The 51,614-nt window shown below is 44.9% G+C and overlaps 1 protein-coding gene across 1 annotated transcript; it reads left to right on the forward strand.

Moving 5' to 3' along the window:
- Positions 1 to 13,589: 13,589 nt before the first annotated feature.
- On the forward strand, positions 13,590 to 42,045 carry LOC119454433 (uncharacterized). Its single transcript, XM_037716368.2, has 10 exons — positions 13,590 to 13,710; positions 16,114 to 16,160; positions 17,022 to 17,060; positions 17,620 to 17,655; positions 21,956 to 22,049; positions 22,588 to 22,727; positions 32,241 to 32,288; positions 34,500 to 34,535; positions 35,757 to 35,916; positions 41,854 to 42,045. The coding sequence occupies exons 1-10, from the start codon at positions 13,647 to 13,649 to the stop codon at positions 41,859 to 41,861; spliced, it is 672 nt and encodes a 223-aa protein (XP_037572296.1). The 5' UTR covers positions 13,590 to 13,646; the 3' UTR covers positions 41,862 to 42,045.
- Positions 42,046 to 51,614: the final 9,569 nt, after the last annotated feature.

Genomic DNA, 51,614 nt, shown 5'->3' on the forward strand with positions numbered 1-51,614 from the left:
TGCGACCTAGCGGGCGATTTCCAAAATCAAAGATGTCTTCATAGGACATCAGAATACGGCGAAGGGCGTCGGCGTAAGCAGGCCGTAGGTCAGTAGCTATCATGGGCGTAAACTTGTCGTTGCTTGAAGTAGGACGGTCGGAAGCTGCAGCAGTGTCGAATCGTGGTTCGGGCGTAAGAGCAGCTACTCCACACTCTTCCAAAGGGGACAGCAAAGCCAGAGATAGACCCTCAGGAAGCACTTGCAGACACGAACCAAAGTTCAAAAGGGGAAGCCACGTTCTATTGTTAACAAGAGTGACAATGGAGCTAGGTAGTGCAATTTGACGTGTCAGGAGAACGTCGCAAAGTGGGGACACCACGTAAGGACCATCTCGAAGTGGAGGAGAAGGCGACATGAGGACGTAGGTCGCAGCATCAGGTTGCAGGCGAACAAATTAAGCCGAACGAAGTCGGAACTTGTGGTCTTCAGTCGGGTCGGCAAAGTAATGGGGCAGTTCAAGGCGAAGGGTGTCGGTTGCACAGTCAATAAGTGCTGAATGAGCAGTCAGGAAGTCGATTCCAAGAATCACTTCGTGGGGACACTCGGCCAGTACAGTGAACATGACTAACACAGGACGACCGGCAATGGTAACACGGGCCGCGCACATTCCCATCACGGCTGTTGTACTGCCATTAATTAGCCACTCGGACGGCAGGCGACTCGGCAGGTGTCAGGACTTTACGGAGACGGCTACGAAGATCTAATCGCATAACCGACACCTGAGCGCCAGTATCGATGAGGGCTTGAACGGGTACATCATCAACAAAAATTTCGACAAGGTTCGGTCGAGCAGCAGGGGTCAGCAGAGGTTCTGCAGTCCGAGGCGTCAACGCAGCCTCACCACCGGGGGCTGGATTGCTTAGTTTCCCGAGAAGCGGCCCGCGTACGACGGGGACGAGGGACGTCGAGGTGTAGGCGAGCGGGACTGACGGCGTTGCGGCGAGGGCGAGCGGCTAGTGGTGTTTCCCCGAGAGGGAAGGCCGGCATGGTATGGTTCAGAAAGGGGCGACAGAGACCGAGGGTCTCGGTCGAAGCGGCGATCAGCGTATGGTCGAGGCGAGGAGTACCAGCGGCTACTACGGCAGTGGCGGGAGATGTGACCGACCCGGGAGCAAGCAAAGCAAATCGGCCTGTCATCCGGTGTTCGCCACTCAGATGGGTTCCGATATCGACTCGGGAACGACTGGCGAGGTGCAGCAGAGGCAATGACAGGAGTGGTAGGGGTGGGACGTGGGCGGACGGCAGACTGGATGTCCATGTTGGCAATTTCTTGTCGGACAATAGCTTGAATGAGCGAGATGGTCATATTGTCGTGCGTATGGGGACAGTGAGAACTTGGAGCCATAGCCTCAAGTTCGCGGCGGATGACCTGTGTCAAGCTTGGCGTGGCAGGCGGATGTGATACCGGAGGGTCGTTGCAGGAGGAAGTGGCAGCCGTATTGGGAAGTCGGTCGAAGCGTTGTACGATGCGTTTGCTCTTCGCCTGCTTAAAATTCCGGCATTCCTTCATGATGGATTCAACCGTTGAGCAGTTCCTGCAAAGCAGGAGGTTGAACACATCGTCCGCGATGCCCTTCAAGATGTGTCCAAACCTATCGGCCTCTAGCATGTCCGCGTACGCTTTACGCCAGAGAGCCAGAACGTCTTGAATATACGCGACGTACGATTCGGTTGGTGTCTGGATACGAGACGCTAGCTCTTGCTTGGCCTCCATTTGACGTCCCACAGGCCTTCCGAAAAGATCGTGTAGCTTTTCCTTGCAGGAGTCCCAGCTTGTAATTTCGGTTTCATGCGTCTCGAACCATACCTTCGCGGTTCCTCCCAAGTAAAGGATCAGGTTGGCCAGCAAATGTGTGGCATTCCACTTGTTGTGCTTACCGACGCGCTCATACGACGTCAGCCAGTCTTCGACGTCGACCTTGCCAGTGCCAGTGAAGATTCCCGGGTGACGTAGCTGGGTTAGTACCACTTCCGCCGGTGTCTGGGCGGCGGAGGCAGTGTCAGCGTCGGAGGCAGCGTCAGTAGCCATAACAGCGGAACCGATGTGACGCCCGCTGCGAAGATCCAGGGCCGGCTTGTGGCGAGATTACCCGGCACCTCCACCAAAATGTTACTGGGAGAAAATATATGTATTTACAATATATACAGAGGGTTGTAGCTCTGTGGCCAGGGTGACACCACCTACCGAGCTCCGAGACACTTCAGCCTCTTCTTCCCCAACCAACGTCATTTAGTCCACAGCGGTACAAACTCGTACGTGACAATATGAGGACTGATTAGACTTCTGGTAAGCTGTCAGGAAAAATACCATGTATAAAGTTCTATTGTGGTTTAAATTGCAACGTTATCAGCGCTTCCAAAAGAAAGTGACTGTACAAGTCCATCTTTCTCGGGCGTTCATGTCACCTAGGTACCACCGCCTGACACATGACCTTTATGTTTTAAAATCTGCCCAGAGGGCGTAAGTTACGTTGCGAGAAAAAATAAATACCCTTTATAAAGAATGAACCATAACAGCTTCCCGACAAAGTGCGGTACGTTGGCGCAAGTCGTCATTTGTGATAACGATAAGAGCGACAGCCCGTCATTAAAAATGACTTGTCGCTCCCCGGTTTTTCTTTTTTGCTCAAGGACGCGACTAATCCGTAGAAGGGTAATCCCTCCCTTCGCATGATGCTTGCGACCTGTCTGGTTGCAGACAAGCGCGTTGTTTGTGTATACTTCAAGCGCTTGGCATCGTAAGGCTTAAACCTTTAAACAGCGAAAGGCTGTTACAGTCACTTCGGTAGCTGCACGGAAAGCGCGGACAATCAGTCCACGTTCACCACACGCACTCTCAACCAGGACATATTTGCGAGAAAGGGGCTCCTATATTACCCATAGCGAGAAATGTATCCACAAATTACACCTCATTATCCCGATGTGTTTATGAGCCGCACTCTGCGGCCTGTATTCCGTATTATGAGAAAAAATATACTTTGTGCAGTGTCAGTAGCCTAAACATAAAACGGGAAATTGAAGTCATCACATCTACTGCCGCACGACCCCATCAGCCGGCCCATCTCACTCATTCTAGGGAACCATCCCATTCCCCAAGTCTGTAAGATTCGCATCCTGGGCCTCGTCCTTCACTCTCACGGCGCGCACGGCGACACCACCCAAACTCTACGGAGACAAACCCAACAGGCCACCCGTCTCATTCGGCGCGTGGCACATCTACACGCGGGTTTACGAGAGCGGAACACTCTCCGCCTGACCCAAGCCTGCATCACGAGCCGCACAGCGTAAATCTGTATAACCGACGAATACGTCCGCCCACTCCGTCAGAGCCCGTACCGAGTTTCGGTGCGCGAACGCGAGGCCATAAGGCAACAAGTCGACCAAATGCTACGCGACGACATCATCCAGCCGTCCAAGAGTCCATGGGCGTCCCGCGTGGTGTTAGTAAAGAAGGAGTATGGAACGCTACGTTTCTGCGTCGATTATCGTCGCCTCAATAAAATCACGAAGGACGTATACCCTCTCCCACGTATTGAAGACGCCTTGGATCGACTCTACAACGCAAAATATTTTTCGTCCATGGACCTCAAAACCGGCTACTGGTAAGTCGAAGTCGACAAGAGGGACCGGGGGAAGACTGCCTTTATAACGCCAGACGGACTGTTCGAGTTCAAGGTCATGCCGTTTGGTCTTTGCTCGGCACCTGCGACTTTCCAACGCGTCATGAATAATGTACTGGCAGGCTTGAAGTGGCAGACTGACCTCGTCTATTTGGACGACGTTGTTGTTTGCCTTAAGCTTCGAGGAACACCTCCGGCGCCTTCAAACAGTTCTTCAAGTAACCAAGACCTCCGGGCTCACGTTAAAGTCAGAAAAGTGCCGCTTCGCATACGAGGAGCTCTTGTTTTTGGGCCACGTCATGAACCAGTCTGGAGTGTGCCCTGACCTACCGAAAACTGCGGCCATTGCTGACTTTCCTCCGCCCGCCGACATGAAGGCACTCCGTCGATTTCTTGGGCTGCGCGCCTATTACAGGCGCTTCGTCAAGGACTATTCACGGATCGCTGAGCCACTGACGTACCTCACCAAGGCCGACGCCGAGGTCAAGTGGGAGACGCCGCAAGTCGAAGCATTTGAAGAACTGAAGCGACGCCTGCAATCGCCGCCAATACTTGCACATTTCGACGAAAACGCCGATACCGAAGTGCACACCGACGCAACCAGTGTAGGACTCAGCGCCGTGCTTGTGCAGAGGACTGACGGAATAGAAGGGGTTGTAAGTTACGCTAGCCGGTCGCTGTCGAAGGCGGAAACAAATTATTCTACAACCGAAAAGGAGTGCCTCGCCATCATCTGGGCTACATCAAAGTTTCGCCCCTACCTCTATGGCGGGCCCTTCAAAGTTGTGAGCGAGCACCACGCCTTGTGTTGGCTAGCTAACTTGAAGGATCCTTCAGGTCGCCTCGCACGATGGAGTCTGACACTTCAAGCATTCGACATCACCGTCGTTTACAAGTCCCGGCGAAAGCACTCTGACGCCGACTGCTTGTCTCGCGCCCCCGTCGAACCGCCGCCACAGGACGATCAGGATGACGACACTTTCTAGGGACCCAACAACAGCCAGCTGATCCGGAACTAAGAGCCGTGTAGACTACCTGGAAGGCAAGACCGTCATTTTCGCCAAGGTGTTCAGGCGAGAATAGGCGTCGTTTTTCGTGCAAGATGACATTCTCTTAAAGACGAACTTCTCCGCTCTTCGGGCAAACTACCTCCTCGTTGTACCCTCAGCATTGCGTCCAGAGGTTCTGCAAGCTCTCCATGACGACCCAACGGCTGAACACCTCGGTTTTTCCCCCACGCTCGCGAGGATACAAGAGAAATACTACTAGCCTCGCCTCGCTGCCGACGTTGCCCATTACGTAAGGACATGCTGAGACTGTCAGCGACGCAAAACACCGCCGACTAGGCCAGCCGGACTTCTACAGCAGATTGAGCCACTTCGCCGACAGTTCCAGCTGATCGGCAAGGACTTACTGGGGCCTTTTCCGACATCGACGTCGGCAATAAAAGGATCCTCGTAGCTACGGACTACCTCACCCGCTACGCCGAAACAAAAGCCTTGCCTAAAGGCAGTGCCGACGAGGTAGCCCGATTCTTCGTTGAGAACACCCTCCTGCGTCACGGTGCCGCAGAGGTCCTCATCACCGACAGAGGTACGGCCTTTGCGGCAGAAGTAACTCAAGCCATCCTGCGATACAGCCACACAAGCCCTCGCCGGACCACCGCCTACCACCTGCAGACGAATCGCCTCACCGAGCGCCTAAATAAGACCATCGCCGACACGCTGGCAATGTACGTCCACGTGGAACACAAGACGTGGGATGCCATCCTTCCGCACGTGACCTTCGCATACAAGACGGCCATGCAAGAAACGACGCACGTGGCGTCGTTCAACCTGGTCTACGGAAGGAACCCGGCAACGACGCTTGATGTCATGCTACCAGACGTCACCGACGACGAAAATCTCCACGTTGCCAGGTATTTGCAACGTGCCGAAGGCGGTCGACAGCTCGCCCGCCTGCGCATCAAGAACCTGCAGAGGACCGACAGCCGATACTATAATCTTTAACGACGCTACGTCGAGTACCAGCCCGGCGACCGTGTTTGGGTCTGGACTGCGATACATCGACGAGGGCTTAGCGAGAAACTGTTACGTCGCTATTTCGGACCATATAAGATCATCCGATGTATTGGCGGACTGGACTATGAGGTCGTGCCAGACGGCATTTCGCAATCACAGCGGCGCCGGGCACGACCTGAAGTCATCCACGTGGTGCGTCTTAAGCCTTTCTACGCCCGCTGACGAACTTCGGTACTTTGTTACTTTGTTATTGTTTTTCTCTCTCTCTCTCTCTCTACGCGCGGTTTTGTTTTTGCTTTCTTGTTTTTAAGGGGAGGGTATACACGTATACATCTTTATCTTTCACCGGTGACCGCTTTTCACCGGCTAACAAATGTTAAATGTTATCGCTAGGCACAGGACGCTCCTGCATGTATCGGAAGTTTCTCGAACGTTATCGATGCTTCTATCCCATGTCTCTTGTCACCGACGCTCGTGTAATCTGATTGTATGAACGACGCGAATTATCTACAATTTTCTGGAAACATGCGGGTACCAGGGATTATTCTGGGGCCTTCGATGACTCATGTATAAAAGCCGACGCGTTTCGCCACTGATCAGATTTCACCGACTGTGTCCGCCGCTTTCGTTGTGCTTCGAGGGTAGCGTGCTTTGGTGGGCACATGTTCGCCCAATGAAGAATCTGTTTCGTCATACACAGTTTTACGACTGTTTACTTCCCGATCACTACTACGTGACAGTATGGGAATCTGCTGATCAGACTACCGGAAGTAGAGCACTGCACGGGCCGGTTTTTCAGGTCCGGGCCTGGCCCGAGCCCGAAAGTGCCATACTTTGGCCGGCCCGGTTGTGTTCAACCAATTAGCCATTTAGCCTATACGAAGTTAGCTCGAGTTCTCGATTATTGTGAAGATACTGTCATGTGATCAACGGCTGCCGGGCGGTCTTCAAGCTGCATCAAAGCAGGTTTTTGCACTGCATCCCTTCTTGCTGGTTACCTTATAATTTAACGGAGAGAGAAATAAACATTTCATTACTAGCCGAACACGCACAGATTATAATGTGAATATTTCGTATGAAAACAAACCATACAATCGACAGTTAGGAAAATAGGGAGGGATCAGGCTGGCAACAACCAGCGGGAGTGGCAGAACCCCGGCTAACGTTTAGGGATGAAGTTGTAGAAAAGCACATCGGTTGATCACCATGCTCGTGCTTTAAAGTTTGCGCAAACGTACCATAGCGAAGGCATAGGTGAACACTACAGTACACGCCGCGGCCCGCCATTTAATCTCACTTTTGAATCTCATATAGTCATTCGGATGTACCTACTGTGATGAAACTCAAGCCAATAATGGTGGCGCAAATGTAAATTTAGATAAGCTGGTTACTGGCTTTCAGGTATACGATAATACACGGCCACTAGAAGCTTTTTTTCATTAAACAGAAATTGCTGACCCAAAAGGCTAACGCTCATCATATTTTCACACGGAACATGACATTTTTATTGCTTTATTCGGCTTCATTATAATGATGTCAATTTTTCAATCGACAATTTAAGCATCCTTGTTAAGAAATATATGCAAATTTAGACTCTGCCTAATTGTGTTTCACTACAGTGCATCTACGACGTAGGCTTTCCTTGTTTTTTTTTCTCCGCCAGATTAAAGTATGATCTGCATGCTATTCACATAAATTCGGAGACAACGCACCTAGTGATACAAAAACATATACAAGGCTGCAAACACGAGGGTCAACGAGTGGAAAAAGTATTCAAAATAAAAATTTACTAAGGCAATAAAGTGCTCTGTATTTCTGATTTGTTTTTTTCACATTCCCGTCCGCAAGTTTGAGAAACTTTGCAGCATCCGCGTAGACTTAAAGCATTTGTCTAAGAACAATATACACTTGAAAGTCTTAGTTTAATTAGTTCGGCTATTTGTCAAATAACCTACAGGAGAATATTCAACTCGCTTGAAAATATAACGAAGAAAATTAATGGAAACCAGTAGTTGCAAATGCAAAGACACAGAAAAGTTGCAAATGAACTTTTCAGAATTTATTTGCTACAATTTTATCGAGGTACTCAATGTGCTTATGGAAAACTTAATTAATTTTTGTATTTCCGTTAAAATGATCACGCCTAAAATCTAGATAATTTTGTGCAGCAACAAAATATTGCAGTCGAGTCTACCTCTAGGCGACGGTGTAAATATATACTCTTTAGGTGAGGACACTCGCCAGACTCGATCTACCAGATAAAGTAGCAAAGGCGCGCGCCGATCGGTCCGGTGACGGCAGCGGATACCTATCGGCAGTACGACGCAACTTCAACACAGAAAGCTTTTAATTGGTTTAATCTCCCGTTGTTATAGCAACCGGCGGTTCGCGGGGAAATACGAAATGATTGAGTGACGCACGAAAGTAGGTCACAGGGGAGAGGGCATGCGCGCGTTCCTTGTCGGCGCACGCTCTCGCCTGCGTTCTAACTGAAGTTGCGTCGTTCCACCGATAGGTATCCGGTAACCGCCCCAATAGACGCGCGCCCTTGCTACTTTATCTGGTCGATCGCGTCTAGCAAGCAAGCCGAGAAGTGTCCCCACCTAAAGAGTATATATCTTACACCGTGCTCTAGGCACGTCTTCCGCTCTTGGAAAATGTAACGAGCTCTATCGAAACTCATCTTATTGATTCCCGTTAAGAGACAGTCTAATGAATGTTTTTGATGCGAGTCTCGGACCAACCAAATAGTTTTCAATTTCTTTAGCGCGACTGCAATACATATATATTTATAACTCTTTGTCAGGTTGATTCGAATCTGTGATGTCTAGCAACTCTTAAAGTGTGCCTTTCGCCTCTATTCCCACCCATCCAAATGTGTTTCCCCTTGTCGATAGGCGGCGCCGCTGTCGAAATCATACCGCTACCTCCATCAAACTTCGGGTCGTCCGTCACGTGCCTGAGCACGATCACCTCTAGGAATTCGAGGTGTTAATAGGCTGGGAACAATGTGGACAAGAGTTCGTTAGTGTCGCGAAGACGAAAGAATTTCGGCATAACCAATGTTAAGATGACTATCCAAGTTAATGCGGATTAACATTTACTCAATCTAGCGAACAAGAAGCGACACACCGTGTTAGCTAAGTCACCTTTATTTAGAATCCATAGTGTTTCTCCTGATGTTTCAAGTGATTCGGCTATATGCGGCCATACACTGTCTCCCTGATTGACCCGCTTTATTATGACCATCGCTCGCCAATGTTACCTCATGATGGTAGAACAAGGACCGCAGGCCGATGGTGCATGCAGTGACGACGATGTAATTACGAGGTTGGAATGATGTCGATAGAACGACGAAGGCATATAAGGACGGCGGCATGACGACGATGAGATGATTCTGAAGTGATGGCGATTAATAATTGCGACAGAATACAATGCCATGACGCCGGTGTTCTAATCTCGATTGATTGCCAATAATAGCACACTACTAGCGGAATGAAATAGAAATTATGCTGATGGAACGTAAGGTGGTATGACGACCAAAGCATTTAGTAATTTTTAGCCAACCAGACACGCTTCTGAATAACATACCAGCCTTCTCCCTTTCTTTTCTCGTATTCCTTCCCAAGACGCTTTACAAACATATCCTCTGCCGTTGAGCTCAGTACGCCGGAGCTCTAGCGCATTAGCCCACGATAACACGTTTACAAACGTATCTTGCCAACAAATTGTTCAAGCTCGAACTTAGGGCGGAGATTGAGCTTGGGGGCTCCTATGAAAATACATGGGAAATCGGCAATAGTTTGTCAGAGCAACCAATGCACCAAACCTGATGAGTTATGTTGAATTTAGAAAAAAAAGTTAAAGTGTAGTGATTGCAGAAAGGGATGTTTTATTATAAGCTGTCTACTTTTTTTACGTTAAAATATAAAGAATTGCCAAATTTCTAAAAAGAAAACTTGACGTATAGAGCTATGTACCTCAGCAGCTAAACATGATATCGGAATTCTGTAAACTGCACCTAATAATACATCCAAAGCGCATAGCAATCATATATCGTACACCCTCCTGGAATATACCACTATGTTGTGAATGTTGCATTTGCAAAACCCTTCCAAACATTACAACAAATTCACGTAAGTTTTAAGGTATAGCAAAAAAATTGCTCGCTTTTGATGCTCCAACGGGTGCAGTTCACAGACAGACAGACAGACAGACAGACAGACAGACAGACAGACAGACAGACAGACAGACAGACAGACAGACAGACAGACAGACAGACAGACAGACAGACAGACAGACAGACAGACAGACAGACAGACAGACAGACAGACAGACAGACAGACAGACAGACAGACAGACAGACAGACAGACAGACAGACAGACAGACAGACAGACAGACAGACAGACAGACAGACAGACAGACAGACAGACAGACAGACAGACAGACAGACAGACAGACAGACAGACAGACAGACAGACAGACAGACAGACAGACAGACAGACAGACAGACAGACAGACAGACAGACAGACAGACAGACAGACAGACAGACAGACAGACAGACAGACAGACAGACAGACAGACAGACAGACAGACAGACAGACAGACAGACAGACAGACAGACAGACAGACAGACAGACAGACAGACAGACAGACAGACAGACAGACAGACAGACAGACAGACAGACAGACAGACAGACAGACAGACAGACAGACAGACAGACAGACAGACAGACAGACAGACAGACAGACAGACAGACAGACAGACAGACAGACAGACAGACAGACAGACAGACAGACAGACAGACAGACAGACAGACAGACAGACAGACAGACAGACAGACAGACAGACAGACAGACAGACAGACAGACAGACAGACAGACAGACAGACAGACAGACAGACAGACAGACAGACAGACAGACAGACAGACAGACAGACAGACAGACAGACAGACAGACAGACAGACAGACAGACAGACAGACAGACAGACAGACAGACAGACAGACAGACAGACAGACAGACAGACAGACAGACAGACAGACAGACAGACAGACAGACAGACAGACAGACAGACAGACAGACAGACAGACAGACAGACAGACAGACAGACAGACAGACAGACAGACAGACAGACAGACAGACAGACAGACAGACAGACAGACAGACAGACAGACAGACAGACAGACAGACAGACAGACAGACAGACAGACAGACAGACAGACAGACAGACAGACAGACAGACAGACAGACAGACAGACAGACAGACAAAAAAATTTATTAAATAGTTCCTGAGAAGACCTGCCATATAATGCCATATTTGTTTTTAATTGCTGAGTTGCGGATTTGCAAACTTCAGGGTTCTATTTTTTGCAAATTTACGAACATCCTGCAATTCTTTGAAAACATTACACTATCTAAACGAAAATTCCATTTGCTGCAGTCTCCGCAATTTAACTTTCTCTCTTAAATGCAACACATTTCATTCAAATCGGTTCAGCGGTTTTCTCATAAAAGCATTCCTGCATTTTACATTATTTGAGTATCCGGAATTGAAGAGAGGCCCGAGCTAAAGTTTCCTCTTAAACAATGGATCACGCCAGTTCTATAGGAAACACATGAAGCAGAACCCTGACGTATACGCAAGACCGTGGCCACAGTGGTGCACAAATAAAAAGTCTGCTCAAGGAAAAAAATATATGTTCAACGGAAGCTTCGCGGGAGCCGTTATCTCGGTCAGACATCTCTCCAGAATGCGGACGAGCTTTCTGGCCAGGTGTCTAGCAAAACCGTCGATTTATTGTCAGTAGCGCAAGTATCTGGCCGTCTTCGAGATAACGCTGATACACAAGCGCGCTCGTTTCTAAGCACCGATGTGAAGCGACAGCTTCAGGGTGTGTTTCTTTTTATTGCACTTTCTTTAGTTGTGCGTCATAGCATACGTTAAAGCAGGAATTTCGAATTCTTTAAGGTCGATACTCCACGTGGTGGCGAAAAAAGGAAACTGTACGAAATGTCCCTAATTCCTGGTAATGAGGGTCAAATAAAATTTATGTAGAATACCTTTTGTCCCAGAAGAGTTAAACTTAGTTAAAATTCAGTGGATTGAGTTCAATAAATGTAGTAGTGTTCTGTCTAAATCAGCTGATGTTAGAAATAAATTGAATGAGAGCAGCTGTTACTGTTACCGTGTACCTGTGAGCGCACGCGTCATAGAAGTTGTTGCAGTATTCAATGTGGCCAAAGTGCTAGTACTCCGAAAAAAATCATTCAGAAGGAAGACGTTCTGTATAGCTTAAGGTTTTCTCCCCACTTCCGCGCAATGTTTTTGAAGCTCGCTGTCTGATGACAACGCCCACACTTGCACTTGCTCTGATCACACAGTTATTCATTTTGCTTTCCTTTCAGTTTAGTTCAAAATATTCAAGTGCTTACGAGTGTTAGTAAAAGTCCTCATTTCGCTGATGATTGAATTTCTTCGCTTGTAAGAAAACAATTCTCTTCTCTTTAGGTGTCGCACACAATGATTATGTGTCTGCCGAATACTCACTATTTTATTCTACAAGCGTCCAGGATTAGGTAATAGGCGCCTATATTGGAGTATCTTGACATAGTTTATTTACCTTCGAAAGGCACCCCTTCGTTGCGCATATTGCAAACAGTTAGCAATATGCGGTGGTATAAGAGCAGCGACGTATACTTTGTTCGCTTTTGCTGTCAGGCTCAACTGTTTCTTCTCTTCTAACCCTCGTTCTCTCCAAATGAAGAGCTGTGCTGCGTCTTTCTTAACTTCCTTCTTTGAAAATGAAGTATTATTGTGCTCATTGTTTTGACCCATTTATTTCTATGTGAACATTTATTGAAGCGATTCAGATTGTTTTCAGCTAGCCCTACTTATATCTATAGTATGGAGTCCTTATCATACACAGCTGATTTTCTGGTAGCTAGTACACGTGGTCTGATCATTAAAATACACATTATTTTATTATAATGTAATGCCATGTTTTGAGATCTGCACTCAGTGGAAGCTGCATTACTGGTGTGTTTTTACTTTACATGAGGGTGACTTGATGTTGCCTGAAACCGGCATAGTAATAGCGACCGTTGGTAACATGCGCATCACACAGCAAAGCCGATTAATACTGTTCTGTGTTTTGAACGCTTTTTATTTGAAATCTATTGAAATTGCGTATCAAACGTATTGTTACCGCAATAAAAGGAACAAAATAAATGTGAGACAGGTGCAGTTTTTTCCACTCCAACTAACTTAGTGAGTGAATAAATGGTTATTTGAAAAGGCTCGTATGGTGGGTTTCACTAGAACTACAATGCTTCAACGAAAGCGGCACTGTTCCTTTCAGAGAAGCGCTACAGGTCGCTAGAAATAATGTATGCGTACGGATAATTGCGGAAACGGGCAAACATAGAAAGCGCGCACCGACACTTAATTTCGCCCTTTAGTGCGCTTGACGGTCTAAAAAAAAGCGAAAAGCAGTAAATCTCTCCCAAGTGGGCGTAAGTTAAACACAGTGATGCGGTTCATATCAGGCAACAATTGTAGTTCGGAGTAGTGAGGTATATATCATTTCCTACTTATAATACCACGCGCTTTGCTCAGAGAGATTTCTACGGTCGTTCAGCCTTTTATGACAAAACCAACAAATCGCAATTTCCGTCGCCTCTCGCGTGAAACTACTGCAGATACATATAATTTAAATTCGACAGTGTGGAACAAAACAGGATGAATGACATATGTTTTTCATTGCTGCCACAAGACACACACTGCAAAGTCACGCCCGTTTGCGTTTGAGCCTCACCACACGTGGCATAGGCCGAAAACAGGAAGGGACTACCATTCCTAATGTAGCATAAATAGGTGGTGTACCCTCTCTACAAGATACCAACAGTAGTCTGTAGTGGCACGAAGAGGCTTCAGCCCTTCCACACACACACACATCTACCATGGCTCACTTCTGTTTCGTTCTGGTGGTGCTCCTGATGTCCGTTGCAATGGCGACCAGCACATGTGAGATGCTCAACCGTCGTACAGCTTTCACGTTTTGATTCTCCCAGAGCTCGGCAGCAGCGCACAGTGGAGAACTATCTATCAGTGCTATAATTATTGAAGGATATTTTTGCTTGTATCTGTACCAGCGGCGTTTAACACACGTGGAGACTTGTGATATGATTTTCATGCGAGCCAAATATTATTCTGCGTTGTCTCAACAACAGCCGTAGAAAACAATGATATAGTCAGGTACCACATTACCAAAGCTTTGTTATAATATGTTGGAATTATTGTTAGCTTTTGATTGCGCGACACATATCTAGAAAGCCTGATACTCTAAAACGACGAAACAATAGAGCAAGGTTTACGCTACTTCCACTTTCTACTAAGTTCTGGGGAAATTGCAGCGAAGACCCTAAGTCACAATAAAAACCTTGCCTACAAAAATTTCCATCAAAATTGATGCACATTTTGCTTCCGAAAACGCATAACCACCCGGCATTGTTGATTAGTGGGTATGGTGCGAAAACACGCGTGTGCTCCGATTTAGGCGCACGCTGAAGAGCCCTAAAGAAAGGGGTTAGGCAAGGAGACAAAATCTTTTCAATGCAATTCACTTCATGCATGCTTATAAGAAGTATTTAACCTTTTAGACTGGTAAGGCTTCAGAGTGAGGATCAACGGCGAATATCTCAGCAACATCCGGTTTGCGGATGACATTGTCCTATTAAGCAACAGTGGAGACGAACTACAGCAAATGATTGAGGACCTTAACCACGAAAGTGTAAGAGTAGGGTTGAAGATTAATATGCAGAAGACAAAGATAATGTTAAACAGCCTGGGAAAGGAACAAGAATTCGGGATCGCCATTTAGCCTCCAAAGTCTGTCAAGGAGTACGTTTTCATCCGGGTCAATTACTCACAGGGTACGTTGATCATGAGAAGAAAATTTACACAAAAATAAAATTGAGTTGGAGTGCATATGGCAGGCATCGCCAAATCCTGACTGAAGCTTACCACTGTAGTTGAAAAGAAAAGTGTACAATCTTTGCATTCTACCGGCGCTAACATATGGGGCAGAAACTTGAAGGTTAACAAAGAAGCTCGAGAACAAGTTAAGAACCACACAAAGAGCGATGGAACGAAAAATGTTAGTCTTAACGTTAAGAGACACGAAGAGAGCGGTGTGGATCAGAGACCAAACGGGGATAGCAGATATTATAGTTAACACAAAGAGGGAAAAATGGATCTGGGCAAGACATGTAATGCATAGGATTGTTAGCCGGTGGTCTATTAGAGTTACACAATGGATACCAAGAGAAGGGAAGCGCAGTCGAGGACGGCAGAAAACTAGGTGAGGTGATGAAGTTGGGAAATTTGCAGGCGCAAGTTAGAATCAGCTACTGCAAGACAGGGGAATTGGAGATCGTAGGGAGAGGCCTTTGTCCTGCAGGGGACATGAAAATAGGCTGGTGATGATGAAGACAAACAGGTCGTCTAAATTATTGTGGAGTCCCCTACTAAGGCGTGCCTCAGAATCATATCGTGGGTTTGGCACGTAAAACCCCACAATATCACTTTTTTTAACGCATAACCAACACTGTTTGAGGCAGACCGTTTTCATTTTACAAAGCCGCGTGCTGCATGGTCTGAGCATCGCAGTGCCAGCCGTGTGGTATAGCCGATGGAATGCAACCACAAAACACTAGGTGACGGCGACGCAACAGTCACTCACTCCTAAGCTTTCCTAATCCTCACTCCTAAACCTTCGCAGTCTACGAGCTTGAATACTTGCTGTTTACTCTATATTTGCATACACTCGCTGCTGAAACGGGCCTCTTCAACTAAAATTCTATGCTATTTTAATTATTATTTGTATTCATGGTTGCATGCAGGCACCTTCGTTCTTCGTCATGAATACGAAGCTGCCCTGCGTAGTTCTTAGATCACACACTCAATGAAAACACGGTCACATGGCCCCAATGTTGTCCAGCTGCTTGTATGTTTGTGATCGAGTGATAGCGTGATCTCCGTGTATGCCCTGCCATATCTATGGCGCACAATTTGCCATCCGTGAGTATTTTAGTCTTTCAAGGGCCCCCGATTTAACGAATTTCACGATATACCAAAATGAATGTTGCGTCGCGAAGAGTTTCTTTATGCGCAGTTAAACTACATTTTTCTCGGTGACTGTATTCTGCAAGAAATTCGTGTCAGCTGCTTTCCCAGTGCGAAAAAAAAAACTCAACTGTATTTGGTATTGTGTCGGGGGTCCTGCGAATTGTTTTATACTAACTAGAAGAAACTTGCTTGCTAAATCCGTCAGCTAAAGCTACGGTGAATAGGGTAACTAATTGTGAACATTGGTCTATTGCAGCACTCCTGGAGTGACTCGTTTTATTTGTTTTTAATTTTTTCTAGCGAACTGCCTTATTGCAACGCTGCCTGGCATACTAAACCTAGGAAAGGTAAAAAAGACTCTCGGTATATAATTATCTAGAAAACCTCCTGTTGTAATAAGGTTTATAGTTGGGACGTGTTCTGACTGTATAAAACGAGCAAAGTCATTTTTCAGTAAAGTTGCGATTGTTAGACAATAAAAAAAATTGGATAGCTGGGTAACTTCATGTTTACGCAGCTTCTGCAATACTTTGTCTGTTTGCAATATTCTGCTGTTTAAATACCATCTGTGCGTTCTCCAAAAACACACAGGAAGAATTGATCACATTTTCCAAATGTCTAGCTTAGTTTTATATTAAGAACGCTTTTGGTGCAGCAACCAAGCAGGAGCATTTTTCTTCGAGGAATATCAATTCATATATCTAGTAATGTGTAGTGCTGCTGTGCCTTATAGTTATGCAATCTAACTGGTTTGTCTGAGCTTCACCGCATGCTTATCGTTCATCTGATGCTTGGTTTGTAATAATGACTGTGCTATGCCGTTATTTTTCTTGCTGTTGGGAATCTGGTGCTGATCTTTGTGTAGGACGAAGACATATCGCTTTATTTATGTTTTTATTTTCGATTTTACAAAGCAATTGAGGGTGAAATAAAATCTGGATTTCAAATTTTAAACAAAAACCAAAGACATGTACTTTTGTTAAGTATTTTCTGCCGATGATGTACTCAGAGAAAATACATTTCACAAAAAAATTATTCCAGACGACCATACGTTATGACTTTTTATAATGACGTGCCAAACATCCGACTTCCATCATAGCATTAATTGAATTTGTTCAAATCCAGAGAATATTTGTTCCAATCTTTCCAAATATTTAGTGAGTGTGCTTACCAATGAACCAATAAAAGGAAACATTGCTTTCACGCAGTGTCTTAAAACGTCTTTGGACCTGTGCACTGCAACTGTCGTAAGTACCACATTTTTGTTTATTGCACAAGAAACGTTTGATATCAGAAAGTGAGGGAGGGCTTCCACCATGTACTGCAGCCCAATCAATACTTGATTTCGCCAATATTTTTTCCCAAGATTTACTGTTCAGAAAAAGAAGTTGAGTTAAACCATGGGCACTTATTTGACATAAATGAACAATTTCATAAGATGCTATAGAAACTTGCTTCTTATATATACACTGCTTGATTCATAGGAAGGAGAGTCAAGACCAGCCACATGGCCGCATGGATACCTGGGCAACAATCAATTCGCACAAATAAGCATAGGATAAATACTCTAGAATATACTGAATCCTTGATCAGAGAGGATATTCGTTGTGAATGAAGGGAGTATTAAATTTCTGAGTATCACGACTGCGTAACCAGTTTTTCCGGGTGCGGAGTAATTCTTAATTATATCAAATATCGCAATTTATAAAGAATTATATAATAAATTCCCATGATAGAACTTTTTACAACGCTTTTTATCCTAACTCAAGAATCTTCACTTCTCGTTTTCTTCATGCATTGGTGCAGGATGACATCCTGGAAGCTGTTATAAAACTCGTTCAGGTAGGTGCACCACCCCCCCCCCCCCCGCCGCTATTCATTCAATGAATTTATTAAGTCGAAAACACTATATGTCTCATCGTTCAGCCGACCTTCAACGTCAGTGAGCGAAAACCGTGTCGTCGACTCAAAATCGTGCAGGGGAGTTAGAGGCACTTAGAGCGGACCAAAGTGTGACTAGGCTTGAGTGGGCGACTAAGCGAATTAAAAACGGCTACAAAGCAAATTAGTACCGATGACACAGCGAATTGACAGGAATGATAACGAATTATAAGAAATTAAGGTGGAGTAAGAGTAATCAAAGAGAATTAAAAGTAATCAACGCGAAATAAGATGGATGATTCATTGAATTAAGAAGGATGATAAAGCGAATAAAGAGGAATCAACGCGAGCTAAGAGGCATAACATTGAATAAAGATGAATCAAATCGAAATAAGAGTAATTATTGGGAATAAACGTAATCAAAGAGAATTAAGATGGTTGACTAAGTGACTTAAGAGGAAAGAAAGAAAATTAACAGTAATTAAACGGAATTATGAGGAATTAAAGCGAATTAAGGTCATGTCTAAGCGAATAAAGTGGGTCTTAGCAAAAAATAATGAGTCGCTGAATTGGCGCAATAAGCGAAGTGACTCAGCAAATTAAGGTGATGACTCAGCGATTGAAGTGTATGACGCATGAAAATATAAAAAGCTGAATAAGCGCATTAGGAGGGATGATTTAGCGAATTAAGGCGATGACTAAGCGATTAAAGTGGAAGACTCAGCAAAAGAGTACGTCATGTGTCTCTCTTTAATGGATCAGCACTAGGGTTTTGCCTTCAAGTCGTCTTAATGATAACATAAGAGACCCTGTTAATTGTTATCAGAGAGGTGAAGGGACACGTCTCAGCCAAACACCCACAAATCTTAACGCAACGAATGTACTTTTCTTTCTAAAAATTGCCCCTTTCTGCTTATTACGATTGTCAAAGGTTTGTATTGAATTACTGATGCTTGAGTGTCAGACTGAATTTGTGCCAACCACACAAATATATTGTTACATAGGCTCAGAAGGTATGCATTGCTCATCTTCACATGCCTTCACCCGCAAAGTCATTTTCTTTTTCATTTAATTAGATTTTATCACATCAAACACCCGCTCTTTGGGTGGTAATAATAAGAGGTGAGTGAGTTTAATACCGAGCTAATGGGTTTAGGCAAAACAAGTGCATCATTGGCCAATAGGTAAATGAGAGACAAATAAGTACATTTAAATGTGAACGCAGTTGTACAAGAAGAGGGACCTAAAGATGAAGATAAACACAGCTAACAAATTGTAACGTAATATCAAACTGAGAGCGTGTTAGTAAAAAATGGATAATGACCGCAGTGACGGATAACTCAGGGAAACTGACGTTCGTAGCAGCGTGAGGAAGGCGATTCCGGTCCATGGCTACCCTGAAAAAATATAAAGCGGTGAAAGGTATCGCATTCGCACACATGGGTGGCAATGAACGTCTCGTGGTTGCGTGTCCGCTACATTGTTGCCGAAGTTCTGTACACAGTGCGCATAGGTGGAGCGGGTCTCTGTAGGAGGAGAGCTCGTGAGCTCGCTGAATACTAATGTCGACAAAGTCTACACTTTGTTTACTTTATAAAAGGGAAAAATATTTGCACAAAAACCAGGCACGGCATTCACCAGCGCGATAGTCTCTTTCCTCAATATATCCTTATAGTTCATGGAGCTGAACTACTGAGCCTTGTATGCAAAAATAATATGGCATTGTTCGTAGCCAATTTATATTGAAATTGAGATATATGTGATCTACCAATTCATTTCATTTGCTTTTCTTTCTTTTATTCTTTTGAGCGGATTGGCTGATACCTGTGGTACCAGCAGCGCTGTTGTGTCAGAATATTTATGGATTGTATTTGAATCTTAGGGCCGATGTAATGAAACAGATCTTTACGTTTATTTATGTTCTCTTACCATTTAATTACGTACAAGGCGCTCCGAATACATTATCAACAGAGTGCGCCGGTCGGTAGAGGTAGGTAATCAAACAAAATTAGTTTCAAAGAAAAATAATCTTTACAGTGTCTCATTACATTTTTTTGTTTTACTTTATGCCAAGCCACTGGTTGTCAGAGCAAGTGCATAACCACAATTCCAAGACACACATATGATTAGGAAAAAACAGAAAAATCACGAAAAAATTTTGCAGGTTGCGTGCAAACAGCTAATTGTACATTATTAGAAAACACAGCAAAAATCATGTGACGCCCTAGTACTGAATAGTCGGTTTAGGCGAACCGTTATTCGATCCAAACTCACGTTACACTTGTCATTTAGACTTGTCATTTATCGCTTTAGTTTTCCAAATGACCATTGCATTTGCCTTAGTGAGTTAGCTGCCACAGGGAAAATGTGGCAATGGTGTGGAATAGTAATGATGCACATTCAGAGGCGTTCGGGGCACCATTCGAAGCGTGCATAAGTGTTTAACAGGCTGGAAGGCTACTTATCGCGAGTGAGTAGGAATTATAAGTCTTTCAAATTTTCGGCAACGTGGTTTGTCCTTTTGTTTACATATCTCGGCCTCGGTTCATATCTCGGCCTGTGAATCTTCGGCCTGGGTTCAGGAGGAGTGATGTAGTGTAGCATTTTAAAACGCGCTCGCACGTTTCTAAGCGTCCATGCGCATCTCTGTTCTGTAAAACTCCTTGCTGAAGCGAATGGAGAGGTTTAAAGCTGAAAATTAGGCGTTGGTTAAAAGCATGCCCATTCGGCCCATTCGTTAGAGCATAAGTCTGTTGTACCCAACAGACAGACCCTGGTTGAAATTCTACCATCGCACTCATCCATTTTTAACGCGATGGACATTATTTGGGTACCTCGACCAGATTGCAGTGTGTATGTTCGCTCTCAGCTAAGGTTTTACCACCAACTTAAGTGACTAGGTAGTTCATGTTCAAATGGGTAGAGCATAGGGCTGCTAGGCTGGCGCAATCAGGTTCGAAGCCAACCGCTGGAGCAACTTGGCTCACTTTAGGTATCTGAAACTAGCTGTGTGATGCAGGTGAATGAACGCTATTCATGCACACTTTGAGTCAATGGCTATGCGCCAATGTGTTTGTGCCTCTCTGCAATAAACCTCTTCCAGGAAAATATGGGTTACTGGGAATGTGCCTACTGGGTAGGCCCCGCAATTTAACGGACCATCTTTGATGCCTACTTATGTCAGCTAAAATGTGAGGTCGATATGGTAATTGCACTACGATCAGTATTCATGGCGAGATGGGTTCTGTCGGAATTTTCATTCAGCAAGATTCATTGTGTTGCCGCTTGACCTAAAAACTTTCTTTTAAATGTATATAAATACTAACTGAATTGAGCGCATTCAAGAGCATTAGCTGCCTCTAGCTTTCGAAGAGAGTATTAGAATAGAATACGTGGGAGTAAATGGGTTTTTATGCTCTATAGTTCTCCCAGAAATAGTCTCCAATGGGTGCGTCTCCGTATGAGTAGTTGTTCGTGTCAGAAGGGAAAAAGTGGGCCGTGTTGCAACGAAATGATCAAGCACAAGACTTTTTGCTATAATTACACGTGGTGTTTTTTTCTAGGTGGCTGTAATGACGACCTAATATTTGCTCTAATTAATTCAGATGAATATTCCACCCTATCGTTACTGTCAAAAAATACCAGACTGGCTTCTTATGCATTGTAAAACGACCAATGTTTGTTTGAAAATAAGGGTCTCATTCTTTCGGCGAGTACTGAAACTTCGCCCTATATGAGCATTTTATTGTGAACCATTCTTTGGTTCATGGCCGGCATTTGGAGGTAGGTGGGGAGGTTCCGGTCTCGCCAGTTTTCAAGAGAAAAGCTGAAAAGCGTCACTCAGATGTAAATATAATATGTTTCTTTAGACTAGGTTACCGCAGAAGAGTATATCTTTTTCGAGTATATTAGCTTATCTTGTATGTCATGCGGGCCAAATTATTAAATAGGTCGAGCCTCGATTTTACCTATGCTTGCTTCTCTGGTGCCAGCGCCAACTAGCTCTATGACAACACTGGCGGGTGCGTTAGGTCACATAGCATGAGCTAGAGAATGTGTTCACGGACTAATTTCCATTTGGACACAGACTTACCACTTTCTTATAAAGCAACTCGTGTACAAACGCAATTAAAATTAATGATTATGAAAATATTCGATGCACCCCTTGCAGGTTGCTTACATCATGTAAGCGTGCTTAAAAGTGTTATCACATCTAAACAACAATAATAAAACTGTTGCCATTTTTCTTGTTTCCTCGCAGTGCCTGGTCTCTGCATTGACGACCATTAACGTTGTGGGTGCCTTATCAGCCTTGATTGACATCATCTCCGTCGTCCTTAGTGTCCTTGGAATAAGTGAGTTGGTTATAGGCAGAAGTTATGATACTTGTGATGTGCTATATATATATATATATATATATATATATATATATATATATATATTGTTAATGTCAGCTTATTTTGAACTTTCGAGATCGCGCTATATTGACGTTAGTGATAGGAAATAAAATTATTTTTATTGAAAACTGTTGAACCCTTAGCATTTTATAATATGGTGCATCAAAAGTGGAAGTACTTGTCTGCGATGTTGTTTTGTCCTCAACGCTGGTGACTGGCGTCATGATTTGTTATGGCGATTGGCACCATAACACAGCAAAACATGTCGTTGAGGAATACAGTTAGAGCATTTTATACAGGCTAAAAAATTGATACGATAAATGTTTTTGTATGTTTTGGCGGTGGCATAAATGGCAAATGCGCAACGAGCTGTCCATCTGCTTCGAGACACAAAGTAATTAGTTTATTTCCTGCACAACGGTTTCACAGTCAGAATATTACAAACGAGAAAGTGCATGTACTCATTTTTTTTGCCTATGTGCACGCTGTCTTTCAGACTTGAGCAGTATTACCAGGTTGCTGACGCCCTTGTGCGCCGTGTCCAATGTACGCGGATGCAAAAAGCTCTTATCCGGTGATTACATCTGTAGCGCACCCATCAACATTTCTCTTCCTGGCAACCTCAATCTGGGACAGGTGATCGCTGTTTCTTTTCATACCATTAGTTTATATTCATATTTTGTCCCGAGTACCATATCTCTACTGTTTTATAAATGGTAATATTCCTTTGAAATAATATGTACTTTAAGAAATGGCTGCATATTGAATACTATGAAGGCCAATCTGTACCAGAATAAATTGATGATTTAAGAAATCACCGCGAAAAACCACCCTGCCAATATAATAAATATAAATGTTATAATGGATTAACCATAACTCATTAGGACGCCAGAGCATACGTAAAACCGGATCTAATCTATTACTTAAGTTCAAAGCGTCTTGTGCAGTTTCTGAAGTAAAGCCTTTCGGTGGCATCATTATTTGCGCATTGTTTATATTATGTTAGGCCACACTTCGCTACATGACCGGATGTGTAGTGCTCAAAACGGAAATGTGAAGAAAAATGGTTTTGCACTTGCACTTTCTTGATTGTGTTACTCATGCCCCAGTGCACTTATCTGCATCCCTAGAGTACAGTGGGCTACCTTGCTCTATTGATTAATTTGAAAACCATGAATGAAAGTACATACACCTTGTTAAAGGGGTATTGGCATAAAGGGTAGGTGCCTATGTTAGACTGATACACGACAAAGAGAAAGAGAGACAAGGAGAATATACACAAATGATTATATATATAAATATATATATATATATATATATATATATATATATATATATATATGGAGACGCATGGAGACAAATGACTGAGGACCTTAATCGCGAAAGTGTAAGTATTGGGTTGAAGATGAATATGCAGAAGACAAAGATAATCTTAATAGCCTGGCAAGGGAACAAGAATTCAGGATCGCCAGTCAGCCTCTAGAGTCTGTAAAGGAGTACGTTTATCTCGGTCAATTACTCACAGGGGACCCTTATCACGAGAGTTTTACAGAATGTAGCGAAGAGAAACGCTAGTGGGTCCAGCTCTAGTCTGCCCAGACGCTAGTGGATCTGGGCAGACTAGAGCTGGACCCACTAGCGTCTCTCTTCACTACAAGAAAAATAAAATTGGGTGGGAGTGTATATGGCAGCCATTGCAATATCCTGACTGGGAGCTTCCCACTGTAGCTGAAAAGAAAAGCGTACAATCATTACATTCTACCGCTGCTAACATATGGGGCAGAAACTTGGAGGTTAACAAAGAAGCTCGAGAACAAGTTAAGGACCGCACAAAGAGCGATGGAACGAAAAATCGTAGGACTAACATTAAGAGACAGGAAGAGAGCGGTGTGGATCAGAGAACAAACGGGAATAGCCGATATTCTAGTTGACATTAAGCGCAAGAAATGGAGCTGAGCAGGTCATGTAATGCGTAGGATGAATAACCGGTGGACGATTAGGGTTACAGAATGGATACCAAGAGAAGGGAAGCGCAGTCGAGATCGGCAGAAAACTAGGTGGAATGATGAAGTTAGGAAATTCGCAGGCGCAAGTTGGAATATGCTAGCGCAAGACAGGGGTAATTTGAGACCGCAGGGAGAGGACATCGTCCTGCAGTGGACAATAATACAGGCTGATGATGATGATATATGTATATATATATAGTGGTGGCGTGGAGCAGGGGCAGAAAACCCGACTTCAAATGTGAAGGTCGTAAGTTCGAATCCTACTCCAGTCCACTACATTTTCAGGCATGGAGTGTTGCCTGACACCGGCAAAAAATATTGCCGAGAGCTAGTGGGGCTATACTAGTTCAGGTGCAACCAAACTAGGCAGGCCCACTAAGCTTCATCACAAGTCACTCCCTCACCAGAACAGGAATTGGCCTCCCTGGTGCAGTATTCGGCCACTACCTCCCTCATGACTCCGACAATTAACCCATGGCCCTCAGTCCCCAGTGGCTGCGGAGCACCTGACCAAGGCGGCGGTCAGACCTGCGACGTGGCAGAGCGTGCTACGAATCTCTGGATCCGGACAGGCCGCCAATGGAAACTGAACCTGGCAACTTTCAACACGTGCACCCTCTCAAGTGAGGCTAGCTCAGCAGGACTATTTGAGGAATTATCAGACATTGCCTTTCATATTATTGGCCTAAGTGAGGTTAGAACTGGTGAGGCTTACACAGTGCTGACTAACGGCCACGTCCTCTGCTACAGAGGTCTTCCAGATAAGAGAGAATCCGGGGTAGGATTTCTAGTCCATAACAACATAGCGGGCAACATTGATGAATTCTACAGCATTAGTGAGAGGGAAGCAGTCGTCGTAATAAAGCTGAACAGGAGGTACAAATTGAAGGTAGTGCAAGCGTACACCCCCACTTCCGGTCACGATGATGAAGAAATAGAACAGTTTTATGAAGATGTCGAATTAGTAATGAGAAAGGTGCAAACTCCGTATACTGTAGTCGTGGGCGACTTCAATGTAATTGTGGGGAAAAAGCAGGGTGGCGAGCAAGCAATTGGCAACTACGGCATCGATTCTAGGAATGCAAGAGGAGAGATGTTGGTAGAATTCGCGCAAAGGAATAGGCTCCAAATAATGAATACATTCTTCAGCAAGCGGAGCAACAGGAAGTGGACCTAGAAAAGCCGTAATGGAGAAAAAAGGAATGAAATAGATCTCATACTCTCTGCCGACCCAAGCATGGTGCAGAATGTAGAAGTGTTACGTAAAGTGCAGTGACCATAGGTTAGTGAGGTCTAGCATTTCTCTCAATTTGAAGAGAGAAAGAGTGAAATTAGTCAAGAGGAAACAAGCCAACCTAGACGCAGCAAGGGTGAAAGCAGACCAATTCAGGCTGCTGCTCGCAAACAAATATGCAGCTTTAGAACAGGAAGATGAAGATAACATTGATGTAATGAATGAAACCATAACTAGGCTGATCTCAGAAGCAGCAATTGAAGTGGGAGGTAAGGCACCAGTAGGGAAGCTCTCCCAAGAGACAAAGGACCTAATAAAGAAACGACAAAACATGAAAGTGTCGAACTCAAGAGATAAGATAGAATTCGCTGAACTGTCAAAACTTATCAACAAGAAGAAAGTAAGGGATATTCCAAATTATAATGTGGGAAAGATTGAGGAAGCCGTAAAATATGGACGCAGCATGAAGTCAGTAAGAAGAAAGCTTGGCATAGGACAAGGCAAGATGTATGCACTGAAAGATAAGCATGCAATATCATCAGCAATTTCGATATCATAGTAAAAGCAGCGGAGAATTCTACGCTGACTTGTACAGTTCCCAAAACCGCCAAGCTACTTTCATTTGAAATAGTGATGAACCGGATGCACAAGCTCTTTCTATAACTAGCGATGAAGTTAGAAGGGCCTTGAAAGACTAGACAAGGGAAAAGAGGCTGGAGAAGATGGAATAGCAGTAAATTTATTCAAATATGGAGGAGAAATCATGCTTGAAAAGCTTGCGGAACTTTATACGCAATGCCTCGCAACTTCAAGTGTACCAGAGAGCGGGAACAACGCCAACATTATACTTATCCATAAGAAGGGAGTCGTTAAAGAATTGAAGAATTACAGACCCATTAGCTTGCTTTCACTTTTGTATAAAATATTCATCAAGATAATTTCCAATAGAATCAGGGCAACACTTCACTTCAGCCAACCACGAGAACAGGCTGGCTTCAGGAAGGGATATTCTACGATGGATCATGTCCATGTCATCAATCAGGTAATCGAGAAATCTGCGGAGTACAATCAACCGCTCTATATTGCTTTCATAGATTATGAAAAGGCATTTGATTCAGTAGAGATACCAGCAGTCATAGAGGCATTGCGCAATCAAGGAGTACAGAAGACATACGTGAATATCTTAGCAAATATCTACAAGGATTCCACAGCTACCTCGGTTCTCCAGAAGAAAAGTAGAAAGTTACCTATCAAGAAAGGGGTCAGGCAAGGAGACACAATCTCGCCAATGCTATTCACTGCATGCTTAGAACAAGTATTCAAGTTCTTAGACTGTGAAATCCTAGGAGTGAGGATCGACGGTGAATATCTCAGCAACCTTCGGTTTGCAGATGACATTGTCCTATTCAGCAACAATGGAGACGAATTACAACAAATGATTGAGGACCTTAATCGAGAAAGTGTAATAATTGGGTTGAAGATGAATGTGCAAAAGACAAAGATAATGTTCAATAGCCTGGCAAGGGAACAAGAATTCAGGATCGCCAGTCAGCCTCTAGAGTCTGTAATGGAGTACGTTTATCTAGGTCAATTACTCACAGGGGACCCAGCTCGTGAGAAAGAAATTTACAGAAGAATAAAATTGGGTTGGAGTGCATACGCAGGCATTGCTAGATCCTGACTGGGAGCTTACCACTGTCGTTGTAAAGAAAAGTGTACAATCATTGCATTCTACCGGTGCTAACATATTGGGCAGAAACTATTGGGCAGAGTTTAACAAAGAAGCTCGAGAACAAGTTAAGGAACGCACAAAGAGCGATGCAACGAAACATGTTAGGCCTAACGTTAAGAGACAGGAAGAGAGCGGTGTGGATCAGTGAACAAACGGGGATAGCCGATATTCTAGTTGACATTAAGCGGAAGAAATGGAGCTGGGCAGGCCATGTAATGCTTAGGATGGATAACCGGTGGACCATTAGGGTTACAGAATGGATACCAAGAGAAGGAAAGCGCAGTCGAAGTCGGCAGAAAACCAGGTGCAATGAAGAAGTTAGGAAATTCGCCGGCGCAAGTTGGAACTCGCTAGCGCAAGACAGGGGTAATTGGAGATCGCAGGGAGAGGCCTTCGTCCCGCAGTGGACATAAAATATAGGCTGATGATGATGATATCATAAAACACGCGTTGAAGAACACAGAGGAATATTTAAAGCATCAAAAGTTATTTTGGACACTTGATGGTAGGTATATAAGCGTGAAAGCTTTGGTTCTCCACCCAGCTTTTTCCAGTTATTTCTCTCCCTGCGTTCAAGTCAGTGGCTGAGCTGTAAACACAACAGAACTGAAAATGTATTAATGCCTAGCCTGGCGTATTGGAAGAGATGACCAATACGAAAAAACATGCGTGATGGGGCTGAGATGTTAGACACGTGGTGAAATTACCTTTATAAGAGGTCACCGAGTTCACGCAACTTATTTCTCTGAGTGTGGCGCTGTATTGGCAAACGACTGGTAGACGAAATGCGGCAGAAACAGCCCCGTTAGGTCAGTTTGGCATATTGCGACCTCTTCGAATACAAAAGAAAATGAAGAACCTAAACGGGTGCATCGTCATCGCATTTGCGATTTTCAAGGACGCCCTTTAAGTTTTGAGGCTGCTTTCTACCGCCAAGAATTCCCCATGTTGAATATATTTTCATATACAACAACAAAACTCTACACTTGAAGAGACTGTACATCCTTAAGGGTAAATGTATAAGCCACGGAACCAAGCAAATGCATCGTGTGCACAACAAGCGCTTGTAAAAAAATTTTTAGTGCTTTGGCATTATAACAGCTGCTGTTGCTGTCCCATGACAGAGGCTACTAGTGTTAAGTTTGTAAGAAACTTTACTGGGCCGGTCTTAACGTGCCATAAGTAAATATTACTCGTATTTCGCACTTTACCGAGTACATTGAAGTTTTCGTGAGTATAGGTGCGCAGCTTGGGTGGCCATATACATGCATAACACACTATGACATGCCTTATGAGCTCTTTGGAGTCAGTTGCCCATACTAATTACAACTCAATGAGATCACTGTACTTGACATCGCTTGGAATGAATGAATGCGTGCGTAGAGAGGAAAGGGTATATTTCGTAATTCTCGAACCTGTTGGCACGTTTAAATAAATTGTAAAATACGTTTTCGTATGTGGCATCAGTATGTATTTACTGGAAGGCTAACTAGAAGTGGTACAGAACACGAATTAATCAGAGATTTCGCAGCGGTAAACAGCCGGTAACTATTTGGTACATTGTTGATTAGCGCTTTGTGACATTCCCAATGGCTCATTTATCTACGGGCTTTCTCAATGACAAAGGCTACAGGTGCTTTCGGGACTAGTCCTGTAGAAGGCATGTACGTTGAATCCAACGAATGACATCTGCATCTAGAAAGGACATATTTAAAGTTGTCTTACGCCCTGAAAATCAAATCAGAAATTCATCATCTATTTCATTCTACTATTCGCGGCATGTCCACTGTCAGATACATTGTAACCACGGAGACTGAAGAAGCAACTTCGGGTACTCCCCAATATGGCTAACAGAGCACCCAGACAACAAGACAATCTTCTATTTGGCAGTGGAACTGTCGCTCACTACATAACAAACACGCTACACTCACACAGTACTGTTACGTAAGGCGGCGCTAGTCCCACCCGACCTCATTTGCCTGCAAGAGGTTGGGAAAACACCGAAACCCACCGGTGGTTACCGTCTTTACGTCGACCCAAAACACCCACCTGTAGCGACCCTGGCAAGGAAGGACGTAGCCATAACCGCGACCGTAATAGCGGGGGTCGAAACACACCATCAAATAGTCACCATTTGGCCGGCCAATAAAGCACGCCCTAAATGTGTATTGGTGCACCTGTACAGCCCCCCTAGCGAACGCAGGGCCGACTTCTTGACAATCCTGAACCACGCATCCACACTGCTTTCAAAGCGGGACCGACTGATTTTCCTTGGCGACATTAATGCTTGGCACACCGAGGGGGGGTGCGGGCGAGATACGAGCAAGGGAATCAATGTACTTTGCGCCACCCAGGCCTCCGAGTTACTGTAGCTCACACACCAGGGAGTTCCTACAAGGATAGGCAACAGCGTGACTCGGGACACTATGCCGGATCTTACCTTTAACAACAATGACAACAGTGTAACCTGGAGTAACCGCTAGGAAAACTTGCGCAGTGACCACTACATCCTATCCACGACGGTGAACACGGCAAAGGTCCGTCTACCCTTAGGGACGGCCAGACTGATGGACTGGAAGAAATATCGAGAACGCTAGCAGACAGCCCCCTCGACACCCACTACGGTAGAAGGATGGAGTAACTTCATGAGGGAACTCAATGCTGCCACCACTAAGGAGCGCCAGACCACACCAGACACGCCGGCTATAGACAACCACCTAGCCCATCTCTGGGAAACTCAGCAAGAGGTGGAAAAGATAGCGCCACAACCGTAACCTAAGGCGACGAATCGACCGATTGGCGGAAGAAGCAAACAACTACGCTCGAACACCCAATAACAAGTGGCACAGCTTCTCTGACCTCCTCAGAGGCACACTGAGCACCAAGAATACATGGGCCATACTGCGATGGATGCTGGATCCGACCAGTACGCGCACGGAGACGGCTAATGTCATGCAGTGAGTCATAGGAGAGTACCAAGGGACGGAGACTGATCTGTTACAGCAACTTAAGATCACCTACAACAACTCAAACACCTACAACAGCACCCAAAGAATAACACGGGGAAGCCAACGAAGATCTGGACTCCCCCGTCACCTTCGCGGAACTTTACGCAGCCGCGCAGATATTCAAAAAGAACACAGCACCAGGACCAGACCGCGTCACCAATGCGATGCTTCGCAATCTCAGTGACACGGCCATCGGAGAGCTTGTGCATTTGTTGAACGATCAGGTCTGGAGGAATTGGGGTGGGGTGCCAGCGTCATGGAAATCGGCCAACATCACCATGATCCCAAAACCTGGTAAGCCGCGAGAGATCGGAATGCTGGCCCATCTCATTAACATCGAGCGTGGGCAAGCTCTTTGAAAGTCGTGCACGCCCGGCTGGAGAATCACCTCGAGCCTAACAGCCTTCTTCCGGACTCGACGTTCGGCTTTCGCAAGAGAGTCTCTGCACAGGACGTCTTTCTCATGCTGAAAGACAAGATCCTCGGCCCTCCCCTAGGCAGCCTAGTCAGAATCCTTCTCGCCCTTGACGTTCAAAAGGCCTTCGACACCATATCTCACTCCACCAAACTAGAAGGTCTTGAGGACGTCGGATGCGGAGAAAAAAACATTCCATTACATTTAGGACTTTCTGTGTGACCGCTCCGCAACAATTTTGCTCGGAGCGTCACAGTCACTCCCATATGAACTTCCGGGGCGCGGCACGCCTGAGGGTGCAATATCGTCTCCGCTCCTATTCAATATTGGAATGCGCAAGCTCGCCCTACAGCTGCAGGAAGAGGAAGACTTCGGCGTGGCAATTTACGCCGATGACATTACGCACTAGGCGACCAAAGGCTCATACGGGCAAAGACAAAACACACTTCAGCAAGCCCTAGACACGGTTTATTGGTACACAAAACATGCTGGCATGAAATGCGCACCGAGCCAATCAAAATACATACATATTCGACCACCAAGAACCCAAGCAAACAGAGCTCCGCCCTTACAACTACTTCTCGACGGAGAACCCATCCGAAAAGCCCAGCACTCACGAGTGCTCGAAATGCATATACAGGAAAAGGGCTGTACCGGCATCGCTCCTGTCTAACCTCAAGTGCACGGTTCGCAGTGTTGCTAGCCTCATTGACAGAATCGCACGTAGCAGAGAGGGAATGACGGAGACAGACACTATGATATTAGTGCAGGCCTTCATCATAAGCAGAATCACCTACGCTTTTCCTTTGCAAGCCGTCCGACAAACGTAAATCGACCAAGCAAATTGACTGATGGGGATTGCCGCAAGGCGGCACAAGGCCTACCCGAAAACAGGAGCACTGACCTTCTCAGCGAGCTGGGCATGATGAACACATACGAAGAACTCGCCGCGGCCACACTCATGGCCAAGCGCGAAAGCCTCAACGCATCACCCCAGGATGATCCGTGTTAACACGACTACAGTGCCCCTAACGACACAGTTCTCCGGAGACGAGACCACACTTAGGCCACCCGATCTACGAGCATATCACAAGAAGCCAACACTGACACCAAGGACAACATAGAGGAAATCACTTGTACTTACTAATGGAATGAAAGAAAATGATAAATTAACAGAAATAAAGTGGATGAAAAAAAAACTGTCCGGTGGGACAGTTGTTTTTTCATCCACTTTAATTTCTGTTAATTTATCATTTTCTTTAATTCCATTAGTAAGTACAAGTGATTTCCCCTATGTTGTCCCTATGTTGTCCTATGTAATCCCGTGTTCTTAAGCTATCGCGTTAATAAAGGACACTGTGCCTCACTGGTGAAGCTCACCTGACATGGGGTGATAGCGCTGATAAAAATGAGCTGTAAAAGCCGTTAAACGACGAGTGCCAGCTACGAGCGCATCTAGTACGCTAAATGCATGCCCTTCTAACCGTATTACTCCCGCTATCTAGACATCTGTCATAGTGGCCTGACACATCGTCGTATCAATCGCATCATATAAGATTCAAGATGGTGCTAGCAATTCTCACGCAGAAGATAACAAAAATAATGTTAAGGTTTTGTTGCACGACGCAGATGGGAAAGGGGGTGTTCTCCCTGTGCTGCCTTTTATGATTTGACCTGTAAAATAGGTTGTGCTAGGTTTTGGCTTATGTGGCTAATTGTGTTTGATCATTTTGCCGTTTTAATTTTATAACCAGTGCCTGACCGACACCCTGATACTTTGTGAAGAGGGCAAGCCTGCTACGGTGAGTCATAGTCATCTCATAAGTCAAAGGAACCATCACACATTCAGTTTACCACCAAAGTGTGTTGACAATCTTTCCTTCGTAGGAGCATCATAACATTTGCATAAAATGGTTGTGTCCTTGTGAATGAATGCCGAAGCATTGAGCTGGCGTGCAATTTATTTGTCATATAATACGATGGCTGCAGCTAAAACTTAATTTTTACACGGAGATCGCTGCCGCCGATAAATCTAATAATACCAAGCACTAAGTGTCCTACATGTTAGTTGCTTGAAGCAGATTCCCATACTTGTACCTCAACACTCAAATGTTGATAACTACCCCAGGCACCTCTAAATACTAATCTGACTTCTATTCAGGAAAGCAGCAATAGGTCAAGACTTTTGACCAGGAAGTTGTGCAGCTTCGAACCTGACACGAGGCCAGATCGTAGAGATAATATATCTATAGTTGATCAAGAAGCTGATCATGAATGGTGATCTAATTATAGAAGAAAGCAACCTATGCGCCTGCCATCAGCAGCACATACATTACAAATTTTACTCCACGGCGGGGAACTACCTTACCGACAATGGAAGCTCATTGTGCAGGTTGTCTGATTATGTTCATGTATACAGGGGGGACACGTTACTTTCATTGGCTAATTTCAGCAACGACGAATCCCGACAGGGTGGGCTCATGAAAATGAGAAACTCAACAGCCGTGTATTGCAAACAACAGGGACGGGTATTTTCTTTTTTAATGTGTAACTATTCGTAGGTGACTCACCCGGGAAATCGGTTCGTCGGTCTGTCTGTCCACCCATTATGCCTAACACGATGCGCCCCAACAGAGAAAAAAAAAACAGAATAAATTCGAAAGGAAAATTTCGAGAGGAAAAAATGCTCGCTCTCTCGTAATCGAGAGTAGATGTAAGCATTAAATGGCTACCGGCAAAGCAGATTGGTGCCGCGACGCAGGCTTGAAAGCTTACAGAGCCGACATGAACCTGGTTTGAACTGAACCTCGCTGCACATCTCGTCTCGGCAGACAGAAGAGCCAGACGCTTCTCGTCACGCAGCGTGGCGCCATCTCTCGAAGTTGATCGAAGATCACCCACGCCGCGGACCTCACGGACCGCTGGCGTTGAAAAGAGCACAGGCAACCCTGTCTCAGCGCCAATAGATGACAATCAAGTGTATAATGCTGTGTATCTGCCTTTCGAACGTTGGCTAGCGTTGGAATCAGCTAGCGCAAGACAGGCATAATTGGAGATCAGAGGGAGAGGGCTTCGTCCTGCTGTAGAGATAGAGGCTGATGATGATGATGATATGGGTATCATCACGGTTGATAGCGGTTCGATAAGGATGAATTAGGTGTTAAAGAGTGATAAGGGCTTATAATGGTCGTAGCAATCCTGATAAGGACCGACAGGGCTGATAAGGGTAGGATAAAGTCCGATAAAGTTGGCAAGGACCGATCATGGTCAGACCAAGTCCGCTAAAGTTGATGACAAATAAGGGTTGATAAGAATATGATCGATTGCGATAATATTGATAACGACAGATAAGGGTCGCTTAAAGTAGGATCGATTGCGATAAGGATCATAACGACCCATAAGAATTCATAAAGATTGGATAGAGTTGAATAAGGTTGATAACAACCTATAAGGGTTTATAAGGGTCGGATCGAGTCTGTAAGGTTGATAACGTTTTACAAGGCTTGATAAGGTATTATACGGGTTGGATTAAGTTTGATAAGATTGATAATTACAACGGTCTGCGTGGAGATGCCACATAGGCAACTCTAGTGGACTTTCTAATAATTTTATGTATTAGCACCATTTGCGAATAAATACACGCATAAACATGCACAGGGGGTGGGGTCATATACTGCCGTTACTAAGATGCGCTGGAATACTGCCGCCTCGGACTCTCCCGACCACCAGTATCAGAAGGTGCCGTGACTTCCCTGTGACCACGGTTAAGAAAATTGATCAATTATTTTGCGAGTATAATGTTTTTCATGCTTTGCCGTGCTCCGACTACCGCTCCGTCTAATCTCTCACCGTGACAGGCTCATCGTGAGCAATGGACAATAATCACGGGGTAAATTGGAGAGAAAGGAATTTGCTCATCTAGTACAGAAACACGCTTGAGTGATCCTTAAAACGTTTGTAACGAATGCTACGTAGATAAAATGGCTTTAATGAGCTCACTATTCCTTCCGCAGGATGCTGTACTTGTGAAACTTGTGGAAGCTTTGGCTGTAAGTAAAATGTTTTTTTTTCTTCTATAGAAGAAAGCGTTAAGAATAAAGTAATCTCTCTGAGATATCGCCCCCCCCCCCTCTAATCTCAGACCTTTTGAATAAACCCAAAAATATACGCCTAAGCTGCCAAAAACGGCCTTGCCGTGACTACCAATAACGTTTATTTGAAGTATCCTTGCGCTGGAACTTATTATACAAAATCATAAAGAAATACACACATAGGTAACATATCTAAACAACTAGCATGCTTGTGATTTATTCTCATCTTAGCTTGTTCAGTATAATAAAAGATGTGTAAATAAACAAGGGCACATCGCTCGGTAGGAAAATTGCAAAAATTGCATTATCAAGGGTTAGAAACTTAGAAAACGCTCGACAAAGCATCAAAGCAAATGCGCGCACAGAAGTTTCTTTCGTGTGCCTTTCATTTGTGGTTTGTCGATTATTAGTTCTGAAATTTACTAGAAAACGAATACGTGCAAACTCGTCAGACTTTTCGTTTTACGTAAGGTCTGTTTGTCAATCAAATCCTAAAGGAATTTTGTCATCGGTTAGAAATTCAGAAATAAAATGCTGAACTCTTCCAATTCCGTGGTTAGCAAAAATTATTCTTGCTGCAATTCATGTTGCACTATTTTAATAATATTTAGTGATATTTTTATTTATATATTTTTATTATTATCTAATTCAAATAATGTTTTATACGCTTTTTTACCATTATAGCTAATATTTTATTCTGTTCACGGCGTCAACGGGATTCTACGGAACTGAATATCCTATGATATTCGTGACACTTGATTCGTCATATTCGTCATACTCATCTAGCATTCCTTGCCACATGAATAATGTCTAATATTAGGATGTAAAGAGGCTTAAATTATTGTACGTTTTAGTATACTAAGATGTGACCTAGCGCAAGAATTATGGTAAGGTTCTTTCAGGATCCTTAGCATTGACCAAGATCAGAGAACTTTCCAGCGTTTATTTTTGCCACCTATGGCTCGCACTTAAAATGACGTTGGCAGGGATATAAAATAAGCCAGGAGAAAACGTTTAAATGGTTAGTTGAAAGTGGTCGAGTTTGTCCCATCCCTTTCTTTAACATTCAAATTGGTGTGCTATTTCCGGTATGTCTGCTCACCAGACAACCCAGCGAAGACTTCCGCAAAACAATCATAAAGATTACGCTATAGTAATCAGTATGTCTCCACCGCACAGTGCCTTTTGAACGAGCTCCTGGGATCAGCTTCTAGCGGTGTTCTCGATGGTCTGGTTTGCACCGTGCTCGAACTTCTCACTGGTGCTGCCGCCAACGTCAGCTTATTGCTGAAGTTGGCTCTGGGTAGCCTTGCTGCGTCGATACAGCTCACGGTCAAGTGTGAGTAGCCTTCCTCATGAATTCTGTTTCTATCTTGGTCTATTTTCCATATTACCAAATTAGTGTTTGCAGTAAAGCACGCTTCTCGTGCTGTGAATTTAGGCATCACTGTAGGGCCCAGGATGACGCTCACAGTGTTAAACCACACGACGCTATCTTGGAACTTGATATTCCGGAAACTTCACGCTTTTTAAGCGCACATTGAACGTAAAGATAATGATTGAAAAAGGTTTAAAGATATCGCACATGCATTGAGAAGAGTCTGCTTATTTGCACTTCGTGACCTACAATCAGCAATCGCGCATTCATCGCGTTAGCGTGCGACGTTCTCTATTGACTCTTTTCGCGGAGCAGTTTGTTTTAGGGAAACGAGATGGCGCTCACGGCGGCGCGCCATATCTCTCTTCAGATACCGCGCACGAATACGAAACCATAACTGCTTCTACCTTACGTCTGTGCGATCAGCTATCGGAAATGCAACTGAGTTTTCGATAACACACTGTGCTCCAATCATGCTAGATTGAATCATGTGAATGGAAGACGTGTGCAGTAGTTGGCTAGAAAAGTAGTGACTGGCAGGTTAAGGAATAGAATGAATCTGTATGGCCAAGTTCCCGGACCACTGCTGCAACTGTCCGAACGTGTTACCGGCACTTCGTGATGTACGGCTTTCCTCGAGGATACAGAAATTTGCTCATCCGCCAGCCTTGTATCGCTAACCTTCAAAGAAAGCGCTTCATCCCCAGAAAGTCGGCAAGAGTGAGTACCACTCGTTAAACAATGACGAAGGGAGTAGCGCTGCTTCCTGTCATAGTAAGTTTCGCGCACGTTATTTTTTTATTTATTTTTTAAAGACACTGTCGGTCCACATCAGGATCAAGACAGGAGTAGTAACAATACATCAACATACAGCAAGCAGTCAACGGAAGAATAGAATACAGCGATACGGCGATATATGCCCTATTGTTGAAAATATTCGGACACAAGTGCAGAAAACTGCTCACGAGTCCCTGCGTTTACAATGTTTGCAGGCAGACAATTCCAGTCACGTGCTGTCGAAAGAAAGAATGAGTATTCGTAGCAATGCTTGTGAAATCGATCTTCCTTAACGTGTCTACTATGTTTATTTCGCACTATGCGGGTCTTTGATTCATTTATGTTCTCATCTATTTATCTCATCTATTATTTCACGTATTTTTTTAAATATTATTTCACGTATTGGCTGCGCACTGTAATTCTTCACTGTAATGTTGACTCCCCCTGTGTTTTAGGGAACTGCATTTCGTGACTTCATGAATGTACGCCAGCATTAACATGATATTAGGTGTTATTGCCAATTGCTGCAACCTATAAGAACGCACGTTCCTCGCAATATTCGCATTCGAGCTAGCTACGCTTTGCTTGGGACGGTTCGCTTGGCTATCCTTTTTCTTTGAGCAATAGTTAACGTGTCAGGAATGCGACCCAACTAGCACATACTAGTGTCCAGATTACCGGCATAAGAGTGTGCTACGAAAACGTGGGTCCCGCACTAGCATTTCCCCAAATGCGTGAGTCCAACATTTAAGGGTGATACTAAATGTAATGCCAAAGGATTGTTTTTTGTCAATTTTGGAGGCTAATATCTCACAAATGACGCTACTGTATGCAAATTGCGCTAGAAGAAACGAATTATACCTACTGTTGGTATTGAATTTCTCGATTGGAACATTTGCCTTCAAGTGAATACTTAAATGTATATAGTAAATATTGCTACGAGAGAGACATTCAGCCTGGGGCAGACGACGAAGAAGACGGTTCTCTCTGGTGCTGGTGGCTGTCCACCATCTTGGCTACTGTGTCTCTCCCATACTGTAAATACAGTGTAAATATTCCCGCCTTGTGCCGTTTTACGTAACATCTTTTTGGTGGAGGTGCTGGGTAGTTCCCTGTTTCGATCACGGAGCTCCGCAACGGCCGCCTCATCACGCTTGCGACCATGTCAGTCGGTGCAGGCACATCGTCTTCAACCCCTGCCCCTCCCGTGGCTCCGACCTACATCGTTCTGCCTCCTGCTCGTGATCCTTGCGTATTTTCCGGCCAGGATGGGGTTGACGTCGACAAATGGCTCAACCTTTACAAACGGATCAGCGCCGGCTACAGGTGGGACCCGACCCTTATGCTCGCCAACGTGCTTTTTTACCTCGATGGCCCAAAGCGGGTGTGGTTCGAGACACACGGGGCGGAAATTACCAGCTGGGACTCTTTCAAAGAGAAGATCCGCGACCTTTTCGGTGACAGCACTGGTCGGCAGCTTGCTGCGCGGAATGAACTTGCGACTCGTGCACAAACATCCTCCGAGTCATACGTCTCGTACATTCAGGACGTTATCGCTCTTTGCCGTCAGGTTGACGAGCACATGTCTGAGTCCGAGAGGGTTTCTCATATGCTCAAAGGTATCGCCGACGATGCTTTTAACCTGCTCGTCTATACCAACGTTGATACCGTCGACACAATCATCAAAGAGTGCCGGCGGTTTGAACACGTGAAGAGGCGCCGTATTACCCAGAAATTCACCCGGGTGCCCAATACGGCTGCAACTTCATCGTGTGATGCCGTTCGCCTGCCGCCCACCTGTGACCACGTTACTCGGATTGTTCGTCGCGAGATTGAAGCCGCCTGTCCTGCACCTATTCAACCCCCCGTGTTTACACCCACACCAGTGACCCATCGCAGCCATCGGTGTCTCTCCTTCAAGCTGTCGTCAGGCAGGAGTTTGCTAATCTTGGTCTTCCATCAGCGTGCCCACTGACTCGTACTGACACTCGGCCTTATTCCTCTGGACCCGCTCGACGCTCCTACACCTCTCCCGAGTCCTTCCGCAATCCTGCGGAATGGAGAACGCCCGACGATCAGCCCATCTGCTTCTCCTGCCATCAGGCCGGGCTCGTTATTGCCGTTGCCGTTGGACCTACGTATCTCACCAGACTTCCATGTACCCTACTCCTTTTAGACGTCCAGCCGCTGGTTCTCCTACTTACTACTCGTCGTCCTCCCACGACCCTCTTCCATCTGACGCCACTGCTCCTGTTCACTGCTTCTCCCGCTCCCCGTCGCCGCAACGCCGCCAATCCCGCTCTCCGCAGCCTCGCCGCTTTTCCTCGCCGTCCTTCTCTGGACGATCGCCGCAGGAAAACTAGATAGTGCAGCTTATGGAGGTGAAGCTGCAATGCCATCGTGCCTCTGCAAATCCTCTACTGATGCTCCCCACTCACCATAGCCTTCTAGAAGTCAAAGTCGACAATGTTGCTGCGACCGCCGTCATCGACACTGGCGCACACTTGTCTATTATGAGCGCCCCTTTACGCCACCGCCTGCAGAAGATTAGGACGCCGTCTACGACACCCCACCAGCACTGCTACTGACGTTGCCAATTTCTTGCTCCACGATGTTATTCTGCACTAGCCAATTGCTCACAGATCGAGGCCGCGCATTTTTATCACGAGTAATCGACGATCTCTTGCGCTCCTCCTCAACGCAGCACCAGTTGACCACTGCCTACCATCCCCAAACAAATGGCCTCACCGAGCGACTAAATCGCACCCTCACGGACATGCCCTCAATGTATGTTTCATCTGACCACCGTGACTGGGACCTGGCGTTACCTTACGTGACTTTCGCGTACAATTCCTCGCGTCACGATCCCGCCGGTTATTCACCCTTTTATATGCTCTTTGGCCGTGAACCGACGTTACCAATGGACACGCTACTACCGGCTGCTGCCGCGCCGCCTAGCGAATGTGCACGTGATGCCGTCGCTCGTGCTGATCACGCGCGTCAGATCGCCCGCTCTAGGCTGTTGGCCTCGCAAGTGACCCAGAAGCGCCTCTATGACAGCCGGTATCACGACGTTCGCTTCTCACCCGGTGCCTTAGTTCTCCTGTGGTGTCCATTCCGCCGTGTTGGCTTATCCGAAAAGTTGCTATCTCGATACACGGGTCCTTACCGAATCGTCCGCCAGGTCACGGACGTCACCTACGAGATTGTTCCCGTCTCTCCGACTTTACCGCCGGCGATCGCTCCCAGTGACATAGTTCACGTTAGCAGACTGAAAGCCTACCGCCCTCCTCCTAACGACAATGTGTGAAGTGCGCCGAGACGGCCCTTCCACCGCCGGGGTTAATGCTACGAGAGAGACATTCAGCCTGGGGCAGACGATGAAGACGGTTCTCTCTGGTGCTGGTGGCTGTCCACCATTTTGGCTACTGTGTTTCTCCCATACTGTAAATACAGTGTAAATAGTCCCGCCTTGTGCCGTTTTACGTAACAATATTTTTACCCACCTGCATCTAACCACAACCTTACTGAATATATAGTGGGCGTGCTCCTAGCAATGAAATAAACCCCAGTAGAATGTGTCAAATCAAACGCCGCCAAACCTTGAAGTAGTGGTAATATTTATTTCTGGGTGCACTTGACGCCAACATCGGTACTCATGGACAAGTTGGCATTCGCTTGGCACAAAGAGTACTACACTGAGTTTCACTTCTTCATTTTGGCGCACTGAACTAATGTTGCCGTTTTACAGCGGAGCAATTAAGCTTTTCGTAAGTCCGTTTCGTGTCGACAGAAAACTCGGCTCAGCTGTGCGTTGCCGAGCCACGCAACCTCCTCGCATTACACACGTGCGTACGAGGGAGTCTGGCCGCGGCATGCGTGCGCTTGGCCATCCCTCTCCCCACCCGAGGAGAAGCATGTTCGCTTAGCTGTGACGTCACTGAAATGCTAGAAAGCTCTGAGCAGCCGGCGCGCCCACAGACCCGTCGCCTCTGGTATATAGCCAGCACGCGTGCACAGCTACCATGGGGCGACCGAAGAAAGCGAAGACTCCCGAGGACGAAGACGCCTACAAGGAAGCTCGATGCGTGGCTCAGCGGGACTACGATCGACGGAGGAGAGCCGATCCTGCCCATCGCGCCGAGGCCGCCGTCAAAAAACGCCGTCGAAAAACGCCGTCGACAAACGTCGCAAAAAGTTAGCAAAACCTAGCAACACTTATTATGAACCTAGCCGAGCCATGTATAACCTCGCAAAACTTATCAAACACTTACCAAAAGCCGGCACTAGCTCCGCTTTGACCCAGCCTTGCACGACTATTGCAAGCTGCCCAGATTTTTGTTTATTGTGCCATTGTGTATACCCACAGTATCTGAAGTAATAATTGTGGCGCAGGTATAGTTTAGCTTTGTGAGCGAAATGAAGAGAACATTTTCGGGCAATGGGACAGAATTGAAGCGCAGGCGTTAAGCCAGAGCGAGCGCCTGCTGAAGCTTTCGCCGATGGGTAAAGTGCCCGGATGGCAAGAGTCATTGCAAACCATTCAATTGCGACGTCTCTAAACATTGCGTATTGCCGCAGGACATCAACAAAATAGATACCATCACATTACATTTTGCTATAAGTTTGGTTGAGATCTTAGATGTCTCCATATTATATTTGTATCTGTAGCAGCTATGCACAGTTTTCATTAAGGGTTATACAAAGTGGGAGTTGTTCGCAAACAGCACTTTGAAATTAAGCTGTCAGTGGTTTTAGCAAGAACTCCTTGTCCAATGGCCGTTTTCCCGAGTCAATGTATAGAAACACGTCATTTTTATGGCACTGTTACTGTCAACATCCTGCATTTTTAGTGACTGCAGAACCGCTAAAAATAGTATTTTTGCGATTTTTCTAGTATAGGTATACCGTAGTTTTGTATTGTGCGATAAAGCTAGCCTTCTCTGAAATATTACTTATTATATGTCATAACTTTAAGGAACAGCAAGAGCAGCTTAGCTACGTCAAATTCAACATGCTTCGTTTCAAAATTTCCGACAGAAGTTTTATTTAGTTGATTTAACACAAAGGTTACAGTGATTACTAATATACTGTTCTCTTTTATTCTTTCTTTATTACTAGGCGATTGATTGCACCATCCAGTGGGACGAATTGTCAACAGAAACAAAGGTATACCAAATGGCAACAATGAAAAACCATGCTATAGGCACATCACTGCTGATCCAATATAGTATTAAAAATTGATTGTCTTTTTGAGTGACACATCTACAGGAAGCTTGCCGCTGTCATGATTATCTGAAATAAAAGTTACATGCAAGCACGCGCTGTACCCTGTGTTATTTTTACTTATTTTGTTGTACAAAGGAGTGAGTGTTTTTGCCATCATATTCACAGCGCCTTCACTTTTTAGGCGACCCTTTGCTGTTACGGTATGAATGCGAACACCCTATGGTATTTTCGGGTTTCCGCAGATAGTTTTTCTGTTCGCCCATGGTCCGTCGTCACATTAAAGTCAGTCCCGGCCTCAAAAAGCTGACTTCCCCACTTTTACAAGTTGATACACCTATTGCCAGTTTGGCTTTTAGCGAAGCTTACTACATGACGTGTTCTCACACACCGCAAGTTATGCACATGCAATTAAAATGCAAGACACAAAACATTACCAAGAAGACGTTAAAGGACTCATGAGAGGACTCCTAAGCAGATAACAACTTAAGGTGGTTCCATATGCGCATGAACAAACAGCATTCAAACCCATGTACTTTCAATGGCATATTTCTGTTATAGCTGCAAGCAACAGAGTTCATAATCTTCAAAAGACTTCACCTGCAATGAAATAAGAGGTGCATGCGTACTTCGACAATATCCCGATTCCTGCAGGAAAATTGTCAGGTGAAGCATTCAATTTGCATTGTATTAAGATATTAAGGTATTAAGATAAGTAGAAGTTATTACCACTACACGCTCTAGAGTGCGAAATTTATCTAATTAGCTACTTATGCTTTACACTTCGAGAAGAAGCAAATTTCGCAACCAAACGATAGCTGAAAGAAGACTCGGTGCACTGACGTATAATTTTATGGTTACGCCACGTGTGTCAGTACAACGTTAGCAGTTTCTCGGGGCATAATACTGATGCTGGATACATGGGACACACTTACGACTGATGGATTTCAAGAAACAAACAATATAAACTCCCATAACATACGCATTCATCTGAACTACAATGATGTGATCTCCTAACTGCTCAGCCCTTGTTGCATCGGTATGGTCGCTACATGGACACGTATTGACGGCTTCATTAGGCTAAGCCAACTCACTGTAATTCCTAGAGAGAACAAGACGTTGGAATAATCGGCACTAAGCGTGGACTATCATAAAGGGTAGCCGCATCACTGCCTCAAAGCATTCGTCGTACATTAGGCATTTATGTATGTTCATTTGCGTTGTCCCTCTAAGTCGCATTAAGTAATCGGCTATGCAACGAAATATGTGGCCTTTTATCAAAATAAAAAATTGGCTTCGAAGGCAAATGACTGCATACAAGCTTTTCGCATATCTCTGGCAGAAGAGGAGTCGAAAAGGACGTTTTCTACCTTGCAAATATTTTTTGTTGCCCTATATTTAGGTGCACCACAAAGAGCTGGTTCTCTCACGAGTAAACTAACTGATAACCTTATAGTGCGTGCATATTCGTAGATTCAGCACTTACTGCAGCTACAATGATATCCTGCACATGCTACTGGAATCACAGATTTTCGGCTATCACTGCTTACGAGTGTTTGAAGTCACCGGTGAAACGCTACAAGGCCCTCGTTTTGCTGAACGCTTGCCGCTGATCGCGATTGTGCACACACACCTCTATTTCCTTATTTAAAGATAACTTACAGGTTCGTGGCGGAACACTGAGTGACTCTACCCAATTATCATAGCACTACGGCCTCTGGCATTCCACAAACAATCATCTCAGCCTTCTGTCAAGTTTGCGCGTGTTGCCGAAGCCGCGAAACGCATCCACCTAACCCGGCTCAGACAGCACGCCCAAGCCATGAAAGTGTCGAAAATCGTCGCGGTAGCGATAGAGCAATACCGCTATGATAAGGTGGCTCTAACAACATCAAAATGCAATTTCTGCTCCCATCTAGCAAACAGCGTGCTGGGAAAGCGCGAGAATAGCCAAACTACGTCGCCACGCCCAAGAAGAGCTCCAAAATTTAATGGTAGCCGATAAACTAAGACGCGAAGCTGCCATTATCAACCGCCTGAAAAACCAACGTTGCTAGCGTCGCGATATTTATATAACTACCGAAACCAATGTGGACAAAATGGCATGTCAGACGCAGGCACCTGCTGCATTTGTGTAGTGAGAGCCCGCCTGCAAGTTTTCGGCATAAAATAATTGCCCCTCGGTATTATCGGCGCAAGTTGGAATACGCTAGCGCAAGACAGGGGTAATTGGAGATCGCAGGGAGAGGCCTTCGTCCTGCAGTGGACATAAAATATGGGCTGCTGCTGCTGATGATGATTATCATTGCACACGTGTAGCTATTTATTGTCGCCATGGTGAAAGGTACCGCCAAGGTTTATAAATGACAAGGTATCACAAAGGATGCATTAGGGCGTACGTGACGACGATGCACTGGCGACGATGTCATCACAATAACGGCAGAATCGCGATTGAATGATGACAGCATGATTACGATAGAATGATTACCTAGGAATGACGTCAATATTTGACAAAAGTGGCATGACTACAATAGGATGACAATACTGAAGTGGTGGCGATGAATAAACGACAGCGTGACGACGACCGCCTGGCAACGGCCTGAAGGCAAAGGAATGACTATTAAAAACGCGAGAGACTTAGTCGAACAACGAGGGCACGATGGAACCCCATCTTCCTTTTGTTTTCTCTACGAGCACCTATTCTTTATTCGAGCACTTCTTTTTCTACATTCTCCCGGCCCGAAGAGACAGATGTCATCTCTAGTGGGTACAGTTTTTCCACAGGCCTTGATAATTTCCCGTCTTGAGTCTGAACTCGCCAGGCTCGTACCAATCCGTCACGTCCAGGCTACACCTCAGATATTCTTCTGGGTGGCGAAACGAATCGTGAGGCTTTTTGTTCCTCGACGATCACTATGTCGTCCACCTTTCTACCTTTATTTCTCGCTGTTGTGTAGTGATCAAGCGAACGAAGTTGGAGTAGGTACTTTTTTTTCCAACGACGCGACTGATGTTTGAGATGCTTGTTCCGATATCGTAGTCTTTTAATGAGGGCTTCTTGGCTTGTCTGCAAAATTCGGCTCTGGTATGCCTCGCCCCCAGCAGTAGCATCCTGGCAAAAAATAATTGTAACGCAACCGCCAAGCAACGTTGCACTCTCTGCCGTGATCCGCATCGATAGGTTCATAAGGTTTCCACATGTATGTGATTCGATTATATTCTTGAATTCGCTTGTGCTTACGTCGTTTCCAAGCATGTTAACATTCACATCCCCAGTAATTAAAAACATTGCACTACTGCTACTTCATTATTTAAGATATCTGCAAGATTAAGAAAATGTCTCCGTAGAGCGGAGTATAGTTAACACAGAAGTACCGGCATTTTGTTTGGATAACAAGACATTCTACATTTTCATTCATGACGGTATATTCACGTGTTAGTTCATACTGCACCTCTTGACATACATGGCAACAGCGCCACACCTACAGCAGTTTCTTATTAGTTCTTCATACGGATATCGATCAAATTGTGGTGAACTATCCCGTTCACTAAGCCACGTTTCTGAGAAACATAAAATGTCAAATTTGCATTTCATGTTCTCAAGCACCTCTTGCAGATTTTATTGCTTATTTCTGATACTTCGTGCGTTCATGTGAAGCACGGATATCCATTTTTTTAGAAGTTGTGTCACCATAATATGCAATAAAAATAGCGATATTATTGCGATTACTAATCTGGGGTTTTTTTAGACGCAGTCGTGTCTCACGGGCCATTTAGGTATCTAAGCATTCTCCCCGACATCTTAAAAAAGATGATTACCTTTGAAATTCCTACCGTCCTGGGCGCATATGAATTCAAGTCACACTGGTTTTTCAAGCAAAATAACCCGACGGTTCGGTGAGCTGCGAGACAAGTGGACTGGGTATATGCCACTTTTGCATGAACTTCTTTCGCGCCAACTTGGGCCATTGGGTATGTGCGATAGGGTATGTGGCCAGAAAGGGATCAATTCTCAGCGTTCGAATGCACCAGCGTGACAGGCATCTTCGAGGCCACACGCGAATTCTCAGCCACGTCGTGAGATTGCGCAACGATTAAAGCAGCAAAGTGACTCAAGCAAGCTGGGTGAATATTTCTCGACGCCCCGTTTCAAAAGGGATTACAATAAATTATTATCATCATAATCATCAACAGAGACATTACATTTAATGGAAGGATGAAAATGCAGCAGACCATGAATATTTACAAGAATGACAAGAAAAAATTAGAAGGACACTCTGTAAGAGAACAGAAGAGCCTTGCTATTTGAGGCCCGAGCTGGTTGCCTAAGAACAAAAACATACCTGAGCAAATTTTTGCAGCGGACGAGGCAAGTGTGTTCTGCACCAAAAATCCGGAGATAGCATATTTTAACGGAATGCACATGTATTTCTCAAGCGAGACCTATAGAACACGTCAACCTTATAGACGCATTGTAACTTAAATCGGATGGAAGCATAAACTGGTCAGCAGTCAAGATAAGCTTTTGAGATTTAGAGTGTTGGTACAATCTTAGTCATTTCCCATATAACGTACTGCAAACATGCGGTATGTTATTGTTCCAGCACAAAGTAATGCATATAAACGGACGTGCGACATTATGCGTGACAATATCTGCGGCGACAGGCTAGGCCCGGTATATGCGGCCGCGAGCGGACGGGACGTTTATATGCAGCCCTGCAAATTTGACACCCAAAAAGCGCACCGAAGCGTTGGGAGAGTTTTGCAAAGCAAAAGCGGCAATGAGCAGCGAGGGAGATTTACTGATGGAGAAAGAAAAGAGAAAGGCTTAGGAGAGAACGAAGAGAAATAAGTCATCGCCTCCGTGAGATGCTTTGATGGCGGAGCAGGAGGAAAGCCAGCCGACCTGGAAGGAGCAAAAACATGGCGTAAGCCGGCGGGCGAGGCGATTATTTTCGGAAATTATTGGCATATCTTTGTACCGGCGACGTTATGCAACTGTGTTCGTGTTGTAAAGTCATCTGGTCGCGTCGATGAACGCTCTCGGTGGTGTCAGTGATGGTCAATTTCATCAATGTTACCGGCAATTGCAAGAAGCCAGTGCAACTTTGACACGAAAACTCGTGGGAGTCCGACTGTGCGAAGGCCAATCGGGCAATCAGCGGTGGCAGGCCACCATGTGCGCTGGATCGGCGGGTCCTGGAGGCCGTGCTCTAGAGCTGCGTACCTGTGTCATATCGGTGGTTGATTTTTCCTTCCCATACGCTAAGCTTACTAAATGCTTGATTTCTACCATCGCATTTATATGAGCCAGTAGATCTCGGTGATTTAAATATCTGAACTTGTAGTTTGTAGTATTAATGCGGACACGTACATTGAAGTTCTGGCGTGTGAACTAGCTATAACTGCAGGCGTAGTTCCGTTTCGGCTTCCTCCAATTGAATAATTGCTACCGATTTTTTTCCTTGCGTAGCCAGGTGTCTTTTCGTTGAAATTTCAGGCGCGAATTTTCACTAGGACTTGCGTTTTATGGCATCGCAAGAAATTGCGTGTAGCGTTCTAACCGTTAATTCTTCCATTTTTTTTATCTCCTTCGTGGGTATTGCAATGTGAATTCATTGCATTTCGTAGTTCAAGTTTGTCGAGCGGTAGGTTTATTTTGAACAATTTTCTGGTGTGTTACGCAGTTCCTGTGTAGTGTGTGGATTTGCGTAGGTTTCTGGCTTTCCTGTCAATGTGTCAACTTCACTGGAAGTTAAAGAAACATTTTCTCTAAGCTTGCTTGAAGAGAAAATAATAATTTACCTCCGACGACACAGCAGCTACGAAGTGTCAGTTCGCTAGAAACACCATTTACCACAACATCTCTTGGATATGAGCAGTACACTCGTTACTTGTAGGAGCGGTCAAGTTCTATGCCACTGGCAAAGTTTGAACGTCGAGCGTAGCAGTCTCAAGTTTTATTGCAGATTGAAAAAATCTATGCTTCTCGGTACTTGTGTCGTTTCATAATGTTGTCAGAAAGCAGCGCTGCATAGCTAAAAATCATGGAAGAACCAAAAGAACATATCAACAAGTTGGACATTTTACTTTTGTATAGTGATTGTTATGTTGTGTTGATCTTCAGCTATTTGGTACCCACTAGCCCCAAAATAGGCCTTATAAGACCTTTTTTATGAGCTTTTATTTCTCGAATTATCAAAATTTCTACAATATCGTTTTATTCTCACCTAACTGATTTTTTTTCTCTATACAGAACTAAAACGGGAGTGGTCGACACTGATTACAGCGCCACCAAAGGAGGCAGAACCCACGGCTGTCCAGCGCAACTATACAATGGACCAGAGCACCAATAACCAAAAATCAGGCCCAGAATGGCCCTTCATTGCAGTACGCCAACATCATATGCTTATGATGAAGCACACGACGAAAAAGGTGATATTTTGCCAGCACGACAGTGGGGTGGGGCTCAGAAAGAGACACGTGTTTACAAAATTGATCGCATGCGAATGACATTGAAGCACTTGCAGGCGCTGTAATATCACTGTAGGTAGATGCACCTTCGAGAGCCCTCTCACTTATTTGTGCTGATTTCACAAGAGTGGGAAGTCAGTGAATTCGTTTAGGCGAGTGTAAATGAACGCAAGTGCAGCTGAATGCCAATAACTATAAGGGATCTAAATAAGTGCCCTGAGTGCCAGCTGACAATGTGGGTGAATTTGTTGTTGCCTGCATGTGTGAAGAATTATGACTGTGAAATAAACCATAAACCCAAGTATATTGAGTTGATTTCGAAGAGGGCAAGTATTGGTGAGATGTGTTTGCGCATAATGTGAATAACTCAACTGAACGTATTTTTCTCGTTTTGGTTGATTGCTCAGACTATTGCGTGAGTTCGTCCATTGTCAGGACTTGATTACTTTATTTACACTACGTATGCGCTCAGTGTGTTCAGAGTAAGTAGGGACTGACCTTGGTGGTATTTTTGCCAGTGAAATTTCAAATACAATGCTGTAACTTCAAAGGTCGGACACATTGGCATGACGTTCACAATCTCTTGAGCTATGCACATTTGAAGTGCGTGATACAGAATGATCTGCTTTCTGTAGGAAATCATTGATATGTAGTTTTATAATGCTGACACCTCATCTTGGAGAAAGGAAGATAGGACGACAGACAGGTTAACCAGTGCCACCTACTCGGTGCTGGGGAAAGAGGGTATAAAGTGAATGAAAAGAAACAGGTGAGCCGAGATCAAAAATAAAAAGGAAAAGAATGTGCCATTGTTACGATTGCCTTAGAGCTGCGATGCCCGGACCACGTGTAGTCAATTCCGATTCACTTTGAGCGGTCATGCTCGGACCACGTGCAAACGCATGGTAATCGGCGTGCCTAACGATCTCGCTCGTCAACATGAATAGAGGTGTCAGTCGCGAAGGTCAGAGACGAAAGCTGTCGTGCCGCCCAGCAACCCTTCCTCCCCCGCTGAGGACGTTAACCCCGCTACGGACACCCATCCTCTCTACTTCGCCTGCTTTGCCCTGTCCTGCAGTGGGGAGAAGAGAGGGGGTGAGTGCCCGGATGTTGGAGGGTATAAGAAAGCCAGCCAGCAGACACGTGGAGAACATTCTTGATTTGCCATAGCGTGCAGGTGCATGCACGCTGAACTTTTCTTGTATGTTTTTTTTTTTTTACCACTACGCTAACTCGTAATCATGTATTCAACTCCTGTTACTTTATTTTACGTCGCCTCGTCTTCTTTGACGGACGCTCTCCGATGGTCAACCTGGTTTGAGCTCCAAGCAGACGCTCTTGAAGGTTCCCCAAACCTCGGCCCGTAACACTGTGCACTACAGCTACAGCCCGCATGCCAAGTAGCAGGGCAACGTAGGGTGTTGAGCATAGTCTGAAAAATGGTTCTCTCCCCAGAAAAGGCCCAACTAAGCGTAGTCGAGTTTTATTGTCTAGCCACACCACAATGAGGTTAGACTAATAAAAAACCATGGATCGTTATCTCGCAGCCTCAGAAGTTTACGGTTAACATTCAGATCTGTTTCGTGCAAGATAACTACAATGTTGGCCTCGAGCAACTATTGAACAAAATATTGCCCTAACGGGGCCAAGGTAAAACAGTTTTTGAAATTGTCTAACATTGAGTGGAATTTATTTTACCTTGCAAGCATGATGGTCGGCTAGATGCCCAGGAGTCATCAGGACAAATAATTCTGAACATATATGAAGGATAGCTGATGTTTTTGCGATGACAAAGCACTTATGTCAAAATAAAACACATATTTGAAAATATTTTTTTTTTCTCTTATTAGCAATGTAAACATAGAAAACTTCAGTTGGATGTCTCTGCGCTCACCCAAACACTGCGGCATGTATACGGAGTGGGCTCCGCAGGACAAAATATTTTTCATGTTGCTTGGCTCCCAGAGGAGATAATTCATATACGCACATTTTCAAGCAGCGCTTTCATTTCTTTTCATGCTAGTCACTGATAGCTATTTTTTTCATTAAAGCAACGGGCCATTAGCTGTGTATATTCCGCATTAGATAACTTATCTATAGAAAATATGACCTTACAGTAATGGTAGGAGGTGTGTGTGTTCTGTTCCTGATGTTGTAGATATCTACTATTCTGCATAATTGTGGTTATAAACAAAACATTTTTTAATGAACGAGAAAACGGTGAACTGAGACACCCAGCTCTTGTTGGTCACAACTGCATGAAGTTCATTCATGCAAGTTCATGCGTTATGCTTGTTTGGCATTTTAAAAGCTGTAGGCAAGATCAATGCATATCTGCTTTTCTATTTCCTGTTGCTGTTTGTCTTTTACTTGGTGCTTTCAGAGCTTGGTATATAAGTCCTGGTTCTTCGTTAAAAACCTACACTGAAACTATGCTGGGCAGTTTGTTGTTTTCTAAATAAATCATTCTGCTTTGAAAAGTGTGTTCTGTGCCTATGTCTGCATGAACGTGTCTGCATGAATGTACACCATGCTTTCAGGTCGCGTACTCAGATGAAGTGGACATTCGCTAAAGCGTACTTATTCAGGTGGTAGGAGAAATACTTATGCTTTTAATACCTGTGTATATAGGGCGATATAACGAAGCAGGGCCACTCATGTAATGTACACGATACCTCAATCCAAATTCAGTCTCTCCATCGAGAAAAATAGGTATAGAATCGTGCAGTCCATCTCACTTGCTTGCAACCACTTCATGACACACCTTACTTTGCCTGACGCAGCAAAATAGCGTCGCGCCCGCATAATATGGCGCGTGCGCTTTAATACAAACTGCAACGTTATGTATATATATATATATATATATATTGTAAGCATTTATGCGGACTTCATCTTCATCTGTACAAAACCGTCATCAATTATGGGCCCATGTTCGTTTTTGCGTGGGCGCCATCTTTCCTTCTTGGAATAAAGCGTCGTCTCGATCGTGGTATTTCAAGTGGTGGAGGCGCTTTAAGATCCTTTCGACCTCAATCCTCTTCAAGATCTCTCCTGGAGCTACGTTCGGGACGCCGCTTACGCCAGGAGGATGCCATGTCGCAAGACCAGCGCGCAGCGTCCACCAACTCGGTTCAAGTGCTAGCCACCCCCACTCCCAGCCCAGCCAACAACCGGTATCGCGA

Source organism: Dermacentor silvarum, chromosome 5 (assembly GCF_013339745.2).
Source record: "Dermacentor silvarum isolate Dsil-2018 chromosome 5, BIME_Dsil_1.4, whole genome shotgun sequence".
NCBI lineage: Eukaryota > Metazoa > Arthropoda > Arachnida > Ixodida > Ixodidae > Dermacentor > Dermacentor silvarum.

Bases quoted from the DNA above. Each gene is read 5' to 3' on its own strand.
- LOC119454433 (XM_037716368.2), top strand. From the start codon at position 13,647: ATGGCTCACTTCTGTTTCGTTCTGGTGGTGCTCCTGATGTCCGTTGCA. The intron at 17,061-17,619 runs GTAAGTACCACA...GCATTGGTGCAG, and splicing joins ACCTGTGCACTGCAACTGTC to GATGACATCCTGGAAGCTGT. The intron at 17,656-21,955 runs GTAGGTGCACCA...GTTTCCTCGCAG, and splicing joins CTGTTATAAAACTCGTTCAG to TGCCTGGTCTCTGCATTGAC.